Source organism: Dipteris shenzhenensis, chromosome 16 (genome assembly GCF_047967505.1).
Source record: "Dipteris shenzhenensis isolate YYH24624 ecotype China chromosome 16, Dip_SZ_1.0, whole genome shotgun sequence".
Taxonomy (NCBI): Eukaryota; Viridiplantae; Streptophyta; class Polypodiopsida; order Gleicheniales; family Dipteridaceae; genus Dipteris; species Dipteris shenzhenensis.
Window position 1 is genome coordinate 35,148,258 of NC_141611.1, and position 72,089 is coordinate 35,220,346.

At 41.4% G+C, this 72,089-nt stretch overlaps 1 protein-coding gene across 2 annotated transcripts; it reads right to left on the minus strand.

Annotated features, from left to right (window-relative positions):
- Positions 1 to 14,954: 14,954 nt before the first annotated feature.
- Positions 14,955 to 35,454, minus strand: LOC147892885 (large ribosomal subunit protein eL20z-like). 2 transcript variants are annotated; one of them, XM_087387497.1, is made up of 5 exons: positions 35,190 to 35,421; positions 34,695 to 35,050; positions 34,503 to 34,584; positions 23,400 to 23,514; positions 15,059 to 15,252 (listed from the first exon to the last, which is right to left on the minus strand). In XM_087387497.1, the coding sequence occupies exons 2-5, from the start codon at positions 34,918 to 34,920 to the stop codon at positions 15,199 to 15,201; spliced, it is 477 nt and encodes a 158-aa protein (XP_087243623.1). In that variant the 5' UTR covers positions 34,921 to 35,050; positions 35,190 to 35,421; the 3' UTR covers positions 15,059 to 15,198. The 2 variants fall into 2 exon arrangements, with proteins under 2 accessions (XP_087243622.1, XP_087243623.1); XM_087387496.1 differs by lacking the exon at positions 23,400 to 23,514 and having other exon boundaries at positions 14,955 to 15,252; positions 35,190 to 35,454.
- Between the last annotated feature and the right edge of the window lie 36,635 nt (positions 35,455 to 72,089).

Sequence of the window (72,089 nt, forward strand, 5' to 3'; positions counted from 1 at the left end):
GTGTGAAGAGGTCTACCATTGTGCATCAGATTGGCCTAAAGAGCTGGGAGATGCTTGCTATAGAGAGGCTGATAAGATACTTGGGAGTTTAGAATTTCCTTGAGCCGCAAAATGTTGTTGTATTTTGAAAAAATAAAAATCTTACATACATTTCTTGGACTTGTGGACTTTGTCATGGTGCCCGTAATACCTAGTTTTATATCGACTTGCTTCCATGTTAGTACTTAAATATTTTAAGTAGCCCAATTGGTTGAAATCTGACGACGGTTAACGATAACTAGTCTAAAGGCCACTGTTTTAGTATAGTGCTATGCAATAAATTTTAGGATAGCATGGCAGTAGTGTAGGGATAGCATGGTAGTAAAGCAGGATAAGTTATCGCTAGTGTGGTGGTTGGTTGCACTAGGATATCAATAGCCACCAATGTGGTGGTTTGCTTCTATTATTACAAGATGAATGGATTTGTAGGATGTGTGGATTCGTTCTGGGAAACTAGCACGGTGGTTGTTGGGATATACTAAAAACAAGCATGGGATGAAATCTGATTGTTAACGAAACGATAAATAGTCTAAAGGGCACTGTTTTAGTATAGCATTGTCCCACAAATTTTAGGATAGCATGGTAGTAGTGTAGGGATAGCACAGTAGTAGTGCAAGATAAGTTATCGCCAGTGTGGTAGTTGGTTGCACTAGGATATTAACAGCCACCAGCATGATGGTTTGCTTCTATAATTACAAGATGAATGGATTTGTAGGATGTGTGGATTCGTTATGGGAAATGAGTGCGGTGGTTGTTGGGATATACTAAAAACAAGCATGGGATGAAATCTGACGATTAACGAAACAATAAACATGCTAAAGGGGATCGTTTTAGTATAGCACTGTCCAACAAATTTTAGGATAGTAGTATAAGGATAGCACAGTAGTTTAAGATAAGTTATCGCCAACGTGGTGGTTGTTGCATTAGGATATTACAAGATGAATGGATTTGTAGGATGTGTGGATTCGTTATGGGAAACCAACACGGTGGTTGTTGGGATATACTAAAAACAAGCCTAAGATTTACCATTTGGGAATTATAAAAATAATTTAATAAAACCAGCACGGTGGTTGTTTGGGATATACTAAAAAGAAGCATAGTCTCAAATACAAATTCCATTTTCTAGGACAAGTGGACATATTGTTTCCTTGCAATGAGACTACATACATTTTCTTAGTACTATATCAGTCGTCCTCGTCCACCACTCCAAGACACCCCAAGATGTGCTCATGCATGTCTAAATCCAATTTGAAGATGCTCTTGCCCTTCTTTCGTTGTGGGACAGGTTGCATCTGGAACTTAATAGCTCTTACTGTGGACTCTTATGTAGAAGTTTGTAATTGCAGCCTCTCTTGGATGTTTTTTTGTACCAAAAAGCTTCGACTATTACATCCCACTTCTCATAGGCTGTTCCCCAATTATCCTTAAATGTTTCCTCAACCTTGTGCTCAGGTTTTGTGCACTACAATAATAGAAAGTATTGGTCATGTTTCTCGTTCTCCCCAGATGCTATGACAACTACAAAGTTATCCCCCTCTTCTAGACAATCAGTGAGGTCATCAAAACTCTCCCCAAATTGTGGTGAGTCCTTTGTCTCTCCATTGTTTGTCACTCCATCTAAACGTAGAGGGAAAACTTGAACTTGTTCCCATGTCTTCATAGTTGCAATGTTTTCACAATCGTCATGATCCCCTATGATGCACACACTGCAAAAACAATAAAGTTTTCTTATTTTAATTAGTTGATTGTTTGAAAAGCCCCATATGCTATGCAGACCATGAACTCCTTTAATTTTCTTGCAATCGTGCCGGCTTCTCCTTTGCACTTCATCCACTTTCACTTCATGGAACACTCTACATACTGTAATATTCTTAAGGCTTTGTTTACTGTATGTTGAATGCACCCCTGTGGAGAGGTTGGCTGTAAGCCATGTTACAGCATCATGGGCATCATTGAATTTTTCCTGAGGGCATGCTAATTTGGGTTTAAATAGAGCTTACTTAATAACAGCACCACATCCATCATGTTCACCCTTGCCATGGCTAGACATAAAGAAATTCCACATCATGTCTAGATCGGTCAAGGATTCGAACCTTGAGACAAAGTAGAATCCATTAGCTGATTTTAAATTGAGAGGCAGCACCATCTGACCACACCCAATGTTGTTTTATATTTTCTGCATGGGGATTTTCCTTTTTCAGCCATTCCCAATGCAGTAGAAAAGCATGCTGCACAAATAAGGTGTCATGTTCCTTATCATCTGAAATGTAGAAATGGTACATGCATTGCACTGACCTGGACTCCTATGAGTCAGCAACAAGTAGATTAACATCAGGCATGGAAGAGTCAAGCAAATGACTATATGTGATATGCACAAGAATTGTTATCTGCTTGTTGTACCAATGAGCACTTTGTATCTCATCTTGTTCTTGAAATGAATAATTTTTTGCAAAATCTATGACAGATACAATAGTGTCATGTGGAAAATTGGCAAGGCATGTCCTGAAAGTCCACTCCACGATGGCACCTTGCAGTGGAGGATCACGAGAGCATACTTGCAACCATTGGCATGAGAGCCAATCCTGAGGAGTAGCACATTACATATCATAGTTTTGGGATCATCAGTTGATCAGATAGATTTTTTTTGGGTATCACTAGTTGATTACATATTTTTGTATTCGATATGTATCTATAGACTCACTATGTGACCGTACCATTGTAATTTTCATGGACTCATATTTTGTATTTCACTAGGATGGTTTTATACACATTCATACACATCACTGTATTAGATTCTATTTTACACATGATGTCCGTTGTCTTCTCAAAGGGATTTGTTGTTTTTGTAAAACAAAAAATTATTTATTAGTAGTAATGTTGTAATTGTGTTTTGTGCTTTAGGACATTTTAAAAATGTGACTAAGAAAATTTGTGCACGTACTAACGAAATACACATGTGGACTTATCTATTGGGGATGAAACTTTGCACGGCTCTTAGGCTACCCTAGACCTAGATCCATGCAATATTTGGTCTCCAACTGATTTGGTATGTGCCACATGGAAGGTATAATGCGTACATTTTTACAATCCCTACTAGTGACTACGTATGAAAAATGGCTCACGTACTAACCAAATATGCACGTGGACTTATCTGTTGGGGATGAAACTTCGCATGGCTCTTAGGCTACCCTAGACCTACATCCATGCAAGATTTGGTCTCCAATTGATTTGGTATGTGCCAGATGGAAGGCATAATGCGTACATTTTTACAATCCCTACTAGTGACTAGGCATGAAAAATGGCGCACGCACTAACCAAATATGCATGTGGACTTATCTGTTAGGGATGAAACTTCGCACGGCTCTTAGGCTATCCTAGACCTACATCCACGCAAGATTTGGTCTCCAACTGATTTGGTATGTGCCACGTGGAAGATATAATGCGTACATTTTTACAATCCCTACTAGTGACTACCCATGAAAAATGGCGCACGTACTAACCAAATACGCATGTGGACTTATCTATGGAGATGAAACTTTGCACAGCTCTTAGGCTACCCTAGACCTACATCCACACAAGATTTGGTCTCCAACTTATTTAGTATGTGCCACGTGGAAGGTATAATGCATACATTTTTACAATCCCTACTAGTGACTACACATGAAAAATTCGCGAACGTACTAACGAAATATGCACGTGGACTTATATGTTGGTGATGAAACTTCGCACGGCTCTTAGGCTACCCTAGACCTACATCCACGCAAGATTTGGTATCCAACTGATTTGGTATGTGCCACGTGGAAGGTATAATGCGTACATTTTTACAATCCCTACTAGTGACTACGCATGAAAAATTCGCGCACGTACTAACCAAATATGCACGTGGACTCATTTGTTGGGGATGAAACTTCGCACGGCTCTTAGGCTACCCTAGACCTACATCCATGCAAGATTTGGTCTCCAACTGATTTGCTATGTGCCATGTGGAAGGTATAATGCGTACATTTTTACAATCCCTACTAGTGACTATGCATGAAAAATGGCGCACGTATTAACGAAATACGCACGTGGACTTATCTGTTGGGGATAAAGCTTCACACGACTCTTAGGCTATCCTAGACCCACATCCATACAAGATTTGGTCTCCAACTGATTTGGTATGTGCCACGTGGAAGGTATAATGCGTACATTTTTACAATCCCTACTAGTGACTATGCATGAAAAATTCGCGCATGTATTAACCAAATATGCACGTGGACTCATTTGTTGGGGATGAAACTACGCACGGCTCTTAGACTACCCTATACCTACATCCACACAAGATTTGGTCTCCAACTGATTTGGTATGTGCCACATGGAAGGTATAATGCGTACATTTTTACAATCCCTACTAGTGACTATGCATGAAAAATGGTGCACGTACTAACCAAATATGCACGTGGACTTATCCATTGGGGATGAAACTTTGCACGGCTCTTAGGCTACCCTAGACCTACATCCATGCAAGATCTGGTCTTCAACTGATTTGGTATGTGCCATGTGGAAGGTATAATGCATACATTTTTACAATCCCTACTAGTGACTACACACGAAAAATTCATGCACGTACTAACCAAATACGCATGTGGACTCATCTATTGCAGATGAAACTTCGCACAGCTCTTAGGCTACCCTAGGCCTACATCCATGCAAGATTTGGTCTCCAACTGATTTGGCATGTGCCACGTGGAAGGTATAATGCATACATTTTTACAATCCCTACTAGTGACTACGCATGAAAAATGGCGCACGTACTAACCAAATACGCATGTGGACTTATCTGTTGGGGATGAAACTCTGCACAGCTCTTAGGCTACCCTAGACCTACATCCATGCAAGATTTGGTCTCCAACTGATGTGGTATGTGCCACGTGGAAGGTATCTGAAACACCTTTTCAATGCTTAATGTTTACAATTACTTCACATGGTATTATTTTTAAAATACCTTATGTATTAGATGTGTGAATTGAGATATCTGAAATTCAAAATCATACTCCTAATTTTAAATATGCACATGGGGATGAAACTTCGCACGGCTCTTAGGTTTAGTGTAATAATTACAAGCATTGATATATACGAAATTCAATATGATATTCAAACTGATAAAGTTCATAGCACGAGAGAGAGAGAGAGAGAGAGAGAGAGAGAGAGAGAGACCTTATACTTGCACACTTTTTCAATGCTTAATATTTATAATTACTTCACACGGTATTAATTTTAAAATACCTTATGTATTAGATGTGTGAATTGAGATATCTGAAATTCAAAATCATACTCCTAATTTTAAATGTTTATGTTAGATTTGAACAAAGTATAAACTAAGATAAACAAAGTAAGAGGAACATCATGAAAGTACCAAAATGCTCATACATCATAAAAGTAAGAACAATATCATGAAAGTACCAAAATGAATGTGTACATCATCATCATCATCGTGCAGAAGTGCATCCCTAAACAAGATATGTGTGAAGCCTAAACAATCATCCTGAATCAGAATCTAATAACTCCACATATGATCCTCTAGTCATTCTCTGATGTGGCTCCTATATGACCCACTGCCCAACCGTCTGCTGAGTGCCCTCTGGCAAAGCTGGATCAGATGGGCAAGCCTCATCTCCTGCATGAGATGGGCCAGCCTTATCCTGATGAAGAGGAGGGCATACTGTACGATCCACCGCTGTCATCTTTGCCTCCCTCACCTCCTCTATGTATGCGCGTCTTAGCTCCCAAAGTCATGCATCTGTGAATATTCATGCCTCAAATCCAATGTGAGTAATCATCTCTACATGTAGAAGATGCTGGTCTCGGCCCCGCCTGCTGCTCCACCCACTACTGTAATGATATCTAAAACTGTGCCTCTCGCTCAATACAGCGTGCCTCCTCTACTCGTGCCTCGTCACCTGGCATGAAATCACCATATGAGAAGCATCGCGGAACACACGCTGCAACCACTGACATATCAGCACCCTCCTAATGCAGCAAAGCTCTATGTGCCTCCTCCTTGTAGTGCTCTGTCAAGACCACGCGGGCAAATGGATGAATGGCTTAACGATGACTAGGATACATATCATCCATGCCTAGTCCTCTGTATGTGGCCACATCAATGTCAGCAAAGTATACAGGGCACACTGATCGTGCCACCATGTGGCGGGTCATGCAATGGAGATGTGCGATGTGGCCGTACCCTAGTCCAAACCACCCTACAGTGTCAAAATCCTCGTGGCAAAGGACGCAAGTGGTGGTAGGAAGCCTGGCTATGACTGGTGCATATATGGGTGTCCTAGTCGGCACATCTATAGGAGGAGCGGGGTACAGGGCCACGCTGGGGTCGATCCTATGGCGAGATGGATCATAACTAATATGTCTCAACTGCAAAATATAGTGCTCCGCTCGATGGTATGCTATGTGTGTCCGAATCCTCTGCTCCTCCAAATCTTCCTCCAATAGTTGTACACGAGACTCCATATCCTATCGCAATAGATGTGCGTGCAATGCAAACATGTCATGTACATGATGAGAATTAACCAAAAAACTTAAGTTCAAAACATGCAACAAAAAAATAAACTACAATAATCAGATGAACTAACCTCGTTCCTAGACTCGGACAACAATGCCTCCAACTCTGCAATCCGTGCGTCTCGAGTCTCCAACTCATGCTCAGGTGGTGTAGATATGGGAGGCTCCATAGATGTGGGAGGTGGAATCGAAAGTGATCTCGATAGGGCAGAGACCATGTCGTGCAAGGATGATGCCACTAGATGAACATCCCCCCTAATCCATCCTCCAATAGCTCGCAATGCTGGTGCAGGGATAGTGTGCAGCTCTGGTGCCTCGCGTCGATGCCGACGAACACCTGCAGTCTGATGCTCCTAATGCCCCATCCTACCATGTTCCGCTCCTGATCCTAGAAGGGTACTAAGGTAGTCTACCCGATGACCAAGCACAAACTCAGCATATAGCTGCATGACAAATGACTTGGCTATCTGACGGTTGTGAGGCAATCGACCACCATTATGAAAGGGCAGCCCTGATTGTGGTCACATTGCCTCAGTGTGACCATCCCAAAACAAATCCTCTAAGGCCTACCTGTGAGGTGACTCATGCTCAAACAACTCTTGAATGGCTCTCCAATCCAAGCCATGACCAGTGATCTCTGCCTCAGCCTATGCCTGAAAGGTATCCAAAACGTCCTCAACTATGTCTAATCGAGCTAGAGCATCAATGACTAAATCTAGACTCGCAACCAAGTGAGGGGATGCCCTAGCATCCTGCAGTGCCCTCATCTCAGCTCTCAAAATCGCTATCTGCATATGAATAGTGGTCCACAAAAAAAACACATGGAAATTAATATTCTATTTGGGTAATGAAAATAATATTCTATTCAATATGACTTAATAATCTATTTACGTAATGAAAACTTTTAGCTAGCCCATTTTGATTGAATTTTTGCAAAAGCTCAAGACAAGGTTTCATGGAATCACATAAGTCTTTGTATTTGTCTATGTAACTATATCCATACATAGATCTACAACCTTCCCTAGTTCCCTATTTCTATAGTTTCACGTGCCACCTAGAGGGATTGCTAGCCACATGACCTACCCTCTAATATTTGTTTGATTGATTACACTTAGTCACGTACTCCTTGATGAGGTAGGATGTCGTTGGCATCATCCTATGCACCTAACGGTAGGTGGGACAAATGTGTGGCTATGCCTACAACAGTGCTATGTTGCAAATTCAATTTGTATTTACAATTATTTACAAGTTGTTTACTTTAGAAAGTCGGTTTTTTCAAGCTCATTCTCCTTGTCTATACTACCCACCCTTGTTGTAATTAATAGCAAATAGCTTTTGTTCTAGATACTCCCTCCATTTTTCGAGGCTCTAGACTACCATGGGCTCTACTAGCATGTCAAAGTATATAGTAGAGGTGTATTTTTGGAAGAGAGATGTAAAGATACTGAGTGATAGAAAGAAAATGTTATGTACAATATACTAAAATGGACTACAAGGAATAGATGCTAACTTGAAAGATATAACCCAAGGCAAGACTTGCATCCTAGAATATTCCACATGAAGGTGGACAAATGCACCTCTCAATAATTGCAAGTGGAAGTCAAATTGCACCCCTAAACATATGCCAAACTAAAGTAGAATAGCATCTTGAAATGTATACAATATATAGAAAATGATAATATTTATAGGATAGAGATAGGTTATGGTCATTGAGATAACCTTGGTTATACTGCTTGACTTGGAGCATCTGTTGAATGAGTGGTTGACATGACTGGCTCCTAGCTAGTTGGGAAAAGCTAGCCCTAAACAACTTTTTGACTAGGCCTTAACTAGATCATTTTGCTCTAGCTTGTTAACTTAGCCTACTTACTCTACCTAAATTATGAAACAACTCTTAACCAACCATATAATCTATAATATTCCACATAAAGATAGATAAATGCACATCGCAATAATTTCTTTTTTTTAATAGATGATTTCTAAAAACAAAATTTAAACGTTATATTTAATTCAAAACTTCACTAATTTAAAAAATAACATAAAAACTACTTTAATCTCTTTTTTTTTTAATAGATGATTTTAAAAAACAAAATATATACTTTTTGACATTTAAATAAAAGCTTCACTAACTTAAATAACATAAAAGCTACCTTAAACTCTTATTTTCTTTCATTTTTAAAGATGATTTTTAAAAATAAAATTTAAACGTTTTTTTATTTAAATAAAAATAGCACTAATTTAAAAAATAACATTAAAAATACTTTAATCTCTCTTTTTTTAAATAGATGATTTTAAAAAACAAGATATATACATTTTTACATTTTAAATAATAAATTACATAATTTAAAAAATAATTTAAAAAATTTTTTAAATGCATTTAAAAATTTGAAATATTTTATAATTAAATTAGATATTCCTATAAACTAAAATAATATAAAAGCTACTTTAAACTCTTATTTTCTTTTTTAAAATAGATGATTTTTAAAAACAAAATTTAAACGTTATATTTAATTCAAAAATTTACTAATTCAAAAAATAGCATAAAAACTACTTTAATCTCTCTTTTTTTTAATAGATGATTTTAAAAAATAAAATATATACTTTTTGACATTTAAATAAAAACTTCACTAACTTAAATAACATAAAAGCTACCTTAAACTCTTATTTTCTTTATTTTTAAAAGATGATTTTTAAAAATAAAATTTAAACGTTTTTTTATTTAAATAAAAATAGCACTAATTTGGAAAATAACTTTAATCTCTTTTTTTTTTAAAGATGATTTTAAAAAACAAAATATATACATTTTCACATTGTAAATAAAAAATTATGTAATTAAAAAAATAATTTAAAAAACTTTAAAATGCATTTGAAAATTTAAAATATTTTATAATTAAATTAGATATTCTTATAAACTAAAATTTAAATAAATTTTCGCAAAAAAAAAAGCTACATTAAAAAAACCTTACCTGGAATTTCCTGCTCCGTCCATCTCCGTCATTGTCCGTCGCCATCGTAATTCCATCGAGCTCTCGCAAATCTGTCGATTTCGATGAGGAGGAGCTCAATCGAGGTATGAAGAATGAGGGGGGTCCCTCTCTTTATATACAAAAATTTAGGGTTTTACTATCTCGATCGAGGTATTTCACATACCACATACATATCGATCCATCATACCTCGATCGAGGTATAGAAATGCCACGATACCTTGATTGAGGTATTTGATATGCCGCATGCACATCGCTCCATCATACCTCGATACCTCGATCGAGGTTTCTGGACTTGCCATGGTACCTCGATCGAGGTATGGCATCTGCCATGTCGGATGGCACATACCTTGATCGTGGTATTTGACACGATCGAAGTCATCTATCCACGATACCTCAATCGAGGTATGTGGACTTGACACAATACCTTGATCGAGGTATATCTGGCTTGCCATGATACCTCGGTCGAGGTATGGGTGGCATGCCACGAGACCTCAATCGAGGTATAGGCTCGGTTCGATGAAAGAAAATCTAGGACCTCGATCGAGGTATTGGCTTGGCGCGGTTGTCCTTGTGTGTGAGTTTCATTGGAGACAATACCTCGATCGAGGTATTTCACACCGAAGCAAAACCTTTGTATTTTCACTCAAGCAGGTGTCACACTCACCCGAAAGTGGTCCGGAAGTGGACACCCTTAGCTTGCTACCTCCCACCGCTGTTAGATTGTGAAATTCAAAAATGAAAAGAAATATATTGTTATTTTCTAATGGTGAAATTCAGAAATGAAAAGTGTGACACCCTCTTCTGCAATGCGTTCTTGAACACTGGGGATGCTCTGCAATACTCCTCCCAAAACAGTTGTATGAAGGACCTAGTGGAATCATGCAACAACCAATCGCTGCGAGGTGCACGACCACTCAAAGCCCAAAGAGCAACAGTCTCACTATCCTCTAGACTCTGCCTCCTAATCATGCCTGCTTGCAATGTGCGTGGTGCAATCTGAAGAAGACGTGAAGCAGTATGCACATGGCCTATCATATGAGGTCTACTAATGGCAGCCACAATAGCACGACATGCTGCCAAGGCATCACTGGAGTTCCTATGCTTAATAGAAGCATAGGAACGTCGAACACTACTAAGGACCTTGCTACATACAACCCTATCTCTATGCGCACCAAGACCAGCAAGCCTCCTACACTCTACCAAGTCAGGGTCATCAATCAGGAACGTGAGAAGAGCAAACAGTGAAGCTAGTGTGAGGTCACTAAAAAAAGATTGCACGATCTTGCTAGTACGACGATGGATAGTGGACTTTGGCAAGTCACGTCATGAAGCAACACTGCTGCTGCAAGGTGGGGCAAGGGGATCAATGGGAGATGGTAGGGTGGAGGGGGGAAGGGAGGCACCAAGGGGAAGGGGGGGAGGGGGATGGGGGAGGGTGGAGGGGGAAGAGGTAGAGGTGGAGGGCAAAATGTAGGTGGCTAGGGGAAGGGCAGAGGCTGGAGGTAGGGGAGCAGATGAGGATGTGGAGGGGGGGACAATGGAGGTGGGGGGGGGGGTGGGGATGTAGAGGTTGAGGTGGATCGGTGGTGGCAACACGTGCTCTAGCTCTAGAGGCTCTCTTGTGCTCACGATCCTTCTGCTTGCGCTCCTCACCAATGAGATTGGGGGGGGGGGGTTCCTACATCTTTCACGTCTACTAGCTCTACAACTTTGAGAACCCATTCTCAATGAAAGTAGGATGGAAGGTGTGACAAAGTGATGGGGAGGCAAGAATGGCTAAGAATGGGTGAAATGAACCAAAACGTGGTGTCGTATAGAGAGCCTCAACTCATCCACTAGATTGCTCTTGATTATTATTGGTGGAGAAGGTGCTAAGATTGAAAATAATTGGCTACTAAATTACGTTGGATTTTGTTTTAAAACTAATTTTTGTGGTTAATCCAAATACCTCGATCGAGGTATTCTATGCTTCGGTCATACACCTCGATCGAGGTATTCTATGCTTCGCTCATAAACCTCGATCGAGGTATTCTATGCCTCCGTGGTCATAAACCTCGATCGAGGTATTCTATGCCTCGGTCATAAACCTCGATCTAGGTATTCTATGACTCACGCACATCGCGGTCATAAACCTTGATCGAGGTATTCTGTGCCTCACGCACATCGTGGTCATAAACCTCGATCGAGGTATTCTATGCCTCACCCACTCAAATCACATGCATGTCTAATCCTCCTCCCAAGTCCTCCCCCAATTAATTGAACCAATTCCCATCAACTCTCTATTAAATTGCTACTTTGGTTCATAAGAAAATGTACTAACAAAACAACACGTGCACCTTCTTGAGATTGCATCCTAACGAATGTGGGGAATGCTTGATCTCAAGCCACCTTTTCTAACCATCTAAAGCAGTCAGGGCATCTCTTAACCCTTAACCTAGGGAGCACATTGAAAAATATGCAACCCTACAATATCTCTTCTGAGAGATTTCAATTTTGGTAGTTAGGACGATAGGACAATCTCCTACCATCCGATTAGATCTACCAATATTGACCATTGGATGCATTTTGTGCACTCGCTATCATGCTTCCACATTCCTAAGCTTCCCAATCTCCTTCGACATTCATATGCAAACCTCTCAGCCCCAATTTGCCCACCCTATTCGATTTCTTGACTCCTTGCAAGCTAGCTCTACACATCACCTCTCTTTATTTGAAGCTGCACGAACATCCGTATTGTTCACACCTCTTCCCCCGTTGGGCTTGACGTAGCAAATTCCCTCTCCTTGGCTCTCAGAAGTGGATTTATGTAATTGCTTACATTTTTCAAAAGCCTCCATTATAAAATATCGATCACATGGTCATCTCATTTCATAGGCGTGGTATCTTGGGTCCTTCATGCTGTACACTACAGTTCTTGCTTCTCAAGAGGTATGCATTTGGAGAAGATATAGACCAATGAGACTCAAGGATCAATAAGAAGAATGCCAATAGTCTGCTAACAAAGAGATCTTCGACCTTGCTCAATTGTTCTATGTAGAAATGGCTCATCTAATCACATTGAGTGGTGATGAGATATTGAAGAGATCGGATACAACCAAAACTTTCACACATGGTTGGGTTCTCTGAGAACCCAACCATTTCTTTCTTCCACACAAGCTTCAATTCAAATGATGATAAAGAGCACTGAATCATTTGGACAATAGGAGTCACATAATCCTTTGTAATTTGTCAACGACAAAAACTAGATGGCATAGCAAAAACATTCAAAGCAAGACGTACATGACTGGAACTTTAAAGGTAAAAGTCTTGCGTCATGTGCAACTTGACACAAACAAACACCAAATCATATGTAGTGTGGGAAAAGGTGAACAAATATTACTATTTGGACACAATAAAATGCAATGCTGAGCTCACCGTAAAGCCATGCTCCTCGCATCTTGAAAAATGCCAAGGTGCATCCAAGGCATTGTGAATGATATGCTTTGAAGCATTGCTTACATATTATAATACAATTAACTACGAGAGCTAGAGCAACTGGAAGAGAGAAAAATTCTTAGGCCTTTTTCCTAGGATTTGATCTGAATCAATCACATTTCGAGAACGTGATATTTTTCCTTGCATGATGTTTCTTGAAACTCCACATAACTTTGTGTCGAGACCCAAAAGGTCCCCCCACTTTGTGTGGAGACCTAAAAGGTCCCGCCTATAGGAAAGAGCCTTATTGTTGATTGCTTTGCTATGATGCATGATCAATGTGTCATAAATTTCACTAGACATACTAAGGCAACATACGTCCCTTTTTAAGGATTCCACAACAGTAGCATGAAGCGGCAACAGACACAAGTGGGGACATCCTAGCAAATCTATAATACCTATCATTCAAAACTTTGGCATCCAAAGTGGATCAAACAAGACCCCTGCATTGCAAAAAGAGCTATGCATTGAAGAAAATTTGACAAAACACTTTGAAATGGATTCCACAAGAGGACGAACATTTTCTAGTCGATGGCAAGGGTGTAAGTGAGTCACACATCGAACCTAGCAATGGAGGAAGGCAAAGTTTGTCTTCAATGTTACGACAGAGGGATGCTGATTCTTTGTGATAAATTGTGCAATTTATTACACTGCTTTAAAGAAGATGTGTTTGATTACAAACTTCCAATAAAGAACTCGGATCACCTAACTATATTAATAATGAAATTGTGTGAATCTTTTTGAGCATCTAGATTAGGGTCCATGTCTTATTATGGAGAGCCAACATTGAGGACTTCATAGCTCCTACATGTTTATCCTCGTTTAATACATTATTGGTTGAATGCAAGAGTTGGAAGTAATGTTTGAGAAGTAAGAAGAAATGTGATGTTGATTGAAAATCAAAGATGTAATGTGTGGAGTAACTCCCCAAACTCTTCATGACAACATTATTATAGCCACCATATTTTAACATGTTTGTCTAATAACCACCCCGACATGTTTGTCTAATAACCACCCCGTTAAAACAATGGATTTGTGATTGTGCATGGACAACCCATGCATTGTTAAGGCTTTTGGGGGGGGGGGGGGGGGGGGGGGGGGGGTGGACTATAAAAGTATCCCCTATGAAGACATGGTTCTTATGTATGAATTATTTTAAATAATTCCTCTTGGAAGATTAAAATTTTGCTTGAAGTTAGCCTGGAGTATAGATAAACGGCTTATATACAAACTTTTTGCAAAAATGACATTTAAGGAAGCTCTTCTTTATATGAACTAGTGTGAAGTGGCAAGCCATGGCATGTTGAATTCACGAAGTTCAAAATGGATCACTAATTATGTTGTGATTGTCCAAAGATCAATGAGTATGATGTCTTAAACAAGCAAAGCTCCTCAAGTTTTACACTAGAAAGGCACATGTACTTCAATAAGGAAACTCGAAAGGAGGAGACTACATGCACGTCCTTCTTTACCACTTTATCATTGAACCCCCCCCCCCCCCCCCCCGCCTTCTCTCTGTCTCTCTCGCTCTCTCTTTGAAGCTATAAGGACCAACCCAACTTCATTAAAGAGAGCAAGCGAGCGAGTGAGCGAGAGAGAGAGAGAGAGAGAGAGAGAGAGAGAGTTGCATTACCTAGTAAAACAAAAAGAAATACCAATGCAAACACAAGAAAACAAAAGGGCAGACATGTTAAGTAACACATTCCCATCATGCATGTTTTATGTACACATCTACAAGACATATATTTTACTTCTTGGTTCCATAATTCAGATTTTCTCTTTGATCGTCAAGATGCCGCACTTGCCCCCCCCTTCTCTCTCTCTCTCTCTCTCTCTCTCTCTCTCTCTCGCTCTCTCTTTGAAGCTGTGAAGACCAACCCACCTTCATTAAAGAGAGAGAGAGCGAGTGAGTGAGAGAGAGATAGAGAGTTGCATTACCTAGTAAAACAAAAAGATTTACCAATGCAAACACAAGAAAACAAATGGGCAGCGCATGTGCACCGAGGGAGGGCATACATTAAGAAAAACGCTACCCAAGATCAGACATGTTAAGTAACACATTCCCATCATGCATGTTTTATGTACACATCTACAAGACATATTTTGCTTCTTGGTTCCATAATTCAGATTTTCTCTTTGATCGTCAAGATGCCGCACTTGTACTACCAATAATCGCAGCAATAAGTGATAAAACAGCCTGCAATGTCAGCACAAATACTATGAGAACACAGGAAGATGGAAACGTTAAAGTGTTTTAAACCAACTGACATTCGAATAAAATTTGCAATGAAATTTTTAATTTTAATGCAAAAAAAGGGACTTGGAAGCATAGTGTATGAATATTTAGAGGCATTCAATTCAGGGCTATGTGCGTGTTCTTGTAGAGCTCAATATATACTAGCTTTTGGTACATCACATTCATAAGTTCAATCACATGAATAGACTTGTGACCTTCAACTTCCCAATAGTATAGTTGAATTCATTTGATTTCCCGCACGGAGGTGAGAATGGCAGATATTTCATGAATGTGACAAAGAACGAACTATTCCTCTAAAAAATTAACCCGAGTACTAGACACAACCACCAAAGCAAGTGACCTGGATGAAAGTCACTCTGCCATTCGTGTTGGCCAGTTTACAATGGCGAAGCCCTAGGGCTGACATGAGAATAAACAATCCTCTAGAACTCAAAAAGCAGCCTGACTACATACCAAGGTCATACAAGGAACTCCACAAAACAACAGCCTAACGCCACCCTCAGACAACCTGCTGAACATGCTTCAGAATGTTGTCTAAAAGACTCTCTTATCGATCAAAAGTTTGAAAACATACGGTTGAAGGATGCGGACCGAAGGGCATCAACATGAACTCATCCTGGCCTTTCTCCATTCAGAAGGCCGTCAGAAGGCTGTCTTCTGTATATCCGTCTCGTGGATCCAGATCTGGTGATAGAATAAATTTTTAAAAACATCTTGGCCCCGTTCAGGTGCACCAAGATTTAGTCGATCCTTGGCATGGGGAACCTGCTCGATGGTCAGCTTGTTCAGTACGCAGTAATCCACCTTGACGAAAAGGATCGGAGCTGCGTATGGTGAATTACTGGGGGGGATGAATCCTGATCTGAATACCTAGTTCATGAATCTGGAGGTGGTTGCCCAAGTTCATGAAGCCTAATTTGCAGGAATTGAATTCTGGAGTCTAGTGCTAACTTCTGGTAAGGATACTGACTGTGGGTTAGTGATCCAAGGTGATGCTCCATTTGGTTTTCCTCGGAGCATATAGGTGACAGGGACAAAAGAAGATTTGTTTTGAGAGCCTGGTCCTGCTGTGATACTGTATCCTGCTGGATCAGGTCTCGAGGCCTCTGAACTACTGAAATCAAAGGTCAAGGTGGGAACACTCCTAAGCCAAGAAATGAACTTGGACCCATGTCCAAGCCTTGGCTCTGATAATCTGGTCGGACTTCAAACTGATGCCACCGTTGTGTTCCCAATATGATGTCCGCTCCATGCGTAGGTGCGACCCTAAGTGGCCAACAGTCTACAACCTTGAGATCTATAGAGTGGCTGAAGCTAGCTCTCTATCTGCCGTTCAAGGCAATAGGTTTTGTTGGCGTAAGAGTCAACTGAGCCTGCTTAGTGGCTTTGATGGAAACGATGTCCTCTCAACCACCTGAAGCTATCAGGATAAGGACCTTCTGACCACCAATATGTCCCATAGAACTGAAACATATTGGGAAACTGGCAAGGCTCGATCTTCAAGCTCCTCAATGACCACTAAGGTTGCCCTATAGGAGTTATAGCTGTGGTTGAACCACTTGACTAGACTTCTTCTACGCGACGCTTCTTGTAATGCGGGCAGTCTTCCTTCTGGCCGGGCACATGACAATGGAAGCATCAGTTCTCTTTGGCATAGAGTGCTCGTGTTGCTACATCCAAGTACCCACCATACCCATTGCTGTCCTTCGCCATCCAGCTCTTCTTCTACTGTCCATTGCCGGATTTCTTCCCACCATGTGCTGACGTGGAATCTTGGGGCTTCTTACTATTGACTTGCTTGGGTCCTTGATCCCTGTGCATGAGCTCAAAGTTCTGAGCAAGCTTGTATGCACACTCTATCTCGTGGCCGAAAACTACGAATGAACTACTAGATGTCAAGATGCAGCCCTTCAAACTTTTCTCTAACTGCAACCATACGAACACCTGAGTGAACTTGTTAGCATAATGATTCACCATCTTGGTGTCCTCATAGCCTAGCTCGTAGAACTGACTCTAAAGCCTATCCAGGTACTGGAGTGGTAGGGACCGTGATCAGAGGTCTTTCATGAATTCCGCTCATCTATAAAGAGGTACCTCCTCGGCTAGACCATAGTGCTTGAGCCACCAAGTGACCGCCTCGCCTATAAGGTGCATGGATGCTAGGATGCACCGCTCGTCGTCGTTCATAGGCATCACTGAAAAATAACTTTCGAAATGATTGAGCCACGAAGTCAACACTAAGGGTTTTTGCTTACCATCGTGCCGTATCAAGTTGAGCCTCCCAAGGAAAGAAGGCTTGACAGGCAGTGGAAGTCTCTCCCATCCTGCCCCAATGGTCGGAGTGGAGAAATGACGAGTTACCAGTCCCGTTCTTCCTTCTCCTCCCAAGCCTTACGCTTCCATTCTTCCTTTTCCTCTCGAGCAGTACATTCTCTGAGCTCCTTGGCCTCCTGAGCCTCGCAATCCCAGAGTTCCTTGGCTTCCCGAGCCTCACGGACCCAGAGTTCCTAGGCTTCCTGAGCCTCACGGTCCCGGAGTTCCTTGGCTTCGTGAACCTCACAGTCCTGGTGTTCCCTGACTGCTCGAACCTCCCGATCGTGTTCCTCTTTGCCTTACGAGCTGCTCTATTGTGCTCTCTAGCGGCCTGCTCACGGTCATCCCGCATTTCCTGGGGCTGAGTCATGCGGTTGAAGAGAGTCTCGGACTGTTGTTGCTGCATCTGCATCATCATCATGGCCATCATGGAAGACATTGAGGTATCTGCAAGATTCTGTGGTGATAGGGGTCTTGTCTTGGACAGCTCACTAGTACTCATGGTGTCCTTACCGCATCTTGTCTGGACCATAAAACAGTGGGGCTGTCCCTAAACTGACCCTCAGGAAAGAAAAACTGAAGCTCTGATACAAATGTAGCTGGAATCTCCTACGTAATACTAACCGTACTGAATAATGATGCACTCAAACCTAAGTAATGCTGTAGAGTGTGTGAGAGAATCAGAGGGAGAAAATATAGCGGGAAAGGAATAATAAACAATGTCTGGCCCAAAGGGCTGAATACATTTGTAGAATAGACAAGAACTGTATGAAGGGGAATTGTGGTGATTGATTCTTGGGAGGGATTTAAAAGAGAGATGTTTCAAACTTGTATTTCTCCTCTAGCCAGGGATCAGTATATTTGCAGATGGTATGATTTGACTCAGCAAGGATCACTGAAAAATTATGTCAAACAGTTTTGGAAACTTGCTCTATTCATCCATGGCATTGATGACTACATCCTAGTATTGCCTCAGATGTGGCAGCTCAAAGGCCCAGTTCTCTTAAGGAAGCCAAGCAGTTGGCTGAGTTATATGAACCAAAGTACAATCTAAGAGAGAAGACCTTGGGCATTGGCCATTTTGGAACCAAATCCTCAGTCAAAGATGTCCTACTGATGCAAACAAGCCCCCTTCATCATCTACAGCCCCTTCTATCCCTAGGTGTCCTACAGTTTATGGCAGCAACATGGGGCATACTAAAGCATATAAGGATGCAGATGCAAAGGCACCCATTCCAAACTAGTGCAAAGGATCATCTAGGTGAGAAGAAAAAGATGGTGAAGCAACTATCTCAAGCATTCATTGATGACAGGAAAAACAAGAATCTGTGTTATCTATGTGGAGAAAAATGGACCCCTGAGCATCGGAGTGCGCAAAGCCAACTCAGGAGCAAAAGTTAGCATGATCATTGAGATTGAGGATGATCCCATTCAGCATGATCTGGCAACAGAGTTCCATCAGTGTGAAAACAATGACCAGGCCGAGGTGGAGGCTACTCAATCTACTCATGGATCTAAGAGGGAACCTTCTTTCCCATATGACCCTGGTGGGTTCATTCCTGTTGGGATATCTCAAGGTGTATGCCTCAGGCACACCTTATGTTTCTATGTGTGAGTGCTAGAGGCACAGTTAGGTGCCCACAAGCACAGTTAGGTAGTGGAGAGCCACATAGGATGATTGAGAGAATCTAGGAGCAGATTGAGGAGATGATTGTGGAGCTCTGAAGTCATCAGTGATGTCAGTGAGCTTGTATGAGGTGCCTACTTAAGGACCTCACTTTTCTTCATTCCATAAGCAAGTATTCTGATTTTGTGTCCACTCTACTCTTTCCTTTCAGTGTTCCAACATGGTATCAGAGCCATTTGATCCCCCTTGAGCCCATTTTTGCCACATCATCATCTTCTTCCTCTTCTTCTTCTTCACCATCTCTCCCTCTTCTTCCAAAAATTTGCTTGAGCTTGTTCTCCTCTGATTCTCACCCATTTCCCACGCCCTTTCTGCTGGAGATCCCTCTTGTTGGGGCGAGTTTCGGGCTGGAAGGAATTAAAGAATAAAACGCGCTGCTGGTCGCCATTGCACGAAAATCGTCGATTCTTCTTCCTGCAAGTTCTCTGTGCCTGCTCTGTCTTTGTCTAATTCCTTTCAGGGCAAGCTTCTCCATACCTAGAGCTACCTTGTGCTGAAATCTGAGCAGCAATGGCTGCATATTGAAGGAGAAAACAGAGAAAAACCAGTCGACTTTGTTCAAGAAGGTGAAGGCGACCTGACGCATATTTTCGCCTCTTCTTCCCAGAGGATCTACTGTGGTATACCAGCTTTCTTTTGCCTCAGAAAGCCCCCTTTCTTTTGCTTTGAAGAGTATGATATGAGCCCTCCAAGTTCAGCTCTCTAGTTTTGACAGTTTTGACATACTTTTGAAAATGATGCTACATAAAATGCTACTCTAGCATTTCTGGTCTTTTGAAGTTTTCAATAACTTCACTACAAGTGTTGCTTCAGTTTTGTTTTGACTTGCTAAACCTGGTTGTGATTGGAAAGTGTTTATTTCATTCACTTCTATGAAGCATGCAAAAGGTAGCATCATTGTTTGAAAACTAGTCACTACTATTTGCTACATCAAGTGCCTATACTTTGGAAGTATTTCAGTTCTTTTCACCTATAAGAGAGAAGACACTACCCAATACTTGGGTTAGAGCCTCTCATGGCTTGCTTATACAAAATATGTGAAAAGCCAAAACATAAAGCAATGTCTTGTTATGCTACAAAGGATGAAAATGCCAACCTGACTTCCTTGTTGAAGATTGCCAAAACAATGGTTGCCAAAAAGGAAGCAACTACAGAGATCTACCCTCTCATGGCACTTTTATTTAACTCCAAGTACAAGAAAAAGATGAAGGTCAGACACCTAAGATATGCTTCTCTACACAACTATGGAGATGACAAGATAATTGTTCTCTTGAAGGATATGACTTTCAGATCCACTTGTTCTATCATAATACCATCTTATAAGGCACTAGACACTGCCCATGTGGTAAGACCTTGCCTTGACATGGATATTTTGCCTCCACAAGATGAGGCATCCCATGAAGATTATGCATTTTAAATCGTCTCTATGTATGCTCTAGATCTCTCTTTTTATGTCAAGGTACTCAGCCAGGATAGTCCTCCAAAATGAATGAAAATAAACTTATTGTGTTTTGTGTGTTTTGTAAACACCTCTGGTCACCTTATAATGTAGGCCATGTGTATGTTTTGTTCCATGGTACCTCCTGCAGACATTGTGTGCATGTACATGCAGGGGAGATAACCATTGGAAGGTCTTTTTGTATCCCTTTTGTTTACCTTACACCCAAGGGAACCCTTGCTAGCATGAGAACCTAGCCATAGATTAATCCTTGACCACCATGAGATGGCATGAGAAACTATGAGATTAGATGTATCCTTGACATATCCTGAGGCATTTCCTTGAGGGGGGGTTTGTTGGGATATCTCAAGGTGTATGCCTCAGGCACACCTTATGTTTCTATGTGTGAGTGCTAGAGGCACAGTTAGGTGCCCACAAGCACAGTTAGGTGGTGGAGAGCCACATAGGATGATTGAGAGAATCTAGGAGCAGATTGAGGAGATGATTGTGGAGCTCTGAAGTCATCAGTGATGTCAGTGAGCTTGTATGAGGTGCCTACTTAAGGACCTCACTTTTCTTCATTCCATAAGCAAGTATTCTGATTTTGTGTCCACTCTACTCTTTCCTTTCAGTGTTCCAACAATTCCATGTGACCATGGTAGATGGTGTCTGTCAATCTAAGCAAGGATACCCCATCTGTGGAGGATTGAAGTAATTGATGACTATATGGATATTGACAGAGATTCAGAAGGGGATTCATGTGTTGATGATGATAACATGTCCTGAAACACCCAATCTGATCTGTACAACATCTCTCCTGAGGCACTCACAGGAGCTAGAGGTGCCCAAACACTCAGATTAAAAGGGGCAATTAATGGCAGACCTGTCCATATCTTGGTGGACAGTGGGAGCCCACAACTTCATAAATTCCAAGTCTGTCCAAGCATCAATTAATGGCAGACCTGTCCATATCTTGGTGGACAGTGGGAGTACCCACAACTTCATAAATTCCAAGTCTGTCCAAGCATCCTACAGAGATTGAACATGGCCTGCATGTACAAGTGGCTAATGGGGAGCATACTATCAGTAGATAACATCTTGGAGAAGAGAGTTCTGTCCCGCCTTCTTTCATATCTTGAAACAAGTGCGAGTAAAGCTTCTTGATGTGATTAAAGAAACGGAGTCAGTTAGGTTTCATTCTGTACCTCGAGTTTCTGAGATTGCTAAGTCAAAAAAGTAGCCCAAGGATATCAAAAGTTTTTCACATGAATTGGGTCCTAGAGGTGGACGCCCATATGATGTCCCTCGCCCATATAGTGACAATTACTTGGAGGAGCTGTTGGCATCTCTACGGGCAAGGTTCACCACTGCTAAAGAAGAAGTGGATGCAGTGCTTAATTTGTTTGCAGCAGACCTGGTTGAGATTCTTGATCGCAATGCTGATCCATTACCACAATGGCAGGAAAATGTTGAGGATCTCCTACTTCTAGCAAGTAGGTGTACATTAATCTCACCTGTCAGCTCTCGCCGTGAATGTGAAAATATTGTTCATGAGCTAGATGATCGATGCCAGAAATTGCCGATGGGCTTGTTAAAGCAGCTTCATACTCGCATGCTTTTGATACTCATGCTCTGCATGAGGTTGCTTCAGTTCCAGAAGAAGACTAGTCCTGATGAGGAAGGTTTTCACAAAATACAGCAATGTTTGAAGGGTGTTTGATCCATCGAGTGCTCGTTCACATCTACTGTTAGAAAAAAGGGAAAAGCTGCAAGTAGAACTTCAGGGAGAAGCTTCCGGGCAGTAGATCAGTGACCTGGGATTGTCGAGCCTCAAAAGCTCAAAGCACACAAGAAAGCCTAGGTTTGCTCTACAAAAGAATAAAACAAAGAACCAGCAACAAGATGACTCCAATCACATGACAGATCTGAACAAGTTGGATGCTGTTATCTCTGAAACCTTTGAGACAAGTGGTAACCATGCACAGGCTGGAAAAGATACGGCAATTAAAACACAAGATGAGAGTGCTTTGACTCAAGTGGATGTCAGATGGGATCAAAGCAAAAGCAACAAATTAGATGAAGATGAGGTTCAGCCAGTGACAGCGTCTCCCTCAAAGCAGGGACAGAAAACATCATGGTATGACTGGGCAGATTCAGAAAACCCTTTAGAAGAGTGATTCTGTCACCTGTTGAATTTGCGAAGAAGAAGTTGGTATTTCACACCTTCAGCCGCATTCCTTACACTGCACGTTAGCAGATGCTTGTGATGTCCCAGGATTGAATTTGAACGAGCGGCTCAGAACGCTTGCAGACACCACGAGCAGAGTGCCTAGCTCTATACAACTATTGAGTCCACCTTTGCGTGCCACATGGGCACCAAGAGACCAGATAAAAGGGCCTCCCTAGCCATGTTGAGTCACCTCTAAGCTCCCAAAAAGTCACCAAGAGAGACTAGATAAAAGGGCCTCCCTAGCCATGTTGAGTCACCTCTAAGCTCCCAAAAAGTCCCTCAAGGGAGTATAAGAACGGCTCACAATCCATTAACTGATTTAATTCACTGCAAAAGCTTGTCCTTATGCTATTTTGAATGCTAACAAGCCCATTCTAAGATGCCTCTCTGCATACATACTTAAAGAAAAGGGTACTCACAGCTATAGTGCAACATACAAGGCCGGCCCGCTCCCTGGGATCATGTCTTGTGCATAAAAGAATAATTGCTCCAACATACCATGGGATTGAAGCTAGAAACCACCCAATAATAAACCTGCCATGAAACATATTGTCACAACCATTTCTAAAGCTATCTACTACATTCTTATAGAAGAAAATGAAATATGCGTTGTGTTCAAAACTCCATTTGTACAAAGATAGTGGCTAACAAACATATTACATACCAATAACCACTTATCTAAGTATGTATTATGAAAGCTGTCAAAATGAACGATCTAGCCCATTAACTACCATAATTAAAGGACCATGGATAAATGTCGTTGGGCAACTCCTATAAGCTAGTTGTAGGAGGTTAAGAAGCTTTCCAAGTAGTTCATGGTGAATCTCTCCACAATGCACCTAGTAGCCTAGAGTCATGCCCGTATGGATCAACTTGGCTATTAATTTCCCTTGATACCTAAAATGTAGAGGGTTATCCCTAGACTCGTGTGAGTGGAGGCTCACATTCCATATTTCAATCATTTCAGCCTGATATTTAGAGCGCTCCCTTTTGCCTTTCTTTGTATACTAGACCTGAGTTAAGATAGTCGCAATGTTTGCATCAGCATGCTGCCCTATTCTCTATCCATATGAGGTTAATCAAGCTAAACCTTGAGTCGTCGAACACTTTCTGTTGTCATGCATAAAACAGAGCTGTGCAACTGAGTTATATTTGGATATATACACCTACATAAGACTAGACTTAGACCTGGATGAATCCAGGAACATTCCCAAACTCATCCTCTAAAAACACAACATAGTGCAGTGAGATTGTTAGACCTAGATGAATCCAAGAACATTCCCAAACTCATCCTCTAAAAACACAACATACTGCAGTTTCAATCTCACGATAGTCACTCATAAGATTGAAAACCATAAACTCCATCACGCAAAGCAAGGACTAGCTACTATGACATCCCCACTGACGTCATCAATGCCCAACAGTGGGTGTAGACCATAGTATAAAAATATGCTCTCACACATACAAATCCACACAAACTAAAAATTTCATGAAAGAAGTGAAAGAACAAAGGAAAAAACGAGTTTGTAAGCAGCTATTAGCAAAATTAAGAGTAAATTAGAGAAATAAAAATAAAAAAACTCAGTAAGCAAAGCTTGTGTTCTCATCACACCCAAGCATAAGTTGCCATCTGATTTGAAAGCCTCCATAAGTTCGAAAAGCAATTGCTTCATTTTCTTGGTTATGGACAGGTGTATAAATGCACATGGTGATGGAAATGTGACCTCTTCTCTAGCTAACAAATCAGATCACATGCATGCATTAGTATAAGCAACGCAATTGCACTCCTCTTGCACAATTGGATCCATGTCTCCAAATGGTATATGATTGAAAGGAAAGCATGTCGAAGAGATTTGACTACAATCAAGACTCCACAAGGGCCCTCCAACAATGAGTAGCAAGGATGGTATGCTACTCGGTGGAGCCTTTTGGGGTATGGTTGGGTAGCGTGTAGCTACTATGGGAGGCTAGCCCGGTTGTCCCTTAACCAGAATATATTTCAATTTGTAATGAAATCTTGACAAGGTGCCTTTGAGGCCATATTTATAATATACTCTATAGAATGATAAAATCTGTTGTTGCCCCATCCATATTCATGTAACCCCACTTGAGCTGGTACCTGAATATCCCAAAGATCCTATCTAGGCAATCGAAGGGCCTTTTATGGCAAACAAACCAACACATAAACCTTTGTAAGACTAGAATATATCCAATCGTTCAAATTTAGATTTTTTGTTGTTCTAAAATCCAAAAATCTACACGGAAAATAAAAGAGAAAACGAAAGAGAAGAAAAAAGAGGTGACAAAAAATTCTGAAAAACAAAAGGAAGACATACTTAGCAAGCAAAGCAACACTTATGTGGTCACCAGTGCCCAAGCATACATCCATACATACATTATATGTGTGTGTTGCTGTTCCTACATCTCTCTCTAGCACAGTTCATTTACTGTCTGCAACTCTCTCTCTCTAAAGTAGTACACACCACAGGAAGAAGTTGGATTTGAAACTAATTAACACTGTGTGATTCCTGCCCACTATCTTGTTTCATCTATCTTCTGTGTGGAGAGCGTTGGCTGTAGTATGCAACCTTCACCACTCTTATCTTTTCTAACAAGGATAACTGTTGGGACTGCTGCAAAGGCTGCAACATCTGCTGGATAGATAGGCTGTGCTGGAATTGATCCTGTTACAGAGGCTGATAGTACTTTTTCTGCTGCTATTAGACGGTAGGTAATGCTGCTGCTCATGGCCCTGCTGCTACTACTGGCCCCATGGAGCTCTTGGTAGTCAGCCAAGGTTTGATCCTAGTTGGAGAGCATCTAGGTACACACAGAACAGCATAGTATAGTGTGCAGTAAGGCTCTCTTGGAGTAGCTACTGAAGCCTGTAAGAGGCACGTGGTGATCTAGGAGTCTACAGCTAAAGAGCCTGTTTTAAGTGGATGTTTGCTGCAAGAGTTGGTACAGTTTGTCGGCAGGTTTTGTGCATGGATTGGACATCGATTATATATGTATTTTGGCTGTACATCTGTGTGCACTTTCTCCAGATCTGATGTCAAGCTCTCTATACTAGTCTAGCCCCTACTGCAGATCACGGGAGCAGCACCATGATTCACCTCCCAGCCAATTCTTGCTAAGGCTCACAAGCCAGACAGAGATCTACGTTGAAATCACATGAATTATTTTCATCTCTTCTCTCTCTAGCCTTAGCAAACCCCATATCCCTAGATAGATCTAGATGCCACATGTCATCTATATAGGGCCTTCCTAATGCAACATTTCACCCCTCTCTTGGGATGCATTTAATTCCTTGCCCCTAGGCACAATCTTAGCACTAGGCCCTTGGTCTTAGATCTATCAAGTCTGGTGCTATCAGCCCTCACCTAGGACCTTGACATTAAATCCCTCCCGATCATTTACATGAAGCGCAAACACATATATTACAGAGATAGATCCTTTAAGGGAAATGTCGACTGATTCTTCCGAGGTCATGCTACCTCGGCTAGAGCGTAACATTCCTTCCCTCTTCAGACATCAGCGTCCTCGATGATAAAGTCTGGGAACACTCTCCGCAACTGATATACGGATTCCCAGGTAGCTTCGGATAGAGGCTGACCATGCCATGCAACCAACACCGTGGGTATCTTTCGATTCCGTACTTGCATTGTTCCTCGGTCCACGATTCTTGTTGGTTTGCGCCTTGCAATATCCTCTATCTCCTGAAACAAAACCACACCTTCGATTAGTGAGTCACCTGTATGTAAAAATTTCTTTAAGCGCGAAACATGAAAAACCGGGTGCACCTTACACCCCTGTGGCAATTCTAATTTATAGGCTACACTGCCTATTCTCTTTAGAATTAACCACGGCCCACAGTATCGAGGTGATAACTTAGCACACTCTCCTGAAGTCAACGACTTCGAGTGTGAAGGAATTCTGAGAAAAACTTTTTCTCCTTCTTCAAATACTCTTATAGACCGATTTTCATCCGCATACACCTTGGCTCTATCCATAGCCTGGCGAATATTAGCTCTCGCAAGTGCTAGCATCTCCCGCATCTGAACTACAAAGTTCGCGGCACTAGGCACTTTCTGAGGTACTCCAACTATAGTTGGATTGGCTGGCCTATAACCATAGTTCAGCTCAAACGGACTGAACCCAGTAGATGAATGTTTCCTATCATTGTAGGCAAACTCCAACAATGGCAACCACTTGTCCCATGTATGTTGCCTCAATGACACATATGCTCTCAGCATATCCTCTAAAGTCTGGTTGACTCTCTCCGTCTGACCATCCGTCTCAGGATGATCCCCACTACTCATTCCCAACTCAGTCCTTAGTGTCTCAAATACCGCTGTCCAAAAATGACCGGTAAATCTAACATCTCTGTCTGACACTATGGATCTAGGCAATCCATGCAGACGAAATATATGTGTGATGAACAAATCCGCCACTTGCGGGGCACTAACAGACTCTCTAGTCGGAATGAAGTAAGCCATCTTGGTTAGACGATCAACCACCACAAGGATAGAATTATATCCCCCTTGTGTTGCAGGTAGCCCTACAATAAAATCCATGGAAATGCTCTCCCACTTACTTAGTGGTATTTTCAAGGGCTGTAAAAGTCCGGGTGGCTTCACCCGCTCGGCCTTACTTACCTGACACGAGAAACACCGTGTCACATACTCATGAATATGCTTTTTCATCTTTGGCCAAAAGAAATCTCGCCTCACGAGATCATATGTCTTCTCGACTCCTGGATGTCCCGCACACGGGCTATCATGGCATTGTCGAATGACTCTCTGCCTGAGATCATTCTGACCAGGTACTACAACCTTGCCATTTCTAACTAGCATACCATCCCTTATGGTATATCTTGCGTAAGTTTGGCCTTTTCTGGATGCCAGGTCATCCTTTTCATTTTCCCCGGGTTTTAACACATGAGCCTTAGGCCATAAGCTCTGGACAAACTCGTCCACTTTTTGAGTTTCTCTTATCTCGGTCATTAGAGCACTCTCTAATACCGTGAAACTCAGGTTGTGCATAATGCGAGACAACGCATCAGCTACCTTATTGTCTTTTCCTCTTCGGTACCGAATCGTTAGATTAAACTCCTGCATGAGCTCTACCCACCTAGCTTCGCGGCCCCTCAAGTCAGGCTGTTTACAAAAATGTTTCAGAGTATCATGATCCACATCCACATAAAACTCTGAACCATACAATATGCCTCCATGTTTTCAAAGCATGGATAACTGCATACAACTCCAATTCATGAGTTGGCCAATTCCTTTGAGAGGGAGAAAGCTTCTTGCTTTCAAAGGCTACTGGCCTTCCCTCTTGAAGGAGGACTGCTCCTACCGCAATGCCACTTGCATCGGTTTCTAGGAACAACGGTTTCTGGGGATCAACTATTTTTAACACCGGTCCTGAGACCACAGCTTGTTTTATGGTGTTAAAACTTTCTTGTTGATTCTGCCTCCAAATAAAAGGTACTTTATCTGAGGTCAGATCAGTCAATGGCGTTACTATTCCAGAATATCCTTTGATATGCCTTCTATAAAATTGGACAAACCCCAAGAATGATCGCAACGCGGTCAGACTTTGAGGGATTGGCCAAGTTAGTATCGCAGCCACTTTCTTCGGATCCATTTCTACCCCCTGTGGAGTAATTACGAACCCTAAGTATTCAAGCCTAACCATACACAGTATAGTTTTCTTTTTATTCACATAAAGACTGGCTTTCCTCAAAGTACCGAACACTATCCTTAAGTGTTCACGATGCTCAGTAACACTTTTACTGAATATCAAGATATCGTCAATAAAATGTACTACGAACTTTCCGATATACGGACGTAGTAAATCGTTCATAAGCATGACGAAGGTCGCTGGAGCATTGGTAAGTCCGAAGGGCATTACCAAAAACTCATAATGACCAAACCTGCTTCTAAAAGCGGTTTTATGCACATCCTCGGCTCTAATCCGGATCTAATGGTAGCCGCACTTAAGATCTATCTTGCTGAAAATCACGACTCCATGTAGTGCATCTAGCAAATCATCAATCCGAGCCATCGGATACCTGTGCTTAACAGTGATATTATTCAATGCTCTGTAATCTATACAGAGGCGAAACGTATCATCCTTTTTCCTCTTTAATATCACTGGCGAAGCAAAAGGTGAGAAACTTGGTTGAATCTGCCCCAACTTGAGGTATTCTTCCAGTTGTCTACGCACCTCCGCTTCTTCAGCAAAACTCATTCTATAGGGAGGTCTATTTACAGGTTCTGCCCCCGGGATCAGCTCAATCTTATGCTGAACTTTCCGCTCTGGAGTTCATCTCTAAAACATTCAGAGAACTCCTCTGTTATAAGATTAGCCAGCTTGGCCATCTCACCACTTTGCGTAACATCAGTGCTAGTCGAAGAATCATCCACCGACTCTACCGATGCTGTGCAAAGATGCAAAAACTCTACTTGAGCCTTTCTGATTTCCATCACGGAAACCAAAGGTCCTTGAGGTATATCTTCTTTACCTCGCAAGACATAAAGCACATCATTCATCTTGAATTGATATACGTGCTTTTTCCAATCAATGGCTGGATTCTTCCTAGAATGCCACGCCATTCCCAGGGCTATATTTGCGTGAGCAAGCTTGGTCATTTCAAAATCAAGCTTCTCAGCATAGTCCTGAATCCGAAGCTCCAACTGGGTAACCCTTTGGTCTCATACTTCAGTTGAACTTCCATCTGCCATCCTGACTGTGTACGCATAGTCAGATGGACTTGTCTTTAATTTCAGCCTCTTCACGAGCTTGGAGTTAATCACATTGTGAGTTGACGCCGAGTCAAACAACACAATGACATCATGACTGGCCACTTGCCCTTTCATTTTGATTAACTCCGTATCATTGAAGGCTGTATACCCCGTTGCTGCGGGCTTAGATAGGATGTTATCACGTGCACTCGTCACTAACTTAGCAACAGACACACATAACAAACAAGGTACTAACCTCTGAGAAGATCCCGCTAGCTGAATCTGCATCTCTTCCGCTCTGGGACTTCCCTGCATCTCCACGTCGCACTCTGAGATCACCATCTCAGCCATCCGACGATCTTTATTACGTGGACAATCTCTCCACTGATGAGGTTGAAGGCAACCAAAGCACAAGCCTTCTCTCCTCGCTTTCTCCCGCTGTTCTGGGTTCAAGGGAGATTTAGACCAAGCCCGGGCTGCCATTGGGGTTACTTTCCTCTTCACTCCAATGGTGGTACTTGGTTTAGGAGTTTCAGCCGGTCTCGCCTGCTTGGCTTGACCACTCGGCTGCGAACCACTCCCTCTACTAGCCCACTTCTTCTTAAACCCAGATTTCTTCGGATACCCATACTGGGTTCCGACCTGTGCAAACCCACTTGGCTTGCTGCCCTTGGCATCCTCGTAGTTCAGGGCTATAGCTATTGCATCATCTAGCGTGTTCGCGTACTTAGCCCGAACTTCCATTTTTATTCGATCATTCAATCCAAATATGAAATCTTTTACTTGGATTGATTGAGGCAGGGGTTCATCAACCTTCATTACACTCTCTCGAAACTTATCAGTGTATTCTGCCACTGATAAACTTCTCTGACGAAGGTTCCTATATTGATCCCAAGCTCGGGATGCTTCGTCAGGAGGTAAGAAGTGTTTCCTGAACTCTCTTTTAAACCCCTCCCAGGTAGTGGATGCTATGCCATCTTTTTGTTGTTTAATCCACCACCGATCCGCTGTCTCACTAAACATGTGGGTGGCCTCGCGGATCTTTTTGATGTCATTTCTGATCTCACAAATGGCGAACGCCTCGTCCCATTTGTGTAACCAGGTCTCAATGACATCGGAGCTACGGTCGTTCATCCGACCAGAATACTTTTCCGGTCTGTAATTGGCAATATTTGGCACTTTAGCCTTCCTAGGCTCAACCGTATGGACACTAGACTCCAGTTCCATTGGAGCCTTTCCCTTCTCCTCTCGAGAAGGTCTGGCAGACATACTCTGTAACGCTCTCCTAAGTTCAGATTGCCCTGCGTTGGATTGTAATTGCTGCGCTAACAACTGTTGCAAGGCATCCTCCAGCAATGCAATCCTGCCAGATAAAGTGTGAGCTACTGGGCACGATCCCTGCTGGGTCGGCCGGACTCCTGACTCACCAGGGTCCCTTCTGGAAGCCCCTTCTTCTGCTTCCATTCAGCTCAATAGGTGTTTTGGTTTTGGGTTTTTTTTTTTTTTTTTTTAACACCTCTAGAACACTGTACTCACAAGCTGACACAATTCAGTGTACTGACACTCTGACACAATTCCCTATACTAGGGAATTCCTGCAATCCCACATTCACACTGATCAAGCATTTAATACAAGCATATATCACATATGGCGCTTTTCCCTATACTAGGGAAATTCCTGCAAATTAACTCACACTGAAGTATACAGGCATCTGCACAGGCATAATCTGTCCCTATAGCATCGTTGACTGTAAACTCTTATGCAAGCGGAGCATCAACAAACTAAATCAAGAGAAGAAAACACAGAATTGACAGAAGTGACAGAGAGCCCCCTGGTCTATGAACTCTGATCGAAATCCGTCTGAAGGAATGAATCGAAAACTGGCACGGGTCGAGGTAGCCAGATATCCCGAAGCCTGTGGGTCCTATGCCTTCGTGCTCGCTGCGCCAAATCTTGACTACGGGTCCACATGATCAATTTGCTCCTGCTCGCCGCTCACGAGCTGCTGCTGCTCGTTCCAGCTCCTTGGACTTTCCGTTCTTCTGCGATTGATCCCGGACTGCCCACGTCGAAAGACCTCATAGTCATCCGTAATCTCTAATTGCATATGCGCCAGGGAAGCAGTCGACAACTGTTTTTATTGCGTAGACCGACGTCGAACGAACAGTCCACGTATCACGTCACGTTCGAATTCGCCGTCTGCTCTTCACGTCTTCCGTTTGATCGTAGACCACGAATCCCCTCTCTTCTCCACGCCAATCGTTCGTTGTCAGCACAGCTCCACGTGAGCGCCAATCATCACGCACATCGTCAGCAGCGTTGGATCTCCCTCGACGCTCGTCTATAATTGTGCGGCCTTTTCACTTGCCTAGCCTGTTCAAGGCCCTACGCTCCTCTATCCATCACACGAAGGCTACCGTTGGACGAGTAGCGCACTATCACGAATCCCCGCTATTCGTCGTCACCGTCGGGTGATTCGCCACCAACGCTCCATACCTTTCCTCTTTCGTAACCTGCTCTGATACCAATTGTCAAGCTCTCTATACTAGTCTAGCCCCTACTGCAGATCACGGGAGCAGCACCATGATTCACCTCCCAGCCAATTCTTGCTAAGGCTCACAAGCCAGACAGAGATCTACGTTGAAATCACATGAAGTATTTTCATCTCTTCTCTCTCTAGCCTTAGCAAACCCCATATCCCTAGATAGATCTAGATGCCACATGTCATCTATATAGGGCCTTCCCAATGCAACATTTCACCCCTCTCTTGGGATGCATTTAATTCCTTGCCCCTAGGCACAATCTTAGCACTAGGCCCTTGGTCTTAGATCTATCTAGTCTGGTGCTATCAGCCCTCACCTAGGACCTTGACATTAAATCCCTCCCGATCATTTACATGAAGCGCAAACACATATATTACAGAGATAGATCCTTTAAGGGAAATGTCGACTGATTCTTCCGAGGTCATGCTACCTCGGCTAGAGCGTAACATCTGAAGTGTTCTTTAAACCAACACATATCTAGATGAATCCAGTCACATCCAAACTCATCCTCTAAACACTCAACAAATTGCGAATTTTCAATCTTATGAAAGTCACAACGTTAAAAACCATGAACTCCATCACGCATAGTAAAGACTAGCTACTATGACATCCCCACAAATGTCATCGGCACGTAACGATGAGTGTAGACCATAGTATAACAAATGCTCACACAAACATATCCACATACCCAAGCACACTTGAGCATTCCATTTATACAAAAGTCGCCATATTGAGTTTCAATTAGCACTCTAGTGATGAACTTGACCATGACAAAGGCTAGCACCTAATCAAAAAGTAGACCACATAGCTACAACTGCTTGTGAAGACTTATAATATGTCATTTTAGTCTCTCCCAAATGAGCATTTCAAAGATGCTTAGGAAAGATAGTTAATAAGGCAAAGCAGCTCTTGAGATGGAAAGAATTCATCGCAATATCAACAAGGATAAAGACTTCACAAGGTAAAATTTGCATGTCCACTAATGCAGCAGGGAATATATAGCTAGATGAATCCAAAAACGTGCCCAAGCCCATCCTCTGAACACACAACACCCCAAAGATCCTGTCTAGGTTTTCAAAGAGCTCTTTGCCGCATAAAAACCAAAACAATCACTCACAAGGCTGAAAACTAAAACCTCCTTCACACATAGCAAGGACTAGCTACTATGCCACCCCCACCGATGTCATTGGCACTTGATGGATGTAGACCATAGTATAAACAAACGCTCTCACATACATATCCACATACCAACCACACTTGGGTATCCATTTATACAAAAGTCGTCATACTGAGTTTCTGCCCAAACCCATCCTTCAAAAATACAACAAATAGTGCAGTTTTCATCTTATGACAATCACTTATAAGGATGAAAACCATAAACCCAGTCACTCATAGCAAAGGATTTTAGTCTCTAGGATCATGCTGTTTACAAACTCTCCGTTCCATCTTTTCTCACAAGTGGACAAGAGTGTGATGAGTGGCACTTGCCTGCATATAGGGTATATAATTGCAGTCTATTGCAACATCAACAGGGTGATGGACCCTTCATAAGATGAAATTTGCATGTCCTCGGGAGCATATATCTAAGGAACATGCCCAAACTCATCAAATGAAAACACAACAAATAGTGATAGGGGAATGTAGCCTCTTAAGATGGAAAGAATTTATTGCAACATCAACAAGGTGATGGACCCTTCATAAGATGAAATTTGCATGTCCTCAGGAGCATATATCTAAGGAACATGCCCAAACTCATCCTCTGAAAACACAACAAATAGTGCATACAAACCAGCCGTGCCTTGTTAACTTGCTCCCTCTAATGCACACATTCAAGTCAGCAATCCCACGTGCATGTCAATGTGTATTTACTGCTTTATCAAAAGCATTCTTTAGACGTACAAAGCAGCAATAAAAGTCACGTCTTTCTTTTCACGTCTTTCTTTTGTTACATATTGGCTATTTCATTTCCAGTACCGAAAGTTTCGCTCTAAAACTACCAGCCCATGATGGTCCCCCCTATAAAGCCTGTCCAATTTGGTGAATGCCAATATGAGGGAAAAAATAGCATGACGTCAATAGTCAGCCTGTTTGCAAAACCAGCCCAACAAATTAAATCCTTTTTTTGTGAGAACTCGGACAGAACACTAAGAACACTCAAGGCATTAAACAATCTCTCTCTCTCTCTCTCTCTCTCTCTCTCTCTCTCCATGTGAGTTTTACTTTTACTTACAGAAACCAACCAATGCCAATTCCACAACAAGGAAGCCGCTGAAGTTCTCGCTCAACAGGTCTTCCTTCAACAACAGGATACCCTGCATGGAGAATACAATCCAAGGAATTTAGGACTTTTACTCCCAGATCAAGCGTTGCAGATGCGGTACAGGAACAGCGCGTGGCAAACAGCAACGGAAGAGAAAGATACCTGGTACAGGCTGATAACCATACTGTAGACCCTGACTAGGGTGTACTGGCTGTGGGAAGCCAGGAGGCGCAGGCTGGGGGTAGCCTGGGCTGCCCTGAAACGTGCCATAGTAATGGGGAGCAGTCGGTGCGGCCTGCTGATAAAGACTTTCAGTGTCCTGCGGCCCCTGCTGCTGCTGCTGATGGTAGTAGTAGCCCCTATCTTCAGAGCTCCCGTCTTGTTTCATGATGGAGAGGAGGGAAAAGAGGATTCACAACAAAAAATGAACGGTTCGTGTGGCTGTCCGGCAGGATTCTTGAGTCTGCGTGAAGACTGAAAGCTTGCGGGAAATGCTTCAAAAAATGCTGTTTTCCAGGCTGCAGATAAATGACAAATTGATAAACAAGGGAATCAAAACAGACCTCTCTTTCTCTCTCTCTCCCCCTCTCTCTCTCTCTCTCTCTCTCTCTCTCACAGAGACACACACAAACTCAGATCAACCGAAATAAATCTAACCTCGTGAGAAGCGCAGAGTTGTGGAACTGTATGCAAGATCTGCAGCTCCCCTGGGAAAAGCTCCGCACGATCACCCTCAATAAATAAAAGAACATCCAGTTCGCATGCATTGCCCAATTTAAGGGCGTCAGCTATAACTTAACCTTGGTTTAATTAAGGGCCGTTTTGGAGCCTTTGTTTACTTAATTTGCCCTCCCACGTATGGGAACTTCATGATCTTGCAAGAAAGACTTTTCAATAGCATGAAACCCACCTAGGGGTTTGGTTCAACCTAAACCTCTCATTCCACTTTCATTACCTACGGATGAGTGTCGATAATCGAAGCAATCCCTTCTTCATAGCACCCACAAGGAGCGTTGGTCACACTAGCACCAAACAATCCCAAAACTACCTATGAAGCTCTTCTTAGGAATGTTAAAGGGACGAGAGAAGAGATTTAAAACTCCCATAGAGATATCCTACCCTTCATGATTTTTCAGGCTATTCAAGCCAATAACTATATCATTTTATTCAAGATTAAAAAATTGGTAGCCATACAACGATAAGCTAATTTATTGGCAAACTTCTAGAATCTCAACAACATGCTTGAGAAAGTTCGCAAAGGCTATAGCCAAGCCTAGAGCTAGTTAACATTATGCTCATAAATGTGTGGCTGGTGACAATTTATTTCACATAAAGCATAGTTTGAAGTCATAATGATTGTAGCAAGTCTTAGCATGAGAGACACATCAATTTAAGATCAAATCGATGAGTGAGATCCTTAAGCTCTCCTACCTTTTTCATAATGGTCTACATATGTATTTTTAGCCATTTGCCTTTTTAAAAGTTTTAAGCTATAATCAAGCTTTCCAGAAAAAGAAAATGTCGCTAAACTTGAAAGCTTTCTTATTTTCAAAAACAAGAAGATGACTAATGGCAAACAAAAGACACCCAACCAAGAAGCTCTTCCATTTCAATTTGAGGTTTCTCTTTGATAACACTGAGATGACTTCTGCTTTGAGTTAGCAACCAAGATCATCCTTACCGAGCTGTCATGTGGTGAGGTATCGAGCATATAAGAGGCACATAAAGACTATATCAAAGCAATTGTTGATCTTACAAGCTAATGTTGAAATGACTCCCCCTTTCGACCCAGCTATAACAATCATCAAAATTAGGAACCGAACTACATGAATCACCATCTAGGGTGGTGAGCACATGGAGGTCACAAGTAAGTTTTGTGGCCTGACCCTAGCCAAATAGACATCCCCATCATATCTCTATAAGGGAGGGAGTCATTGGACTAGCTTGTTAGCTTGCCATGTCTATGGCTAAGGTCCACAATCCAGATACTAATCAATGAATCCCCTTGGCTCAAGCCCTCACGCCAATATAAAACCTAGGCCACGACTAATATATCACGAATGTTTTCAATCACTTAGACCCCTAATCCTGGGAAAATTAGCAAACTTTTAGGATACAAAAGTTTTACCTCTTAGGATCCACAAACAAAATCTTTAGAATCAATGAGTTTTCAAAAGTAGAGTATGTTACCAAAATTTTTACCTCTCTAGAGATTCAACAACCATAATATTCAGGTTTGTTTTAAAAAGGTAGGCCCAACATGGAGTGAAAGCTAGTGAATTTTTAGGATGTGAGAATTGATAATGCAAGTGGCAAAGAGAGAGAGAGAGAGAGAGTCCATGGGGAGTGCGCTCTCGATCTGGTTCTAGGTGATGCAAAGCTATGTATGCTAGAGGAGGGCTCAAGCTGCTGTATCTACATGTTGCTGGCAGAGGCTCTCCAAATTCAAACATGCTCCTCCTTGGCCTACTGCTACATGTGCTTGAGGCTTCCCACCTCCTGTGACAATTGGGAGACCCTAGTACCGAACTTTTGACGGAGTTGTGCCATCTTTTGCTTCTACCACAGCTGCTTGGTGTTGGCTTGTACAAGCTCTCATCGAAGCCTCTATGTTTGGTCGATAGCCAAGTACTCTATGAGATACTAGGCATAGTGGTGGGCCACCTCAATCCTTTCCGATGGAGGAAGATGGGGGAACTCACTAGTGTGGCCAACTTAGTGGGAGGCATGGCAATGGCGAGCTTTGACTACACCTCCTCATCCATGTCCATCCTTGAGCGCTTATTGGCAGTGGTGGTGAACATCTCGATGATGGGGCCTTGCTGAGCCTTTCTTTTGAGCAATGCCTTGATGGGGTCACTGAGCTTGGGGATCACCCTTGAGTTGGACATCACAGCCGTGGTCAGATGGGGAGGCAGAATAGACTGAGGCAAGTGGTATGATCAATGATGATGAAGGGAGAGGCAAAGGAAAGTCCGAGTGGTCAATCCTCATAAATCCCATATAGCACGTGCAAGCAAGTATGCATTATCAAGTTTAGGTTCAAGTAAGCCATCTAGCTTATCAGAATAGTTTATGTCATGCTACCTTACTTCGTGATTCTCATATGGAGTACATGCTAGGTTTTCCAAAAAAGCTTGCAATTCATCTAGAAATGACACATGTTTCTCTCTTCTTGTACATAAAGGAATGAAAAGAAGAGAGAATCCTAATCATACATCCAAAAATTATCAAATACCAAAGTCAAACTCGTATCATGAGGATACCATTGAATATTCCCCAAATCTCAAACAATCTCTGTGCATCCACATACACACCCTTTATATCGCAATCTTGAAGATGTATCTAATGACTTCAATATCAAATTCCATGAGCTTACATTATTGTGCCTTAAGCTCACTTGTGGAGCTTCGAGTCTGGAGGTAGTCATCTATGATGAAGGCCGTGAAATGCTTGGAAGGCTGAAAACAAGGCGCTTGAGCCTAAGCATTGTAGAAGGATCCCAGCTCGTGCGCATTCTCTAGGAGCTACCCCAGGAGGCAAAGAAGCACTCAGAGATGGTTGTTGGAGGCCGTGGATGGTGGCTTGAGTTAGAGTCAATGCTATAGGGCTTGATGTCGTAGAGTGCAAGGCTTGTTGTAGAAGCAGTCCCAGAAATGAAAGCCTTGAGGTAGGTAGCTATGACCAAAACCAAAACCAAATGGGGAACCAAAACCGAATGGAGGAACCTTACACCTCTCCCTCACACCTCTCAAAATACTAAATCCCTCAAACACACCTCTCAGGGAATGAACTCAAGAGAACTCAAACCGAGATAATGAAAGCTCTAAATGACATAATTGGGAGCTTTTCAATCCAAAACGGAGATGAGAAGTAGCTGTACAATGATAGTTAGAGATGATGAAGAAAATGCCTCAAAAGGAGGGCTTTCACTCTCTCATAAAAAGCACTCTCTCATGAAGAATGGACCTCGTGAATCTCTCGTTCGGATATGGGGGATGCCTCGCAAAATGAGGGCTTAGTGGCTTGACAAGATGCAAGGGCTTGGGAGCACCTAGTGCTCTGATACCATGATAAAGTGGGGAGGGGGGGGGGGGAGAGAGAGAGAGAGAGAGAGAGAGAGAGAGAGAGAGAGAGAGAGAGAGAGAGAGAGAGAGGGAGGGAGAGGGAGGAGTGCACACGATATAGCTACCTATACACTATGTTGTATTGAACATAAGCATGAATATATACATGTGAACCCCTTAGGGATAGGGCTAGGGTTAGGGTTTGCCCCTATGCCCTATAGGTATGGTGCAATTTACACCATCCTTAAAGACTACTCTAACTAAAAAATTTGAATAGTTTTTGGACTATGGTACTATTGTACAAACTAACTGATCACTTGACCCACAGTTTTGGACCCAAACAGATCTAGAAATAGTAGCTTCCCCTTATACTTCCAACTTCTACCACAAGCCATGCTACTCCGCAACCATGGCATGTCCATAAACTCTCCAAGATACGAACACCAAGTGAACAGGTTGAGTGCAACCACATAGACAACATGGTCGAGCCCAATGTAACTAGTCCAAATGAATTGCCTTGGGCTAGATGGACCAACATGGGAAAGACTAGCTTTGAGCAGAGTGGGCTGAAGCTATTAGCAAATGATAATTTAAGAGGTAAAGCACTCAAGGTGGCGGCTAGAGAGAGCTAGAATGCACATTTAAAAATTAACAAAGTCACAACCTACTAAAAGTGATTTGAACTTTTTGTTGATTATCATTAAAAGCAATGGAGCTACATTAGTGACAAGTTTGGACTTGCTTGGAGCTTCCTCCTAGCTAAAAGGGACCCTTAGGAGAGCTATGTTAATGGCAAGTTTGGGCTTTCTTGGAGCTTTCTCCTAGCTAAAAGTGACCCTAAAGATCACTAACAGTGTTCTAAAGGAACAATGTCATGTTCTTTAAGGGAACAATTGGAGCAGAGTAAAGATCTATGGTAGGACTTGTAGATATTTCAATTTTGAGAAAGAATTAAGAACACTAATCTCTTCCTCCTTTCATAAAATTTGAGCAAGCCCAGTGGATCTTTGAGGGGATCCTTGGAAGCCTCATTGAAGAATATTGGGTAGGACGAATTCCAAAAGGTGAGAACTTTATCCTTGCAAGAATGAGAGGGGTCACAAAGTTTGGTTATAAAACCAACCTTGGCACCTCTCCTTCTTGCATGTTATTCCTTACTACATTTATTTGTAAAATGATTTTTAAAACATAAAAAATGTTAATGCAATTAATGACATTTTCTTGAAAGCTTACTATGTTTTATTATAATATTTACTCACAAACGGCATTTTGGAAACAAAAAGAGTGTTAAGGCTTTGCATGCAATTGATGACATTTTCTTAAAAGCTTACAATATTCTATTAAAAGGAAAAAGATGAAGAGGCAAAGGATGAAGGGGTATGAGGTTTAGAGAGAGGATACATACTAGGGATGAAAGGGTGTGAGGGTTACATCTATGGAGAAAGGCTATGGGAGAATAATATGTATGATGAAGGGGTACTAGTGGGTAGAGAAATTTCCATAAATTTAGCACTTTGAGGTGCCAGCAAGCTTGGTTTTAAAACCAACCTTGGAACCTCATGTTTCTTATTAAATTTATTCAAAAAAGGCATTTTGGAAACAAAATGAATGTTGAGGATGTGCATGCAATTCAAGACATTTTCTTGAAATCTCAATATGTCTTCGTGAAAGAGAAAGCTAAATTGGGATATAAAGCATGAAGGGGTATGAGGAACAAGTTCAAGGAGAAGGGTACATGAAGGATGAAAGGGTAGGAAGTATAGCTTTATGGAGAAATGCTATGAGAGAGGGATATGGGAGAAGGATATGAAGGATGGAGTTGTATTTGCAGCAACATGGAAGAGGGATGGGTTGATATGAGAGGGAGTATGACCTCGGGGATCCTACACCTTGCCTTAGGCTCTCCTCTTCCAAGACAAGAGGTGCCACCAATGTTGATTTTAAAACCAACCTTGGCTATCATCTCTAGGCCTCTCCCTTGCAAGAAGGATAGGCGACATCAAGGTTGGTTTTGAAAGCGAATTTGGCTATCATACTAGGGTGTTGCCTTGCAAGAATGGTAAGTGCCATTGAGTTTGGTTTCTTAGTATTCATCCTACATCACCAAGCCTGTCCCTTACAAGAACAAGAGGTAGGCACCAAGCCCTTGGCAATCTTGCACTCATCCCAGGCCCCCCACCTGAAATGGCACGACCATGGACATTTTAAAATTGACGTTGGATAATCAACAAGGCCCACCCTTGCAAGAAGTAGAGTTGCCAACAAGGTCAGTTTTAAAACCAACTTTGACTATCATCCTTCCTCATCAAGTCTCTCTCTGTCAAGAAGGAGAGGTGCCATTGATGTTGGCTTTAAAACCAACCTTTGATATCATGCTCCATCACAAAGGCTCTCCCTTTCTTGATGGAGTGGTGACACCAAGTTTAGTTTAAACCAACCTTGGAAGTCTTGTACCTTACCTCTTGCCCTCCTCCTTTAAAAGGAGTGAGGACACCTAAGGAGGGTTTTGAAATAGACATTTTCTATCCTCATCCATCAACAAGGCTCACACTTGCAAAAAATCTAGGTGCTACCAAGGGTTATTATGTTGTAGGTGCCAACAAGGTCATTTTTAAACCTACGTTGTCTATCAAGTATTGGTACTGATATCTCTAGCAAGAAGGCTACTGGCATTGCCAAAGGCAAGAGAGTGACTTGTCATCATAGCACATCCAGCAAAAAAATTTAAGCCATGCCACCAACAAAGTGATAAATGGATGCAAAGACCTGCAATGCGCATGGTACTGTGATACATATAGTGCCCCTATTTGTGAGATGGAACAATTCTCTAACATTCAAAGACATAGGCACAGTGACTGGAGTGACAAAAAGATTGAGCTAATATGCAAGGTGACATGTTAGAATAGGCTTGAAAGATTATATTCTATCACCCTTTCCTATGAAGATGCAAGACATACAAAGAGTTAAAAAGACTTGATGGACAAATCGGGGTGACACATTATGTTTGATGAAAATAACCAGACATGTTTGTTGAGGCATTTTGGTGAAATGCTCAAGATGTCAAGGAACTCAACATCAATGTAGCACTTCAACCAAGTGACGGTAATGCACCACTGAAACAACCTTAGTAAGGGCAAATGAAAGTGTTATGTCATTGACCGCCATTCCATTCGAAGAAGACATGCTTGGTTGGAAAAAGGAGCAAGGATTGCACAAGAAGTTTTATCAAAATAATATCTTTTTGGGATTGAAGGGTTCTTGATACCCTACAAAGAATTTCTTGCAAGCACTGCATGATTATGTGTATAGACCACTTGTGGATCAGTGCGTATTTATTCAAATAATTTACTGTGAATCCAAGAAATTGCTCCACCAAGGTAGATTTGATGCCATTCAACCCACACAAAAATTTGCCATTTTCCAATGTTCCCATTGGAGATATATACACATATTCATATTGGGTGCTCTTAGGACAACACAATCAAATTCACAAGATTTTCGCAAGAGAATCTTATTAAAGTGATTGGGCATATCAGACTAATTTACACAAAGAGGACTATAAGAATTGTTGTGAATTGTCCTATGCATGACGATTGATTTCACACAAGGCAAACAAAGAACTACAATAGGTCTATCCTTATGCACAACAAATAAAGTAGCTACAATATCAATGGATTGCATGTGGTCGACCCACCAAGCCTAAAACTAGAGTTGCTAAAGGACACCCTTCACAAAAAGAGTGGGATGTAAGTAATTCTTTGATCCTAGCTCTTTCAATTATGCTTTGTTTATATTTTCAAATTTATTGGTAAGGCTAAGTTGACTGAAGATGGGTTTTAAAATTGATCTTGAACATCAATGTATCATATTATCTTGTTGGCTACAAGCTCTATTATTGATATGATCTTGAACATTATTATGTCATACTATGTTGTTTTTGTGCAAGACTTCCTTGACACAATGCAAGTATATTATTTTAGAGCAAAGAATAATCCAAAAGATGTTCACATATCATTAGTTTAGATGACCTCTTTGCATGATGGCTAGATATTGTGAAAAGATGTTTCGAGTGTAATTTTCCAAATGTAAAGGGAGAAGTGTTCCTTGAGGAAACATCAACAATAGAGATGCCCATCTATGCAAAAGTGGGAGAGATTTCTCAAGGAAAAAAGGTTAGGGCTAATAATGTATTTATATTGGTATGGAAGACTCTATGTTCTTTGATTTGCAGCAAGAGATCTTTGAAAGAAAAGCCCTATGGGTAGCATCAAAAGCATCCAAGTTCAGAACAACCAAGACAAGAGCTAGAGAATTATAATTGAAAAGTTGTTCAACAGACGACGTCAATTTTGTTACATCAAAATCATTGGCCAATGTGGGTAAGAGTTGGCAGGAATTGAAAGAGTTTTATGACATAATAGATGAAATGCATAGAACTCTCTTTGAATACCTTGATGAATGGTTAAAAGTATACTAGAACCCAAGCAAGTCAAAAAATTCAATGTTACCTCATATTGTATTTGCCTACATTAATTGGATACATGGCTCAAACTTTGGGGAACCTCTCGCCATGACCAAAAAGAGATGCCTTGGAAGATTATAAAGGTTGGATCCAACTTGAAGAGTCTTGGAAGTGATGATAGATATATGGATCAGTGTAGGAGGGGTAGTCATTCTTGAGATGTAGCTTGAAGAACAATTCATCAATCCTAGAGTTCACCCCCAAGTCTGTGTCAAGCTTGATGTGGCTGCAAAGCTCCCAGACACTCTAGTGATATTTAATAGAAATGGTATTATTTTTAGGGAACAACCACTAGTGTACAAGAATCTACCAAATTCTTGTTTCCTCTGTGGCTTGTCCTCTCATGTTGTAGAAAATTGTCCTCTGAAGAGGAGTAAAGCAAAGGATCCCCATCAACCTCCCAAGCCTAAATGGTCTGCCAAAGAAAAACAAAACCCATACGTACAAGAGGAGGCTGAGGTTAAAAGGGATAGCAATGTCCCAAGTAAAACTATAAAGTCAAGGACCTAAAAACCCAGTCTTTGAGAGAAATAGTCACTTTTCCTCTGGTGACAAACAATGCTTATGATGGAAAAAGATGAGGTTAAACCTAGGTGTTCTAAGGAGTTTAAGAACGATGTGAATCAGTAGGATGGAAGCATGAGTGACACTGGTTTGGATGACTCAGAGTAAGAGCTACCACTTCCTAAATAGAGTGAAAAGGATACACTTGTGCAAGCAAAGCCTTAAGATATGGTTCAAAATAAAAGAGGAATTTCCAAGGTTAAAGGCCAGGGATCCCCTCCTAAAAGACCTACCCCCAAGGCTAAAAAGGGGAAAAGTAAGGATGGTAAGTAGTCCTTTCTCTTTCCTCACATTGAATATGTGTGGACTTACTGACCCCTTGAGAAGTCAGGAATTGACTAAATGGTTGAAGGGAAACTCTCTTTCCCCCACTTTTCTTGCCCTACAAGAAGCTAAAGTTACAAATGAGGTCCTAGAGAATAGACTTAGACTATTTATAAGAGAAGAGTATGGTTTTACTCCTTCCATGAAGAGGGTAGGGGAGGGACTGCAATAAGTGTTCTTTCTTATTATAAAAACTCTGTGTCCAATTTCCAACAAGACATTAGTCATAGATGGATCTCTATTAAATGCAAACTGAGGAGGGTGACTCTCGCTATTGCTTCAGTTTATGCCCGTACTAGAGCTATGGCCTAAAGAACCACTTGGGAATCCTTGAATGATATTGGCCATTATGATTGTGTTGTTCTAGGGGACTTCAATATGATTGAGGGTTCTTAGGATAAATGGTTGCAAAAAGGCTCTGTCCTAAGAGGCTCAGAACTTCATATTTGGGAAGACCTCAAGGAGAACTTGCAACTTGTTAACATAGGAACAACTGACATTTTTCCTTGGTGTAACAAATAGATTGGTGAGCTAAGAAGAGAGGCGGGACTTGACAGGCAGTATGTTTCTCAATCTCTCCTAGATCAGGCTTTTGAAGTCAAACATAGGGTTCTATCTTTTCTTACCTTATCGGATCACAAGCCTGTCCATGCTTGGTTAGATCTGGGATCTCGAAAGAAGGGTAGCTCTTGGTTTAAAGCTAATACTTCTTATTTTAGACTTTAGGCTATTCAAGAACAAATCTCTATGAGCTGGAAGGCAACTTTCTTCTTTGTAGATTCATGCTTTCAAGGGTGGCAAAATGTTTTTTCAAGTGCTCAAAAAATCCTAAAAGAAGCCAGAAAAGATAGAGCTGCAATTAGAGCCAGGAGAATGGACAGGTTGAAAGAGGAGTTGGAAGAGCTTGAACTAAAAGCAAGGTTGCAGGGTAGTTATGCCCAATAGCAGCTGCTGCTAATTTAAAAAAAGGAGACTAGATTGCAGGAATAGATCAGCATTCAGAATGCCAAGGTGTATTTTAGGGAATGGTGGGTAGGTAAAATAGATAGACCAACTAAAGATAATTTTAAACTTATTAGAAAAAAGAGGTCTTAGGAAGAAATCCCTACCTTCAAAAGGAGGATGGATCTGATGTTAGCAAGTTAGGCATACAATGGTGTCAAATTTGGACAAATTGCAGCTGAAATTGACTTTTCCCTTCAAGAACTCAAGGAGGTAGTTTTCTCCATGGCAGATGACAAGACCCTAGAAGAGGATGGACATCCTATTGAATTCTATAAAACCTTTTGGGACACTGCAGCTCTTCCTTGTTGAAAGTTTGGCAAGAAAGCTCTGACTTGGGTTATCTTCCCTTCCACCTGAATGGAGGTGTCATCAAGCTTATCCCTAAGGAAGGTGATAGATTTGTGTTAAAAAATTGGAGACCTTTGAGTATGCTCAACTATTCCTATAAGATTTTTGCTAAAGCCCTTGCTCTTAGAATGAGGAACAAGATGGACAAATGGATTCTCTAGGAGCAAAAGGTTTCGTTAAGGGTAGGCATCTTTGGAAGCAATAATAAACCTCTGGGAGGGATGTACTCATGCTGAGGAAACTTATCAAAATGTTTGCTTCATTAAAATTGACTTTGACAAGGCATATGACAGGCTAAACTGGATTTGACCTAGGATTAGGTGAGAAATTCAAATATTTTATAGCCTTGCTTCTCTGTAACGCCTTAGCTAGAGTTTGTGTGAATGGGGAAATGAGTCAAGCTTTTTCACTAAAGAGATCTATAAGGCAAGGATGTCCTTTGGCCCCTTTCTCTTTGCCATTGCAATAGATGCTCTAGGATGGTTGATAAAGGATTAGGTCTATAAGAATTCAATCAAGGGACTTGAGCTCCCTTTAGGTAAACATCTGGTCAACCAATAGTTTGCAGATGATACCAACTTAACTATCAGGAACTATGATCAGTACATTCCAGGTTGCCATGGAATGTCTGGATCAGTTCTTCCTCGCTTCAGGGTCCAAGATAAATCATGCCAAAACATGGTATGCCTTACTCTTAAGAAGAAAGCAGGGGCACTTAGACTAGGTGGGCTATAAACAAATTCAACATGGGCAAATTTTCAGATTGCTGGGCATTCCTATGGGCTTTAACATAAGTATGAAGAACAAATGGGAATGGTTTCTAAACAGACTTAAAAACAAGTTGGATAGATTCAAAGGTTTCCAAACAAATTTGGCAAGCAGAAGGGTTGTCCTTAATCATTATATCTACCCAATTTCTATCTTCTACCCCTCTTCTACCTCTCTTGTTTGTGCCCCTCTAAATCAGGGTTAGAAAAAATTATTAGAATCTATGGATCTTTCCTTTGGGTGGAAGTGACACTAGAAGGAGGATATCAAAGGTCAAATGGTCCTATTGTACTAGACCCAAAAGTGAAGGGGGACTAGGAGTAGTCAATATTCAATAGGCTGCTTTCAAGCTTGCTGCTACTTGGATATTAAAAGACATTCCCTCTCCTGATAGTGATTGGGCTAACTAACTACTGAGAAACTTCAAAATTTTCATACCTTACAGAGTTCCCAAATGGAAAAACTACCCTCTATTCTCTACTATTTGTAACCCTAAGCTATGTATGACTAAGGGTAGACAAGTTATAGAAAACAATATGGAATGCTTTTGAACAGATCAAGAGTCAAATAGTATTCTCTGGTAAAGGATATTTCATGGCATTAGACTCAATTTGGGTTCCAATTTCAGTAAAAAACAAGCAGTTAAATGATCAAGACCTTTTCAAAGCCTACAACTCTTTAAAAAAGGTTTACAAACTTGGAAAACATGTGGGATAAAAGAAACCTTAGATGGAGTCAATTAGAAGAGAGTTTAGACTGGCCAATACTAACCAAGATCTTGTCATGAGCAAGCTACAACTCTAGAATAATGAGCTATCTTGGAAAGGGGGTAGAGTTTTAAATTACTCCAGAGAATTTACTTGGGTTAGAAGCCCCACTCTCTTACCCATACCCACCCTAGAAGAAAGTATAGAAGAGGTAGTTTTGACTCTCAACACTAGATGGAAAATTTCTGACAATGAGACAAAGTGGAAAAAAAAATTTGTAATTTGGGAAAAAAAGGTTAAAAAAAAAAAGTCAACACTTGCTTAGTGTGAGGTTTGTGTTGTCTGCAAATTATTGACAGACTATATGTACCCCGTTTCCAACCTGGATTGCTTTGATATTCCCAATGTCTTCCTCATCCTTTATGAGGCAACCAAGGGCATCCACCGCAGTGGCTAAGAGGAGTGGAGCTAAAGGGCAACCCTGTCTAATAGATATTTTAAGAGAAAACAAAGGGAAGATTGATCCGTTCACTTCCACCTTGGCTTTGGCATGGTTCAGGAGAGTATCTACGGATGAGGTAAAACCTAGACCTGCTCCCATGTCTTGAAGAGTGAACAAAACAAATCCCCACTCCATTCTGTCGTAGGCTTTGTGAAAATCTATTTTTAGAAAGCAAATGTCTTAGTTTGTCTCTTCTGCATGCTCTAGACCTTCCCAGAGGGTTAGGATGGCCTCTAGGATGTACCTGCCTTGAATGAAACCTTTTTGCTCTTCCCTTATCCACTCTTTCATTTTGAATTTTAGCCTAATAGCTAGGGATTTAGCAAAGATTTTATAGCTAGTATTGAGCATGGTAAGAGGTCTCCAATTCTTTATAGCCTCCTTGGGTCCACCTTTGGGGATTAGTTTAATCATGCCTATGTTTATCCGTGAATCAAGAAACCCCTTTGCTTTGGACTCTTGCTAGAGGAGAGAAGGCATGGGCCTATTGGGTTCCAAAAAACTTGGTAGAATTCGATTGGTAGTCCATCTTCACCAGAATTTTTTCCTTTTGCCATGGCTATGACTACACCTTTTAACTCTTCAAGGGAGAGTTCCTTGTCTAAAAAGATGGAGTCGAGTTGTTGGATTGTACTCCTTCTGACCAGCTGACATTTTCCCCTTGCTCTGAGTTTATCAGTGGTTAGGATGTCAGGTTCCCCAAGAATTCTTTGGAAGTGCTCCACAACAATCTGGCCAATCTCTTTTAGCTCGTGGATTAGGCGGCCCTCATGTACTAGAGTTTCTATCGATTCTAGAGCTTGTTTTTTTCTAAGATACATCTAAACATGTCTTCATTTGGCCTGTCTCCTTTCCTTGCGCACCATTCTCTTGTGTAGACTTTGGATTGCACTGGCTCAATGATAGCTTCTACCCTAGCTCTGTCTTTGAAGGCTTTAAGTCTTTCCTATCCCTAGGTTGATTTGTCCTCCTCCAGAAGCTTAATTTGCTCTTCGAATTTTTTTTGTCTACTAGCTCTAGCAAGATCTGCTTGCTTCTTGATAGCTTTAAGGAAAATACATGTTCTTTCTATAGCCCTGATCCACTTTTCAGTTATGTTGGCTATGTCATCAAAAGCTTTTTCCCATATCCTGTTTATCTTCTGTTGGATGTAGGGTAAACAAAAGAAGAAGGGGTTAGCCTTGAACCATGACTTTCTTCTCTTTCCATGGCTTTCATCCAAAGTAATTAGGATTGCTTTATGGTTCGAGAATACAAGAGGACCAAGGGCTTCGCTCTTGATACATAGGGCTAAGTCAATGATGTCTCTTGAGCAATACATTCTGTCTATTCTTGCTTTCCTGTGGAGGGGCCCCGATTGGTTGTTAGTCCAAGTCAAGGACATGTTTGCAAAGATGTCAATGAGCACCGCAGAGTCTTTGAGGGCAGGGAGAAAGTTCCCTGTCCCTTAGTGTGCTTCCTATTTTGTTCCATCTATCTCTGTGGGATTCTACCATGTTAAAGTCACCTAGAAGGATACAATTATTTTGAAGGATCTTTCCGTCCCAAAGAAGAGCTCTTTCCTTCGTGGTATTAGGGGCATAAATGGAGAAAATCTGACACTGCAGCTGAGGATGAGAAAATTCGACACTAATTCCGGTGGACTCAAAAATGGATAGTGGGTGCGTGATTGCCTGGGTAAGGTGAGCAGCTATTCCCAAGATGGCACCACCTCTCCCTTCTTCATGGTTGGTGCAAAACCACTGTCTTTTGTTGTCTATCTGGCTGAGCCGCCAACATAGCTTAGCCCCTAAAACTTTAAACTCTTGTAGTGCTAAGAAATTAGGTCTAAGGCTTGACAATTTTAGCCACCTTTTAAAGATAGTAGGTTTGAGGTCATTCATTAAGCCCTGGATGTTGATGCTCAGGAAGGAGAAGTCTTGCATCATTGAGGAGTGTTTTTGTTTCTCTTCTTCTTGAAACTTACTGGGCTGTTCTGGGGAGATAGTGCAAAGCATCTTGACATCCTTCTTTTCTCTCTTTCAATTGAGCTAATTTCCTTTCCTTTGTCATTTACCTCATTAGCTTGTGCCTTTGCCTTTCCTACCATAGTGGCTTTTCTACCTTTGACAACTGTGAAGGGAGGACCCTCTTTGTCAGCTGTCTCATGTTCTGCCTACTCTAATTGTGCCTCAAAAACTTGGGTGGCGACCACAAACTCTTCCTCCCCTGAGCTATCTTCCATCTATTCTTTTGTTTCGATAATGCTCTCTTTACCTTTCCCTTCTGCCTCCCCCTTTGAGATCTCATTGGTTTCTTTACTTTGATCCTCAATCCGCTCTCTAGATGGAGAAGAGACTGGTTGCTTAGTAGGGGCTTGTGTATCCTTGGCTTCCTATGGATCCTGTTGGGGGAGTTCTAGTCTTTCTTTTTTACGATTATTTCTGGAGGGGTAGTCTTTGATGAAAAGAGGAGATAATGGTAGGTCAAGGAACTCAATCCATATAGGGTCCTTGGAAGGAGGCAGAGAGTCTTGGCTAAAGGAAGGCTCCTGGAGCTAGACTGACAGAGGCTAGTTCCTAATAGTCCATGTCCCTTTTTGGACCACTTCTATAGCCATCTCTAGCTTTTCAACTATGAAAACAATATACCCATTTCTGAGGAAGTGAATGGTTGTGATGACCAGACCTTTGCGCTCGACTAGAAGTTACGGACCCATCCTTCCAAGAGCAGTGCAGGTGGCCTCGGGCCATGAATGTATCCTATGACAGTGCATGAACAGAGCCATTTTGTCATTTCGTTAAGTAATCCATTGTGTACCTTAACTGTTGGAAGATTGCCTTTGAGAGGCTCTGAAGCCTTTGTAGCATTTGGATTAGAGGAGGGAGAGAGCTTCGTTGATTCTGCACCAGAGGAGGACATGATGCCCCTGAAGATTCTCTTGGCTCGTAGTGTGAGCTATTCCTAGGCTGACTGTCTCGGCATCGTCGGAGCCTTGAAAAGGCTTCTGCCTCTTCAACTGACAGCATTAGCATAGGTGCTCTTTGGCAGCTCTGACATGGCATTCCCTTTTGGGACCTAGTGCACTATGCACTTGGGGGCTCCATTGGGGTGAGGTTTCTTTGCAGTAGCACAAGAGACGAAATGGGGCTTATATTTGCTTTGACTATTACTGAATTGTTGGCCGGTGTAGTTTTGAACTCGATAAGAAGCTTATGCAGAATGTCAAACTCTTTGCCACCTTATTTGAGTTGTAGAATGTCGCATTCATCTAGGTGAAGGGTGAAGGGAGGGAGAGGGGCATCACACTTATCATGAGCTAGATCTTTGATGACAGTATCCGAGGCACTGCTGATGACTATGTGATTATACTCCAAATTGACAGGAACAAGACTGATGGGATGGGGATTGCTAGGGATGGGCCATGAGCCCTTTAGGAGAGGAAGACTATATCCTACACGTAATTATCTCCTCCTCTAGGTTTGTCCCTTGTCTCAATCAAACTACTACTCTCCTCATCTAGGTGAGGTCATGTCACCCTCAACTCCAATGTCAATCTCTCAATGGTTGTAGTGAGCTCAATTATATCTAAGACTATGGGGTGTCCGTACACATATATATGCATGGGCTATAATCATAATTCTAATTTCAAACATAACTTTATATACAAACGATAACAATAAAGTGTGGGATGAATACCTCACTAGAACCAATGATGATGAAGCAAAACCCAACGCTACACCTCTATCAACAAAAGAAGTTGAGGATGGTGCCTACATATGAAAACCAATGCAAAGACAATAGAAGTAAAGTATTGAAAATCTTAATGAGAAACTCAAGTAGTTGCATACAAGAAAGGATAGAAGAATAGAGAAACATACTTGAATAGGGGCAATAGATGCTACCATAGATGATAGTACAACTACTGGTACTACACCTCTAATGGTAAAAGGGATGGATTGAAGTCCCTACATGCAACATGTAAAAATAAGGGATTCATGCTCAAAATAAGGACCATGTGGCTCTAAAAAAGCCCATAGTATTTAACAAACTATAAAACAAGTATGTACTACAACAAATTCATTCAATTAAAGATGTATTTATAAGGACCATGTATAGGTCTTTAGGTATAGTTGTCATATGTATCCTTACAAGGCCATGTAGGTCCTTACAAAAAATATGTAATTTTCTAAAGCCATGTAGAGTCCTTCTAATGCCATATAGGCCCTTATCCATATAGCCAACAATTAACTATTGAAGGACAAATTGATGTAATGGATCATACCAAGGTCTATGGTTGTGAGTGATCATGTGATTGAGTGTGTGAACACGTGTGTGTGTGTAGAGTTAGGTGTGACTGATGATGTGTCAGTCAACAGGTGTGATTGAGTGAATATAGCAGTGTGGTGTGTGATTAAGAGATCCTAGGAGACATTGGTGGTCTTCCTGATTGAGATAATTGTGGATCTACTCCATTCTATGAATGAATCAGTTGCTCATTGCCTTCATACTTGTGCCATTGTCTCTACCTCTTGTCTACCTCCATCATGCTTCCATGCTTGCTTCACCATGTGGTATCAGAGCCACCACATCCTCCTTGAGCCTTACATTCTAGCCATGTCATCATCTTCTTCCTGACACTCTCTTTTTCTCTATTTTTTCCTCATTTGAGCAGAATTTCCAAGCGCTTGTTCTCCCTCTGTAGGTGACCATTTCTAGAAGGCTTTAAGTTGGAGATACCTTGTGATAGGGCAAATCTATAGCTTCAAGCAATTAGAGGATAGTTGCACCTGTTGCCCGTGCAGACACAAAATCCAATTCGTGCTATTTCATTCAATGCAACTTGCTGGAGCTAAATTTCTCTAATTCCTCTTAGTGGAGGTTGGGTGACACCAAGAGCTATTTACAGTTCAAATTTGAAGGCAAATGCTCTAGTATTTGAGGCACAATGAAGAAAAAACCAGTTGACTTGAGCTTCTAGCTATGGCAACTTGGCACGACATTTTGCCTCTTCTCTCTGGTGCAAGTTCTTTGGTAATAGAGATTCCTTTCCATGCTAAAAGCCCTCTAAAATCCAACTCTAGTAGTGTGAATTTGATCCTCTAGTTCTTGCCTATTCAATTTGGGGGTTTCTCTCAAATCTCCTTCATGGTTGAAGCATTGCAAGTGGTTAGATGCTCAAAAGTTTTAGTATTTCACTATTTTTGCTTGCCATTGATGGGTGTTGGTCATACAAGTAGATGGTTGAAGTATTTAATGCTCCAAAGTTGGTTGATCACTATGCAAATCATGTTTTTCAAGACATATGCTTGGATGAAAAATTATATTGGTCACAAGGATGCATCATTCATGATGTTTCAGACTACTTCAGTGATGTATGTAGCCCCTTTGCATTTCTATGGGGATGATCTGATGATTATGCTTATGCTTTCGGAGAATATGTCTTGCTTGAATCTACTTTTGTTAACTCTTGTTTGACTATGAATATGAAGTTCTTGATTGCAAATATGATCTTTTGAAATGGTATATTCCTCATGGTATTTACTACCCTTGTACAAGAGTAGACAGTGCCCTTGTTGCAATGACAAGTGGTAAGATCCTCTTATCCATGATGAAGATTGAACATCCCAAGAAGATACACAAAGAAGGAAAGCTTTGCTTCATCGACACCAAGTACAATGCAATGGACAAGCAAGTTTATGAGTTTGATACAATAGTGGCTTGGAAACAACGCCTAAAAGAGATTGCCATCAAGGGAAGGAATTTCCCGACGTCTTCAACTTAGAATTTTTGTATGTGATCAATAAGGGTTCTTTGCCTTGGGATGTCCCCCTCAAATGATTGTTAGTCTTATATGAGTTTTACCTTGTGAGACCTATGGGAACTTCCCATGCATAGTCATTGTCCAGCCTTCCAAATTGTAAACCAAGAGACCAAAGTTAGAGTGAGATCATTTTGGGGTATGGATGCCCAAATGAGTCTACTACTATTGCAACTAGAGTGAGTACCGGGTTGTGGATCATGTGTGTTGCCACTAGAGGTGGGCAAGCCATGAGGTTTCCCATGGACTACTGCTAGGGTTGAGGTCATCAATTTGTGGGGGGGTATGAAGGACAAATTGATGTAATGGATCATACCAAGGTCTATGGTTGTGAGTGATCATGTGATTGAGTGTGTGCACACGTGCGTGTGTAGGTGTGCTTGAGTTAGGTGTGATTGATGATGTGTCAGTCAGTAGGTGTGATTGAGGGAATATAGGAGTGTGGTGTGTGATTGAGAGATCCTAGGGGACATTGGTGGTCTTCCTGCTTGAGATAATCGTGGATTTAGATTCCACCTACTCATGGGAAGTTGCCTATATGTACTCCATTCTATGAATGAATCAGTTGCCCATTGCCTTCATACTTGTGCCATTGTCTCTACCTCTTGTCTACCTCCATCATGCTTCCATGCTTGCTCCAACAAATATCCCTTTGAATGAACCTTAAAAGGATCATATAAACCTAATATGTCTTTATAAGGCCATGTAGGTCCTTGTACAAGACATGCACCATTGGGTAAGACATGCAAGATCCTTATAAAACACATGTACTACTTCTGTATAAGGTAATGTATAGGTCCTCATATGGCATCCTAATTGACTAAGAGTCTTATATGGACATGTAAGTCCTTACATGGCCATGTAAAGACTAAGATGCTAGCGAAAATAATCTAGTAACTTACACATCTACTCAACTAATACATGGTAACACATGTTCTAAAGCAAGTACTAAAATTAAGCCTACACTATTTAATAAAATAAAAAACAAGAAGAAATCTAAAAAGATTGAATAAGTACTAAAAATATTGAACAAGTAAATGACTAAGATGCTAGCCAAAACTATCTACTAACTCACACATGTGCAACTAATGCACATGCTAAAGCAAATACTAAAATTAAATCTACACTATCTAAAATAAGCAAAAAAAAAAATCTAAAAATATTGAAGTGCTAAAATGAAATATGAATACACGTCATTAAAATTTAAATCCAAGCTGAACTTATGGAAAATGAAGAAAAGAAGCAAACATGAAATATGTACCTCTCTAGAGATAAGGGGACCTGAAGATAATGATCCACAAATAAAAGCTACATCTCTACCACTAAAAGGAGTTGATGATGGCACCTACATGAGATTTCAAAGATAAATATGTGCCACAAACTTCAACTTACAACTAGAAGGAAAAGAAATAAGAAAAGAGATCTATACTATACTGATGGGCTCTTGGATCTTGAAATACCACTCAACACATGATGAATGGAATCGACTACTAATCTGACACCCACTATGATCTAGGTCCCTAGCGCCTATACAAAAGAAGCTAGTACAAATGCATGCCTCTTTCGTACCTATGGTGAAATGGAACCACATGCAATAGGTCATACACATTGAGATGAATACTAGTCTTGCATCCTCGGGCACTACTAGCTCCACTACCAGATCACTTGCTACTATGAGGTCCTAATATAAAATTTCCATGTATACACTTGCATGGCAAAGATAAGGGGATACATAGACGATTATATTAGTCTTTCTTCCACAGTTATCATTGGCCTATAGACATTTTTATCTAAGATGGTATCTAGATAGCATCCCTAATCCTAGGCAATTTCTCATATATTCATATGAAAGCTCCTCAAATATAGGAGCAATGCTAGGTAGCTAACCAGTGCCCCATGGTGGTTGTGCTACCTAAACTATGAAAAGGTGCCAATGTGGACTCTAGGTCAATAACAAGATGGGATGTCATGAGCTCTACATGAATACTAATAGTTCCCTCTTGAGGGACTCTATAAGCTCTAAAAGGGGTACTTGTCCATCCATGGCCAAGGGGAGAAAGACAAATAGGGGTGGAAAAATGAGAGAAGAGATGGACAAGGAGGGATGAAAATATAGAGAATGGGGGCAAGGTGGGATTAGCAAAAGAGAGGAGAAGTAGGAGGGGAAGGCAAAGAGGAATGAAAAAAGGGGAGAAGAGGGAGTAGGAGGGGAGAGGGAAGAGGATGAGATATGGCAAAGGAGGGGAAGGGGAGACTAGGAGGGGAGGAGTAAGAGGGTGGGATATGGGGGAGGAGGGGAAGGACGAGGGGAGGGGGGGTGGGGATATGGGGGAAAAGTGGAAGTGGAAGGGGTGGTAGAGTAGAGGGAAAGGGGGAGGGGCTCCAAATGGTATGACAAGTGGGATGCTAGGTTTAAATGCAAAGAATGGGTAGGAGAGGTCACAAGGTGGGCATTAAATGCTACATGTAGGTGGAGGAAAAGGGCTTCACGTCAAAAGGTGGAGGCTTGAAAAAGTGTATGATCTCCCCAAAATTGAGACCCTATGTAGGAAAAGCCCTACCTTATTTTTTCATATTGTATATGGGATTAAATAAACATACCTCAAACACAATGGCAACCATGAGATGATGGAGGATGGAACCATGTAGCATGTATGATGGTAATGCCTCTCCCATGCTCATGCACCTACATCATGACCATGACACATCATGCCTAGAATTACCATATTGAAAAGGTCCACATAATCAAAATGAGGTAAATTTTCCACGTATTTATATCTCATTTAGATATATAGAGAATACATTAATTGAGGTATTAGTGGGATTGATATTAGTATGCTAACAATATATGTTAGTAGGATTAATAATATATGTTAGTAGGTTCTATAGTACTAGTAGGATTAATATATGTATGTCATAGAATACGTCAATTGAGGTATTAGTATTCTCTCTCTCTCTCTCTCTCTCTCTCTCTCCATATATATGTATATATGTATGTATAAATGTATGTACACATGTATGTATGATGTAAATGTATATATGCATGTATGTATGTATGTATATATATATATATATATATATACATATATACATACACACACACACACATTATATAATGTAGGTGTAGATGTATTTATGTTTGTATATGTAAATGTATTTGTATATGTATATGTATATGTAGATAGATAGATAGATAGATAGAGGATAGATAGATAGCATAAATTTTATTTTTAAGAATTCTCATTTAAAAAATATTTTTCCTTAACTTATTATTAATCTAAATAAATAATAATAATTTAAATCCATGGAAACTCTCTGTCTCTCTCTCTCTCTGTATCTTTATATATATATATATTTATATATATATAGATATAGTTAAGGTCCATGCATGAGATTAATTCACCATGAGAGTCCTCCAAAATCTCCAAGGCTTAATAATGGTGTTCACAAACACCTTTTGGAGTTTTGGAACTCTAAAATCTCCAAGACTTAATAATAGTGCCAATAACCACCTTTCAGAGTTTCAGAAAGCAATAGTGGTAAAATCTTAAAGGACTTTACAATGGTGTTGATAAACATCTTGCAATGGCTACAAAGGTTTTTAAGACATGGTTGTTACAGTGAGTGAAGCATGCACTTTTGAATGACGCATCGTGATATAGTGGGAAAGAGAGGGAAAGGAGGGAAAGGGATGGGAGGGGGAGATAGATGGGATGGAGGGGAAAAGGTAGGGGCAAGGAAAGAAGGGAAAGGGCCTCAAGGGGTGCACTTAATATTAAGCTCTATATCATCTACATTCATGGACACTCTAAAAATAGCCCTATATACATACCAAATAGTGCTAACACCCCTATATACCTATTAAATCATATACTTAATAAAGTCCTTTTGTACATATACAAGGGAAATAAAATAAGAATTTCAACCCCTTTTGTGAATTTAGTATTTATTAATAAAAAATGGCTAATGTAGCTTTGAGACCTTGAGATTGCTAGCTTCCTTTGTGTATAATTTCAAAGTCTATATTACAATAAACATATGAGTGTATCACTTTCTCTTCTTGTTTCAAATATAATCACCTAAAGCATGAATAAGAGAGAGGTAGCAAGTTTCTAAATAGGAGGTAGCAAGTTTCTAAATAGGTCCACATTAAAAGTAGGTAACTTGCTAACCATGTCAAGTTTTAATTGCTAAGGATTTCAAGAACAAGCCCAACTTAGACTTACTTCTAGAATCCAACATTTGTTTTTAAGAACTTGAATGCATTAGGACATCTCTACTCCACTAGAAGTATCTATTTGCAATGGTCCACTAGCTATTCCTCCAACTTTTCATTAAAATATTTGATGAGATCCTAGCACATCAATTGGTTCATGATGATTCATGACTTGTGCATGTTTATTGTGAACTGTGGGGGTTAAAGGTCAATGTGCCTTTACCCCGGTTATGTACAATACTCAAACACATATATAAATGAATGAAAAAGAAGATTAGGGTGGTTCTGCACCCACCAAAACTTGTGTGGCTCTATGTTTCTCTCTCTCCCTCTTCCATTCTTGCTTCTGTTGAGAGCACTCTCAAGTGGTATCAGAGCCTGGGTGATCTAGCTAAGTGTGCATGAATGCTTGAAGCTCAGTAGCTTTGTGGGAGGAAGGAGAAGCTCTATGGGAAGCTTTGTGGGTGACTTTACTTGCATCCGAGTGTGCAAAGACCTTAGAGGAACCTTTGGAAAACTCACTTTGGTTTTGCGAAGTGGTTTTGAGAGCCTGTTAAGTGTTTTCAAAGAAAAAGTCGTTTTTTGAGCTTTTCCCTGTTCTGTTCGATGACAAAGACTCCGTATTGACTTGTAGAGGCAACTATTGCTTGCTTTTGGTGTCCACTTCACTTCAGGAGCTTGGAAACACCTTCATTCTTGAATCTGGGATCATTTCATTGGATTTCTGACTCACTGTGTCAGTTCCTACGTTTTTCTGCCCGGGTGTTGGAACTCAAGTTTGGAGTAACCATTTGCAGATCTGTCAGTTTGGGTGGACTCAAGAGGTCCTAAAACTTCTATGTTGCTCATCATTTACACTCTGGTGGAGTTTACAAATAGATTTGTTTCAAAAAACGTTTTTCAGCCCGTGTGTTGGACCCAGTGATTGAGACCACGGTTTCCAAAACCGTCTATCCCATTGTGTTCTGGATGCCCAAAAACCCCTACCTATCAGTTCTTGCATGATTCGGTGGAGCATTTTCAGAGTTATAGATCTTTGTGTATTCGATTTCATCTCTCTATTATGCATTTTTCATTCTAAGGTTTTGAAACCTTAGATTTATGCCACATGGTAGTGGATAAGTGTAGACTCCCATTTCTCACTCATCGGTTGGGATTTTGGAGTTCCAGCAGAAGAGAGATATTTGCAAATTTTCTTGTTGAGTCCGGTTATGCAATGGCGCCCATGTTTTAAGGCATCTCAGGTTCTATTTTCAGTAGCAGTCATTACCATGGGACCATGATTTCTTGAGCATAGCTTATGCAGATCACTCTAGTTATAGTTTGAGCCATGTACGCTCATTCGTGGTGTGCATTGAGTTGCATGGATGATTTATAGGCCATTTGGATGCATTGCGATCCTTATTGGATGTGCTGATAGGCCCAGATTGCCTTGTGGGATGCTATTTTTATGGACGCTTTGCACATGGATGCTATTTTATGCTGAGGGACAGCTTTGACACATTGCAGGTGATGCACTAATAGTGTTATGGTCTCTTGGATGAGATATTATTGATGCATATGCCCATGGATGGTATTTATGCTTGAGCCATTTGGCACTTATTAGCATTTTGGGTTGCCATTGCAGTTGGCATTTTCTTTTGGGCTAGATTTGCTTATATGGATGCATAGTATATGCACATGAGTCAAATGATTTGAGACATGAGTTTTGGTGATATTTCACTCTATTGTGGCATACACATTTGGGTGCACCTGGTATTTGGTGTGATTCTCTCTTGTAGGCACTAGCATTTGGGATTTTGCTTTATTTGCATTATGGCATCCTCTTCCATGTCTAAAAAGGAGTTTTTCAACATTAAAAAGTTTGATGGGACAAACTTTTCTTTGAGGAAAGAACAGATAAGGGATGTGCTTATTCAAAAGAAGCAGATTAAACCCTTGGCAGGGATTGAAGCTAGCCTGCAAATATGTCTGAGGATGATTGGAATGAATTGGATGCATTAGCAAAGTCTACTATTAGACTTCATCTTGCAGAGTCAGTTTATTTCACAGTAGTAAATGAGCAGACTACAGAAGATTTGTGGAAGAAATTGTGTGCCACTTATGAAAAGGAAACTGCCTCTAATAAAGTTTACCTGATGAAGAGGTTGTTTGAGTTGCAGATGAAGGAAGGGGTCTCCATTGCTTCTCACTTGAATGAATTCAATATTATTTTCAGCCAGCTTCAGGCTCAAAAGATGAATTTTGATGCGGAGACTAAGGCAATATTTCTCTTATGTTCATTGCCATCCTCATGGGATACCTTCTGTACAGCTGTCAGTAACTTTGCACTTGGTGGAGTACTAAAATTTGATGATGTTGTGGGTAGCTTGTTGGTCGAGGAGATTAGACGAAAGTCTATGGATGGCAACAAGCAGGATGTAGCCTTAAATGTGCAAAGGGGCAGATCAAAGTTCAGGGGGAAGTCCCAAGAAAGAGGGAAGTCTAGTAGCAAATCCAGGGCACGAAACATTGAGTGTTACCACTGTGGCAAGAAGGAACATATGAAAAAGGATTGCTACAAGCTAAAAAGAGAGCAAAAGGATAAGGAAAAGAATGCAAATTGGGGTGCAAATCAAAAGGAAGAGAGTCCAAGGGAGGACAAAGGAAAAGTGAAGATCAAGGAGATCAATGCAGTCACACATGATAGTGACAATGACGTTCTCTTCATGTCTAGTTTATCTGCAGAGTTGCTTACCACTTCAGATGATGCATATTCCCAGGATTGGATTTTGGATTCTGGTGCTTCATTCCATGTTACTCCCCATAGGGAATGGTTCTCCACTTATGATAGTGGAAAGACAGGTTGTGTGCATCTTGGAAATGACTATGCATGTGACATAGTCGGAGCAGGTGACATAAAGTTTTCTTTTGCAAATGGGCCTGCATTTATTTTGAAACATGTGAGACATGTGCCTAAGTTGACCAAGAGTCTTATTTCAGTGGGTCAGCTAGATGATGTTGGTTTTCACACCACTTTTGGCTTTTAGAGTTGGAAAATTCAGAAGGGCTCTATGCTTTTGGCTAGGGGTGCCAAGTGTAGGACTTTGTATCCCTTACATGTATCAGGGGTATTTGATCATGTTGTTGCAATAACCGAGCAGCCAAGCACTTCTTTGTGGCATTCTAGATTGGGGCACATGAGCCAGAATGGAATGAAACTCTTATGCCGTTTGGGTTATGTACCGCATTTGAGTTTCTCTGATGTTGAATTTTGTGAGCACTCTCTATGGGAAGCAAACTAAATCAGCCCATAAAAGAAGGGGAAAGAAAGAGTTTGAAAAGCTTGATTTGGTGCATTCAGATGTATGTGGTCCCATGCCTACACGGTCATTAGGCGGGGCTGAATACTATGTGACATTCATTGATGATGCAACTAGGAAAGTGTGGGCTTATGCTATAGCTTGGAAGAGTGATGTGTTCCAGGTATTTTAGAAATGGCTGGTCTTGGTTGAGAATCAGTCAGGTAGAATGCTTAAATGCCTATGGACTAACAATGGTGGAGAGTATCTCTCTCATGACTTTTAGCATTTCTATGATACAGTGCGTGGGATTAAGCGGGAGCTCACATCCCCTCATACTCTAGAGCAAAATCCAGTTGCAGAAAAGATGAACCGTACCATTCAAGAAAGGTTGCAATGCATGCTTTCCAATGCAAGTCTTTCTAGTGGTTTTTGGGCTGAGGCAATGAAGACTGCAGTGCATGTGATCAATAGATCACCTAGTAAGAGTTTGGATGGTGGTATCCTTGAAGAGGCATGGAGTGGCAAGAAGCCCTCTTGCTCTCATTTGCGTATATTTGGGTGTGAGGCATATGCACATGTGCCAAAAGAGCTTCGAAAGAAGCTAGATCCTAAGTCTAGGAAATGCATCTTTCTGGGTTATTGTGAAAGTGGAGAGATGGGCTATCGTCTTTGGGATCCAGAAGCAAAGAAGATCATATGCAGCCATGATGTAGTCTTCAATGAGAAGAAGATGCATAAGACACCCATGAGGGATGTGGAAATGAGGAGAATCACTTTCCAGGATATGAATCACATCCACAACAAGCTGTCCATGCATATGTTGATAGACAACAAGCTGTCCATGCACCAAATGTGCAAGAAATGGTACCACCAAGTACTCCCACAGGTATACAATCAAGGGTAGATGATGGATCATCCATTGGTGGAAATGATGAGCCAAATGTGGCTAATATGCAGGTGGGACAGCAAGCTGAAATGCCCTTGAGAAGATCATCTAGAGTGTCTAGACCGCTTGATAAGTTTGTTCCAAGGGTAGACTATGTGATGCTTACTGATTGCGGGGAGCCTTCTTGCTACAGAGAGGCTATGATGCACGAGGATCAATGCAAGTGGGAGTATGCTATGCAATCAGAGATGAGTTCACTTATGAAGAATAAGACTTGGGACTTGGTTTCTTTGCCACATGGAAAGAAAGCATTGCCATGTAAATGGGTCTACAAAATGAAGGTCACAGGTGATGATATGCCTAGGTACAAGGCCCGTTTGGTTGCTAAAGGGTTCAAGCAAGAGAAGGGTGTGGAATTTGATGAGATATACTCTTCGGTTGTGAAGATGACCACACTTAGATGCATGCTTGGACTAGTGGCATTAGAGGATATGGAGCTTATGCAGATGGATGTCAAGATAGCTTTCTTGCATGGGGATTTGAATGAGGAAATTTACATGGTGTAGCCGGAAGGCTTTGAAGAAAAGGGAAAAGAGCATTTAGTTTGCAAGCTGAAGAAGAGTCTCTATGGTCTTAAGCAAGCACCTAGAGAATGGTATCAGAAGTTTGATGCTTTCATTTGGTCCCAAGGTTTTAGAAGGAGTGAATTGATCACTGCCTCTATACCAAAAGGGCTAAGGATAATAGCCTGATAATCTTGGCACTATATGTGGATGATATGCTATTGGCTAGCGAGAATACTTATGAGCTAGATGCATTAAAGACCAAGTTGCATGAGGCCTTTGTTATGAAGGATTTGGGATTTGTAGGTCATATTCTTGGTATGCGCATCACGTGTGATCGTAGTAGGAAACTCCTTTGGCTTTCACAAAAAGAGTATGTTACAAAAGTATTGCAGCGTTTCAATATGGAGGGGGGGAAGGCAGTGAGTACTCCATTGCCTCCATATGTGAAACTGAGTCATAGAGATAGTCCCAAATCAGATGAGGAGAGGGCCATGATGGCCAAGGTTCCTTATGCATCAGCAGTTGGGAGTCTTATGTATGCTATGTTAGCTACTAGACCAGACATTGCATTTGCAGTGGGAGTTGTTAGCTGGTATATGGCTAATCCAGGAAAGAGGCATTGGGAGGCAGTTAAGTGCATCATGAGGTACATGAAGGGTACCAAGGAGATGTGCATCTGCTTTGGTAGAGGAGACATGTGTGTACTTGGGTACACATATTCAGATTATGTAGGGCATGTGGATAGTAGGAGATCCACTTCTGGTTATGTGTTCACCTTTGCAGGTGGTGCAGTGTCGTGGATGTCTCGCACACAGAAGTGCATTGTTTTGTCTACCACAGAGGCTGAGTATGTTGCAGCCACAGAGGGTTGCAAGGAGGCTATATGGCTTGATCGGCTAGTGGGAGATTTGGGGATTCATACAGGTGTACCGACATTGCATAGTGATTCCATGAGTGCTATTCAGCTAGCACGGAATCCGGTCTTTCATGCAAAGACCAAACACATTGAGGTCAGGTACCATTTCATCAGGGAGGTACTTGAGGACAAGCGCATAGAGCTTGTCAAGGTTCATACAGATGATAACCCTGTAGATATGCTGACAAAAAGTCTACCTAGTCAGCGGTTTGAGTATTGTCGTGTATTGATCGGCATTAGATAGTATGCTCACTAGTTGGTCTCGCTTAAAGGCACATTGTCCTTTAAGTGGGAGGTTGTGGGGGTTAAAGGTCACTGTGCCTTTACCCTGGTTATGTACAATACTCAAACACATATATAAATGAATGAAAAAGAAGATTAGGGTGGTTCTGCAACCACCAAAACTTGTGTGGCTCTCTGTTTCTCTCTCTCCCTCTTCCGTTCTTACTTCCGTTGAGAGCACTCTCATGAACATTGTATAAGAGCACTTAGGAAGCTACTAAAAGATGATGAAAGCATCTCTAGAGAGATACAAGATTTTGGAGGGATTGCTACTTGTAAATTGTGTTCAAAAATTATGGGAGGGAACATGAGCACCTCATACTATGTGAAAAGTGTGCCCATATTTTTTAATCAACAACTCACAAATTTTTTTAAGTGATAAAATCATGTAATGTTACATTGCCCTTGAGACATTACAAATGTGCCAACTCCACAAAGACACATTCATAATATACCAAAAGAAGGAAATGCTATATGTATGTTTCACTTCCCATTGCCTAAAACAATCACTGTAGAACCTCTAGACACACATTAAGAATTGAATGAAATAATATAATCTTCAAAGTTAGAGACATTAGATGGATTCTTAGCAAGGCTATAGATAGACTATCACATCCTTGAGAGATCCTTATGAACAAATTTGAGCTTTGTATCTAAAAAGAAAATTATTCAATGCTTGGACTAACTCCTTGACAATCTTGGTAGCATCAATTATCAAAGACAAACATAGATCCCCAATTTACATTGGACCCATATGCAATATCTACATATAATTGCATGTTCTGACTAACAAAAATAGACAAAAATGTTACGAAAGCATTCCATGATATAATCACAAAATGTGAGCATGAAGTAGTGATGCCATTGAATGCATCAAAAAATCGGGCATAGCCTTCTTGAATATATAGTAAATGTAAATACACAAATTTGAGCTTTGTATCTAAAAAGAAAATTATTCAATGCTTGAACTAACTCCTTGACAATCTTGGTAGCATCAATTATCAAAGACAAACATAGATCCCCAATTTACATTGGACCCATATGCAATAGCTACATATAATTGCATGTTCTGACTAACAAAAATAGACAAAAATGTTATGAAAGCATTCCATGATATAATCACAAAATGTGAGCATGAAGTAGTAATGCCATTGAATGCATTAAAAAATTGGGCATAGCCTTCTTGAATATATAGTAAATGTAAACACACAAATTTGAGCTTTGTATCTAAAAAGAAAATTATTCAATGCTTGGACTAACTCCTTGACAATCTTGGTAGTATCAATTATCAAAGACAAACATAGATCCCCAATTTACATTGGACCCATATGCAATAGCTACATATAATTGCATGTTCTGACTAACAAAAATAGACAAAAATGTTATGAAAGCATTCCATGATATAATCACAAAATGTGAGCATGAAGTAGTGATGCCATTGAATGCATCAAAAAATTGGGCACAACCTTCTTGAATATATAGTAAATGTAAACACACAACCTCTCTTTACCATGATACTTTCATTACCATTACACCATGCGTCAAAAATAACGAAGTTCGTAAACACATCACCAACATGCTGATCCTTCACAACAGCGACTAACAAGGCTAAAACCTTAGAAAATCCTACACGCATTGCTAGAGGATTTACCGGATGTAATGTGTTCGTCCATGATAGTGGCTACAGATTCTTCACATACTTGACCGTTATTTGAGAAGGCCTAACCAAATGGAATTTGCATCCGAGCGCAATAGTAGAGACATACAACGCTAGAAAACAACCGCGAACAATTATCCACCACATGAGACCCAAAAATTAATAACAAAGCACATCTGTTCAAGGCTTCAAGTTCTCCATGTAGCCATGTAAGATCCTGGTTTTTCCCGGATGATAAGTATTTGACGAAGTAGACTGTATTCGGATGTCGACCCGAACTTCCTTGGTTGCTACGGGGCGTCTGTCGTTCAGCTTCCAAGCAAGTTGCGTATTGCTGAGTTTACGAGCAGGAATTCGGGAAAAAAGAACTGTTCGCAGTCAAAACTCGATAGACGCTGAGATCTTGGATTGGGGAGGCGGCTGCAGCCCAGTGCGTTCACGCATGCTTTGAGTCCCAAGTTGAGGGAATGCTGCAGGTTATATGGCTCATTATTTGCTCGAAAGACTCCGTATCGCAGCATAGCCTCAAAGTACCGGTCTGGGAGTACCCAAACTCTTGGGCTGTTTCTTCAAGGGCCTTCGAAAACAACGGATTGTTCAGGTCGGAGACTTTTATCACGTAGCATTCGCGTTCTGCCCCAACAAGAATGGGCATCGATCCTTTAGGCACCTTTGCGGCCGGATGTCGAAGTAACTGAAGCTTCCGGCAATTGTGTGCTTGAGCGGAATTATTCACTTTGGAGTAATCATGATGATTTAAGCAGAGGAGATCAAGTCTGAAAAGGGACGACGCTGATCGGGCAATTCTACGAAGCTTTTTGGATAATTTGGCCATTGGTGGCAGGTACTGGGGGAGGGTGGATTTGCAATATAACAGACGATGGAGCCTGGAGGTCCGAGGCAGTCGCAACTCACAGCATCCGGGATGGACAGGTTGCAACTGGCGAGGTAGTAACGGGCTATTTCCTTTGATTGTGAATGAAAGGGTCTTGTATTCTTGAGTGTTGACGACAGCACGGTCGAAGACCAGCGCTCGCAGGCCAAGACCAGCGATTTGTTGATTTCTTAATTCTTTTGACCGACGAATTTGAGTGAGCGTACCATGTAGCGGCAACGTTTCTATATTCTATAAAGAACGTGAGAATGAACACTGAACTGTGGACGTTTACTCCGTAGATGTACGTTAGACCGAGGGCACGATAGAAAGATAAGGCCAAAGACCACTGGTTGTAGAAGTTGGCCATCAATTAAAGGCGTGAAGCCTCGATTGAGTCGAGATCATGATCTGCAATTCTGCATAAAAATTGACTGCGTGCATCGCATGTGCATTGTGCACTATGGGGTGATTCGACCGCGCCGGTTCTCAAGAACACGTTTCTCGATTCTTGAACTAGTCGAGACTCACGACTCTGTATTCAGAAGTCAATGTGAGCATGTGGCGGAAAAGAAGAGCTTAACTATCAGTCTCTCATTTTCAATAACAAGCGTCTTATTGAATTGGTCAATCTTTTCGTTTTGAAAGTCCAATGCCTGGATCCTTAGAAGTTAGTGTCCTACATGCAACTTCTTTATAAAAAAAAGAAAAAAGAAAAAGAATCTAGCCGGTTTATATTATCAAAAGGAGGGGGGTTTAGACCCTCAAAACCCGTGCAAAATTTGACCTATAGGGGAGAGAACCCCAAGCCTATGCTAAAAGCAGTAGGTCTATTAGCCTAGTCCTATTCACTTTTCAACCTCGTAAATGGTTTGACTGACCATTGGATCAACCATGTCGAGAACCTTGTTGAAATCTGTGAGGAGCATTTTCGTCATTGCGGTTGTCGTGAGGACTCTGAACCCTTATTGGATTCTGTGCTGAAAGGAGTTCTTGTTGCGAACCTCCCACACTCCCAAAATTATGGCTGCGCGGAGGTACGGCCAGTGTGGAGGGGAGCCCCCTCGTGTCGCCTAGCAAGGGGAGGCGCCATTGGTTACCTAATTTAAACCTGGTCATCAACCTTGTGCCTCTAACATGGCTTCCAGCTTTCCCGAGACCTCCCTAACCATCGGGCACCTCCATAAGAGGTGGCGGGTGTCTTCCACGCTGCAGCCGTAGAGTACACAGGCGGGATTGATGGCAATTCTCTTGGCCAGTTTGCTCTTCACCAGAAGCCATTGATTTATGATCTTCCATAGGATGAATTTGGCCTTGCCCACGATGCAACCCTTCTAGATCTCTCTAAGGCACTCCTTCCACCACTTCGGGCTGCGATGTAGGGTCCACTTGCTGTTGAGGTTAGCTATCAATGATTGTCCCAAATTCAGCTTCTTATTTATACTTTTGGCCTGGAGTTTTCTCATAGGGGTCTTGCTGAGGACCCACCGGGTCTCCTTTCCTTCTCGCGCAGGTATACTATTGGAGGGCCAATGATCCGGAATCCAGTCCAGGGTGACCTGGAGCAGGTCTGCTTCTCCTTGGGATAGGGTCTCCTACTAGACCATTTCTATAGTCTTCCAATCCGCCTTGCCCACGTTCCACAGGTCCACCCAGAGTTGAATGCCTTTCCTATGGAGGTTCCTGGCCCTGGTCGTGCATGGCGAAGGGCTCACCTTCCCTGTTGAGAGCCGTAGACCACCAGATGGATTCATAGAGGCTATCGTCGCCTCTAAGCCCTTTCCTCCCTCTCCACTTGCATAGCTGCACGCACTCCTTCCATGCTATGACCATTCTGATGATGAGGTCGGACCTAATAATCTTCATAGGAAATGTCAAGAAGAGTCTGCCATACCACCCCAAGCCTCGCCATTGGCCCACTCCCTTACTTCTGCTAGACTTCATGAATTTCTTAGTGATCTCCACCCACTGCGCCTATCTGGTGAAGAGGTTTGCCATCCACTTGCCTATCAAACCAGTATTCCTGAGTCAGACGTCCGGGAGGCCAATACCTCCTAGAATCTTAGGGGCCTTCATGGGCTCCCATGGAATATAGTGCATCTTCCTTCTCCCCCCTCTTCCACCCACAGGAAGCCTCTGAACAATGCCTCAATCTTAGCCAATGGGTTTTGCTGAATCTCCATATAGAGGCCACATATGTTGTTGTAGCTGCTAGGATGTGCTGGACCACAAGGCTGCACGCATTCCAGCTCAGGCATAACCCATTCCATTTCCTTAGTTTTTCTTTGATTTTACCTTTGAACCAATTGAATCTCTGTTGATTGGTGACCCCTACCCCCAGCGGCGCACCTAGGTACCTGATTATTTCCTCTCTGGGTATCATTTGGACCCCTAGTTCGTTTACCCACTCCTCCGGCAGGTTAGGATTCGTTCTAATCAGAAATGTCTTCGACCAGCTGCACCGGGAGCTCGAGGCTTTACAGAACACTGCCATGACCTCCATGAGTGCCTTTCCACACTTGCTTGTTCCTCTTGAACCATAGAGATTGTGTTGTTCGCAAATAATTGGCTACATAACTGCTATCCCAAGGGAGAACTAGGCCTTTAATTTTGCTTGCTGCAACATCCTGCTTTAACATATGGATCAGGGGGACCATGCAGATGGCGAAGAGAAGGGGCACCAATGGACAACCTTGCCTTATCGATTGGCTCAGGCTGAATCTTCCCATCGCTTTGCTATTTATACAAAGAATTGCAGCTGCATTGTGAAAGAGAACTAACCTTATGAATGAACTTTGGCCCGAACCCCAACTTCTCCAGTACTAGCAGGATGAAACTCGGTCGTATGCCTTGTCAAGGTCAATGCCGAACAGGAGGATGTTTTGGCCCGAGGACGAGGCATGGTCAATGGTTGCAGCAACATTCAAAATGTTTTCGTAGATGTCGTGACCTCTGACGAACCCGTTCTACTCAAGAGAATATGACGGGAGACATGTGACACACCCCTTAATATGTGGCCACATAGGGCTTGATCCTTACATGCCCACCTAATGAGCCTTCTATTATTAGCTAATTTTTAATAAATTTTTAACATTTATAATGAATTCTTTATTTATTAATTTCTATTCATTTTTATTAATTTCTTAATTATTAATTAATTTTTTATTACTAATCCTTTTCTATTACTAAATAATTTTTTGATTAATTATTAACTTATTGATTTTTATGACTCTTGTTAATTTTTTAAATATTAATTACTTTTATTACTAACTAGTTTTTTGCTTAATTAATAATTAATTTCTTTATTTATACTTACTTATTAATAGATAGAATTCAAGAGCTGTTCATATCAACATAGAGCTGGTGTAAAGATACACCATTTTGAAAAATGATGTATAAGATCATCGAGAGGGGACCGCCACATAGGGACATATCTTCTCTTATGCTTCGGAATCTCTTTTGGAGTCATCATACTCTGTTACTTCATCTTTAGTTAGAACAAGTCTACCCATGCGAGGCTACTGTTAAGGATCATGATACTTTTTTCCACATCATACCCATGCTTCTTTTCAAGGTTTTGAGTCCTTGATTTCGAAGACTGGATGATGCCACTCACCTCTACTTCAGCCAAGCCCTCTTTCTTTGAAGCCCATTCCCGCTTCTTTTCCAAACAACCCTCATAAAGTTGTTTCATTGTATAGATTTTTTGATGGTTTGGGTTCATACCATAATGCTATCATTAGGGGAGAATTGGGGTCTCCAAAGGGCGCCCAATTAGTGCAAATAGCCCCTATTGGCTACTCCTCTTACACTGGGGACCACTCAAACCATCCCCCCCCCCCAACCCATGCTTGACCCTTCTCCCATATGCACCTCCCCCAAACAAACCTACAAGTCATTCAAGAGGCGGGGGACCCTTCTGGGTGAAAATTTCCCCCCTCTCAGCTTGTTACGAACCTGCCCCCTCCTTTTCTCTAGTCTAGCTCCATTCTCCCTCCATTTTTCAAATGCGGAAACTCATTTGGTGTCCTGCTCTGGTCCACTGTGTTTCTTTCTCTCCAATGCTCACCTCTTATAGTAGTTGCTTATTCTCTCTCCATTCCTAGCTACAGCACCTCCTACAGCAGCAGCTACTCATCCCCCTCTGCTCTTTCTCCCTCCATTCCTAGCTACAGTACCTCCTATAGTGGCTGCTCATCCCCCTCTGCTCTTTTTCCCTCCATTACTAGCTACAACACCTCCTGGAGCAGCTACTCATCCCCCTCTGCTCTTTCTCCCTCCATTCCTAGCTACAGCACCTCTTGGAGCTTCTCTCAACCTTCAGTTGCACCCTCTATACCTTCTCCCTCTCTCCCACTCTATCGGACTCTCCCCCTCCAAGCTACACTTTCTAGTCCACTATTACTGTTGTTACCTCTGTACAAGCATGGTGAGGAGACATGTACTTTGTGTCCCACAGGAGCAAAGATGCAATGGGTGAATGGGCGCCTTGCACCTATAGCTTGAATGATTCGATAGTCATGAGAGGATCTGCCAAGGGTCCACATAAGCTTCCCAAGAGCAAAAGAGGTGATCTTTTGCATGAATGGAAGGGCCGCATCATGAAGTTCAAGCTTGGGAAGAAAGGATGGTTTGAAAAGTTGCAACACATCTACATGGGGAAGGACATGTGCCTTCCTCCGTTAAGCAATCAATCGACAATACCATTGCATTGTAAATCTGCATTTTGTGTAAGATTTTGAAGTGTAATTAGTCAGTTTCAAATTGTATTTTGTAATAGAACCAGTGTAATGAGTCAGTTCGAACTTGTATTTTGAAAATAGCACTTGTGCATAGCAAATGTATTTCCTTCAAACTTTGAGGAGTGGGAACCAGTCGAGTGCTTCTTAGGTAAGTTTACTGCCATTCATGAGGATTTAGGAAGGCAAACGCATGCTGGAGAGAAGTCCTCTACTTTGAAACAAAGAAATATCCATTGGTATAATGCCAAGTACATTACTCCAAGGACGACATCAGGCTATGGCCATCTTCAATGCATTGTAACACCACAACTTGAAGACATGGATTGCAGCATGGTGGACACAAGAACAATGCAATCATACAAGGAAAAGATTGCAAAGGATGTGGGCATGGCCATGAAGTTTACATTTGGCTCTAAATGGGTAAGGTTGTCTTGGTTTATGGCTCTGCACATTTTTGCTTCTTGTTTTTAGAATATCCAGATGCATAGAACAAAAACCATGTGGTCATCCAAGTGCCTACATGAGAATGCTGTTGAGGAATTGCTTGGGGTGAATTGGGGAAGTAGGTCAGGTGAACAAAAGGGTGATTTGTTTCAATGCCATGTATGTAAGGACAATGTGGTTGTCAAGTACCACATCTCCCACCAAATGTTATATTTTGCTTTCCAATATAGGTGCTAGAAGAAAACAGGTGGCAATTGGCTCCCCCTTGACTCTAACGATGATGATAATATAGGGGTAAGTTTATGTATTGGTTCTCATTTAGGAGATGTCAAGAATGTGACTGTCACGTCACAATGGACTCTCAGGGATGTGCAGGAACACCTATTGGTCATGGAGGATGGCATATCTGAGTCCTTTCACTTTACCTTAAATGGTGAAAAGGTAAAAAAGCATGCAGAGAAGCTCGTGCATAGTGCCACTTTTATCCCTCCTGCAATATTAAAGATTGTAAACAATGTGGGGTGGAACAATTGTGGATTTTGACATTTTCCAATTAATAGTGGTGCAATTAATATTGATGTTTTGAATGGTTTTGTTTCATGTCAATGTCAAGTTTTCCCAAAAAATTTATAATTCTTTTTTATTTTTGATATTTAGAACATTTGGGTATATATAGGTTATAAAGTTACTTTAGTTTCAAAGTTTCACTATCATAGCCATAGTTCTCCTAGATACCAAACTACCATGGATTCTGCTAGGTCTGCCTTCCACGATTTCATCTCCCATACTCCATTAATTGATAGAGAGGAGGAGTTATTTCCAGTCTTTGATAAGAGCATAGATGTCCTAGGCACCTACTTGGGAGCCCGAGACGATTTTGAAGACCTCATCAAGTACATGCAAGACTACATCGCGAGTTTTGCATACCAACTTGGTGAGTCTACAAAAAGATGGGCCCCAATTGATTATTTGAAGTACTTGTTCAATCAAGAACCCAGGTTCGTCAAGCGTTTAGATCGTTTTTGAGCCCAGCCCACATTCCTAGGGTTTAGGGAGGTGGACATTGATGACCTCCTAGCATGT

Excerpts from the sequence above, each read along its gene's own strand:
- LOC147892885 (XM_087387496.1), bottom strand. The coding sequence starts at position 34,920 with ATGAAACAAGACGGGAGCTCTGAAGATAGGGGCTACTACTACCATCAG. Across the intron at positions 34,585-34,694 it reads TGGTTATCAGCCTGTACCAG|GGTATCCTGTTGTTGAAGGA; the intron begins GTATCTTTCTCT and ends TTCTCCATGCAG. Across the intron at positions 15,253-34,502 it reads ATTGGCATTGGTTGGTTTCT|GCTGTTTTATCACTTATTGC; the intron begins GTAAGTAAAAGT and ends CTGACATTGCAG.